The 72089-nt window shown below is 49.1% G+C and overlaps 1 protein-coding gene and 1 pseudogene across 1 annotated transcript; one reads left to right on the plus strand and one right to left on the minus strand.

Moving 5' to 3' along the window:
- Window positions 1–9750: 9750 nt before the first annotated feature.
- Window positions 9751–10790, minus strand: LOC149357103 (uncharacterized). Its single transcript, XM_089576509.1, has 2 exons — window positions 10446–10790; window positions 9751–9762 (listed from the first exon to the last, which is right to left on the minus strand). Exons 1-2 carry the CDS (start codon window positions 10788–10790, stop codon window positions 9751–9753), a joined length of 357 nt encoding a protein of 118 aa, XP_089432635.1.
- Window positions 10791–12758: 1968 nt separating this feature from the next.
- On the plus strand, window positions 12759–57187 carry LOC149357104 (sodium- and chloride-dependent glycine transporter 1-like; annotated as a pseudogene).
- Window positions 57188–72089: the final 14902 nt, after the last annotated feature.

Genomic DNA, 72089 nt, shown 5'->3' on the forward strand with positions numbered 1-72089 from the left:
TTCGCATTTTTCGGTGCTCGTGATTACAATATCGATACAGGAAGATGTGGAGCACGTGATGCGTGTAGGTACTTCGATAAGATTTAAAAAGCCATATGCATCTAGTAGGCTTATGAATTCTTGTTGTGCTGCTGAATGACATCGCGTATCAACATTCAAATCACCCGATAAAAATATTACTTGCTGGTTTGTTGTTACGTAATCAAACAGGCTTAGCACAGAGGATAGCACAGAGGCAACGCTTCTGAAGAGGAAAAGGTGTTGACTGACCTGCACGTGTTGCACTTAGCACCGACACTGAAGAACTTGTGTCTCCTCGCTATCATCGATGCAGGTCTTGATGTAGGCGGATTACCGATAGCTATTAGAAACCAGATCAACGCTATCTCCTCTGGCTCATCATAGACAGCGTACTCGTGCTGCACCTCTACAAATTTCGCGCCTTCAACAGAGCCACAGATGGCAGTGAGCCGACGCCAGTAGTGACTTCAGTGCCCCTACTTAGGTAGGTAAGAATATCGCTGTTTTTTTTTCCTTTTCTTAGAAACACCTTAAAAACAGAGCTTCCGCGGCGGGCAGGCATTGGCCCGCTATCGCCTAGGAGCGCGCTGCCCAGAGATTTGCTCTCCACCCTCGGCAGCCAGCAGAACCGGGACCAGCAGGATTTGTGCTAACCGCGCGGAATCGTCGGTCGTCCGTCAGATGGCGCTGCCGGCTCTCGCGGAATTTGTCAGGGCGAAGGCACTTCACGCGCTGCCGCGACGCGGCTGATTAGCTACGGTCACGACAGTAAGCATGTAAGTGCCAAAAAAAAAACCTTGGAAGATTAGGAAAAAGTTTGCTTTCTCGCTTTTTTTTTTCATCGCTCAGAAGGAAAAACTCGCCAATATTTCCAATCGTAGTTACCTGCAGAGTCCCACATCATTACGCACTGCAAAAATTCTTCTAAATGAGTTGTTTGGAAGTGTGCTCAGCAGCTGGAGTGGTCCACATGGTGGCAAGGTCTTCGCAATACATAAACGCCGACGTCGGTCATATGTCCGCAACTCCGAATTGACTTATCTTCTGTTTCGACAACAGATGCCGACGACGGCGCAGGTTTTTCTTAGACACGAGCTCCTTAAAGCTCTCCTTTAAGGAGATGAACTCAGTTTTTACGCTATCGTGTTAAATCTGAGTTCGTTCACAGCAACTACAATTGATGTTCTTTGCTACTCTGCTGCAGTGGTATAAATCTCCCACTGCTTTTTGAGACTTTCTTCATATGTTGGTTAAGCGGCACTTCCTTTCTTCCGTTCCGGATGACTGGCTAAATCCTCCTCCTATGGCGCTTCAGAGCGACTTTTTGGGCGCATTTTTTTGGCTCCAAGTGTCCGTGTGCTCTTGGGTTTTTACTGACTCGCCGGACTTATAGAAGTTGTCGAATACGACGATATGCAAAGCACAGCGCGGAATATCGGGGTAAAAAGCTGCGACGATGGCCGAATGGCCTTTTTTCGGGTGCATGTTTTCTTCTTTCTAATGATGCATAGGTCATTGTTATACATGGATTACCACACGGTATTCTCCTACGACGTCTAAATAATTTATAATCGAATTTCTTTCCCGTGCTGTTTCGGCTTCAACAGACGATCGATTGATTTGTGACGTCAAAAAGCGATTTTTGGTCACGTGAGGCATGAAAAAAACTGCAATATAATCTCTGATTCTACTCTCATTTTTATTACGGCTCTTGAGGAAGCCTGGTTTCAGCACTGTAAAGAATTAAATAACGAAGCAATGATTATATCGACGTTTATCTTTGCCTTTCATGACATAAAACCACTCTCCGACCTCGCAGCCATCGTTCGGCTGTTGAAACCGAAACAGCAAGACAGAAAAATTTGGTTATAAATTAATCAGCGGTCGTAGGGGAATATACCACATGCGGATTCATGCATAGTAGCGTCTTCAGTATGACTGTAGAGAAGAAAACATGCCACCAAAATTAGGTGTCTATACTCGTTTAACCAGTGGAAAATGAAGCTGATATGTTCGCACTGTGCGGATTCGAATCCCGCTGTAGACTCTAAGTAGAGACCGGATTTTAGGCAAATGCCTATTTTTTTCAACGCTTCGTAGGTGCACCATTTTTACATATGAGCACGAATTAGGTGTTGACAATATGTTTAATACTCTTTTTATAGTGCCTATAAATGCCTATTGCGGGTGTCAGTGCCTGTAAATGCCTATTTCCTACGTCAGTGCCTAAAAATGCCCTTTTTTACAGAAAAGGGGCCTGAAATACGCTGCGGTTTTTCTTTCAGATTCTGTTTGCTTTCCAATCCATTTCGGCTTTGAGTAGAGTAAAACACACACGTGGCAACATTAGATGACATCGTCAGTTATCTGTGGTGAACACTGCACCTACGCCGGCTGTGTACACAATACTAACCACGTCCGCCGAAAATATCAAATCCACGTTCTTCCTATTTTCTGCCATTTTGTCTTGGCAGCTTGTTGATGGCTTTGGCTGTTAAAGTGGTAGTTGACCAGACAGCACCACATTTCGGAAAGTATACGGAGTAAGTTGTAGGTTCGTCAAAATAATTCCAGTTGGTTCCATTGGAAACCAACTGTCAAATGTTCCAGAAACCTGCTGAACAGTTTCACTGATTAAAATTTTCCACCTGAGTAATCTGTCTTATTTTCGTTCCTTGTGCCCCAGATAGTGCTTGTCTGCTACTGCTTTCATAGCTTTGACAGTGATTTCTAGATGGATGATGTTTATTTTACCATGGATCCTCGTGGATGTACGTAGGCCCGTGCAGAACTATGATTCTTTTCGGCATATTCCGCATCAAGCAGCACTGTGTGTAACATTTTCTAGCCTCTCGTATTTATGGTTTCCAGACCCTTCTAATGGCAAGCACCGTTTGATAGTCGCGTGGCTCCAGACACGTGAAGCCACAAACTAGAAAACACTGTTTGTACAAATGACAATATATTTATTAATGTTGAAACATCGTGTATGCCTTCAATAATAAGTTCAATTCCTGTGTGAGAGAAAACTGAACTCATTTGTCAGAGGCTTTGAATTGACAACGTTTCTATCAATTTCTAAATACATGGCCTCTTGTTAAGGTGTTCATTGTTTCTACTTTTCTTCGAGGTATACCAAAGTGTTTTAAAAGGGTTGGTAACCGTCCCTTTTGCTCTGCTGAAGCATGTGTATTGTATGAAAAGTTGCGCGACAGCCTTAAAAAAAAACGGCTTCTAATGTTCGCATCTTGCTTAAGGTCCCAAATCATTCCTACTGTGTTTTTGTTTTATTTTACGGCAGATATTGCGCGCTGAAGTTCGGAACTATCTGCACTTTTGATAACGTTTACAGTGCCTATTTTTCTGCGTTAGGTGCCTAATACGCAATTTTAGCCGCCTATTTATGGCGCCTAAAACGTGCTTTTTAGTGCCTAAAACTCCCGCCTCTAACTCTAAGCATGGTGAGTTTTCCAATGCCACTACCAGCTTATGAGGCTTCACATGGACTACGGGGGACGGATGTTACGCAAATGGGCGTTATAATTCCAACGCAAGAAAACAATTTTTCTGACGCAAAACCGCTTTGACGGATACGCGCTTCGATCCGGCACCGAAATTTTCAAGATATTTTCAAGAATCGAAACCCATAACCCATGAGGACGGGTAGTTTCGGAATGCTCGACAAGAATTTCGACGTCAATTTGGCGTCATGTTCGCCATCACGTTCGCCGTGGTTCCCAGGTGATGTCCACCTGAACCTGCAAAGAATGAGATCTAAAACTCTGGCAGCGGCTTCGCTCAGCTAGGCCAGGATACACGTAGCGAAAGCAGTTTCGTCTACTGACATTTCGGTAGTGACACGTCGTCGTTGTCGTTCAGCCGCTTGGTGGCGTCTCTTCACGAGACGTTCCTCTCGTTCTTCGGGCGTCTGTGCCACCCGCTTAGCCTTTCTCGCCTCGTTTTCACGCTGTCGGCCGGCCTTGTACCATGCGGCCTTGTACTTCTGTATCGGAAGGCTCAATTTCACGCAGCCTGCACCGCTACCGTGGCGTGGAAAGAGAAGTTTAATTTTTTCGAAAGGAACAAAAATACGAAACAAAACAGTTGAACTGAAGTCTTATCTTTCAAGCACATGCGCAGTGACGCAGCACTGAGCATGTCAGTAAGGCAGTAAGAAAGCCGCCACTCGACCGCCGCGCAGGACGATAAAGTATGTCGACCATTTGCGCAAGAACTCAGCCTCGCTCATTGACAGTGCGTCCACGCATGCTTGCTCAAAGAGGCGCGTGCGGAGGCGCTGCAACATTGGAAACATTGCTCTTTGCGGACGCCCATTTACGGAAGCCGCTCCACGCTGCCGCCACAAAACGAACATGCCGACACACAAGAGCATATTTGTAAACAGTTCGCGTGAACTAGTGCGCGCTTCGAGGCGGGTTAAAAACATCCGTGACACTAGTACCCAAAAGGTGCGCGCAACTACACACTCAAACATTGCGTGCCGCAATGTTTCCACGAGATCGCTACCGCTACCGTGGCGTAGAAAGAGAAGTTTATTTTCAACTAATGTCAACAAAAATACAAAGCAAAACTGCTGAACTCAATGCTCTGATCAGTCAAGCACATGCGCAGTGACGCAGCACTGAGCACGTCAGTAAGGCAGTAAGAAAGCCGACACTCGACCGCCGCGCAGGACCGTGGCGAGCACGGCGCTCTCTTTCTTCCATGGTGCGCGTCTGAGGAGCCAGCGCATCGCTTCCGGCTTATATCCGAGCTGCGCGGCGCGATTCAGCGCATGCGCACTGCGGCGCAGCGGCAGCGGCGCCATCGTTGCCATGGTGCTGGGTGCCTTGGTAACGCCGCATGGGCAGTAGTGGCTTTTGGCAAGCACCGCGAAATGCGCTCCTGCTAGACTAGTGTAGCTTTCGCTCCAAAAGTGTTTCGTGCCTAAAAGCAGCTTCGAATCACAAAACTTCATATAACTTTTTTTTCTCGAATGCGTGCATTTAATTTGAAGATTTGATGAGACAGAAAGTTTAGGAACAAATCAGAGTTCATTAGCAGCGCGCACTAAAGCAAATGGCGACGACCTCGGCTGGGCCATGAAAGATACAGTGCGCTGCGACCACAGGAAAATGAAGAGGGCGATGCTGGCCAGGCAGCTCCCGCTTCTTAATTTTTGTGTGCAGCAACGACGGTGGCTGAGGCAGGTAGTTACCTCTAGCACGAATACTTTCAGTAGCGGCCGGCTTCACATAGTACCACGACCCGTTTAAGAAAGCTACTTACCTGTGTTGGAATGGGCAAGCGTTCCCCGCAAGAAAAATTATCCTGTCCATTCATGTTATTGACTAAACGCTCAGCATGGTGCGCTCTCCATTTCTGCAGCGCAGCCTACCTACTGAGGTTTTATTCCATCAAAGAGTCCACACGAACAGTGCAGATATGGCACAAATTAAATTCCACATGCAGCTCCTATCCCGAACTCTTGTTAGCTTACTAAGATTTTTTATGTCTACCGAGAAAAGCTTAGTAAGTTCGGATTCGGACGCTAGGTAGTTGACCTTCCGAAAAATATCATCTTTATTATGAGGCCATTCATGAATTTCAAGGTTTTACGCCAGCAATACTCTCCGAGGCTATTACGCGTTAGCGTTGAAATTCCCTTTCTGCAGAAAGTTCAGCCTCGGTGTTGAGCGATGAAGCAGGTATCCCACATGTAACCTAGGTCACGTGACCTGTAATCATAATGTTTATTTTGCCACCATGCAGATGTGGGAATCCTGGCTTTCCGCCGCCGCCTTTGCGCGGCTCTGCCGGCCTCCCGCGTTGTTTCTCCTCTTTCCCTTGCTCCCGCCTCAGGCGGTGGAGAGGCGGCTGGGTGACTAATCACTGTCATTTAGCCACAGCTCCGCCCCGGCTCCCCAAGGGCCTTTGCCATTGGCGCCTTTTGGCGGGAATTCAGGACCCGCTTTGGGGCGGCCGCGCACCGCGCGACCGTCCGAGCGGGGTCCAGAGAGAGAGAGATCCCTCCGAGACAGCGTAAGTTGCGTACGTTACTGTTTGTCCGTGCCAGCCTTTGCCGTTCAGACCAGTGCTTACTCGAGCTCGCCCGCACGTGTCCTCTGACCTGCAGCGGCTCGAGCCTGTCCAGCGGGGTCCAGCGACCTCTGACAGGCGTACCTTGCGTTGAATGCCCACTCTCTCTCGCAACCGGCCCAACGGTCGACACGAGAGAGAGATCACAGCACTGCCGCGGGGACATTCTCCTGCAGCGGCGTGCTAGCGGTGCGCATTACTCGAGTCGCTTCGTGCGCGCAGCGGAGCCTTGCTTCTGGCGCGCCTCCGGGACGGGGTGACTATTGAGTGTGTGTGTATCAGCTGGAGGACGATGTGAATAAACGTCTCCTTTGTGAACTTGGAGGCCTATTTCTTTGCGGCGAATCGCTCTCCTCCCAGCGGAGGCTGAGTGCACTGCATCGGTGTCCCAGTGTGTGTGTGGTGACGGCTGATCGGGGCCCTTGGCTCGCGCGAAGCTCGAACCCGCGGTGGGTGGTGGCCTGTGTCCACTTAGAAACCCACACAGTACATGATGGAAGGGTGCCCATGGTAAAACTTGTCTTCCGACAGCCTGACTACGCCACGGGCATTCGGACTTAACAGTTGGGGGCATATAGTGGTGGCTAACAACATGAGATAATACAATGCGTACAGTCGGGGACAAAGGTCTCCGGACGACGTGTTCCTCTAACAAAGCGGATAGCTCTGCTATTGGTCGGCGGCTGGAGACCACACTTTTGGAGGTAAAAGTTAAATTTTTGTTCTTTGATCTCCCCAAGTGCGGTCTCCAGCCGTTGTCTAATAGTAGAGCTATAAGCTTCGTTTGAGGAACACGTGGTCCGTAGACTTTTGTCCCCGACTGTACAGTAGACAATTATACGCCGCTTAGGCACAGTTATACAACAACATATAAAACAAAACAAACGCCAAAAAAGCAATACTGGTTGTTACACAGTTCGCAGTGAAGATAAAACAAAAATAAAGCTAGAGCCAACGTCATGGGACATCATGACAACCTGCCCGCCGTGGCAGGTGGCAGCAAAATTATTGACTGGTTGCGCGAGGCTGCTCGGGGAGAGCAATCTGGACAGGAGTGGGAAACTTCCATACACACAATTGTCCAGCAAATGCAGACGCCAGCGCCACTTCCATCCACAGCGTCTGCAGGGACGCCAACTGTAGCGTCGTATCGTCGTCACGAAAGCGGTATCGAGCAGAGAAAGCTTCATCCCCGAGCGGGATTAAAACCACTTCCCGCGAAAAAGAGCAGCTTCGTATCACGGTTCCTCAGACAATTCGGCTACAGCCGCAGTCTTATAACGCAGAAATCATTCACTCTTAAAGCAAGGGTGCATCCCCGCAAGCTATGAATGTAAAGAAGAGAATTGCCATGTTTGCTACGTGATACGCAGGGGACCCCAACCGGCTGAAGCAACCAATTAACGCTATAGCGTCATACTATTAAGGCGGTGCTCTTAAGTCTGCCCTCGTGTCTTACCCACCGTCTTATTTTCTCAACGTCAACACTGGCGCGGTCTGCTTCAACCTTCTCGGCCCTCTCCTTGAAGGCTGCAGTCCCAGTTGACCCTTCTTTTACCTCCAATAAATATATATCACATTGATCGAGCCGGTGTTGAGCAGGTTATTGTACCTTGACGACCATGTCCATGAAAGAATAACTATCTCGTTAATTTCGGCTATCCCGATAAGCTTGCTCCTACTTCCGTCAGAACACTTTTAAGCTGGTCTTCTTTTTCTTGTGCGAGCTAGGAAAATTATTTCTCCCCTCGTAGCTTATAACATGAGATGTTTGGAGCTTCCAATTTTTGAAGCGAAAAGCTTGACTACGAGGGTCGGAGCCGACGTTCGCGTATGCCGTATGCCGCGACCTAGTGGAGTCACGCGCAGCGTTCGACGCAACCGCGCACCACTGCGCATGTGCGCCGCCTTCTCACCGCCGCTACTACTGCGCGCGCTCCTCTCCTCCCTCCCGTTTGACGTTTCGTTGCAGCCGCGTGTTGCCCGCGTCGCAGCCGGCAACACTCCTCTCCGCATTCCTGCGGGCAGTTTTAACTGCGCCGATTTCCGTCTCCTCCTCCGCCTCCGTGCAGGCAGTGTGTGGACGGCCGTCAAACCAAGCACAACTGAAGCTTTCCGCTTGTGTATGCAGGCTTAACCAGAGCTAAGCCACTGCCTAATTTTTAGAGCGCAGCTCTTTGGCGTCCGTTCCTGGGTTTCGCGTCGTCGTCGGCGTTGTCGTCGGCCTCGTAACCAGCTCCGCCCCCCTTTCATCCCCCCAGCGCTAGCAGCGACCGACTGATACCGCTGGATGCCGCTGACGCCGCTACAGAGTCAAGATAACGTGACTGCATAGAACACCGTCGCCGCCATGCAGAAAGAGGAGGAAAGGGTCCCCCCCCCCTGTTCTTGTGTGGCGGATAGGGAGCTCTTCAGTTGCCGACGCGCCGGTTATTTCACGTAGGCCCCGGCACGTCGACGAATACGTGACCACCTTCCCACGGCTAGACCTGGTTCTTGAGCGCTGCGGAAGCGAGGGTATCATATTGTTTGTGTCGGCATCGGCGGCGTTGTCCCTGAAACCAACTCCGCAGCTGGGGTTGACTCACTATCGGCGTCAGCGGCATCAGTCAGTCGCTGCTACCTCTTCCCTCCTCCCTTTATCGTGTTGTCCGCTTGCTGCGCGCGCTTCTGCCCCCATCGTTTGCCGCTGGGTGTACACGCCGCCCCCCTCCCCCCTCTTCCTGCGAAAAATAAAAAAAAATTCTGTGATAGCGCATACATGTGTTGCTCGATTTCTTTGCCTCAATCTATCGAAAAGGTGAAACAGTGTATTTGCTGCGCTCAAATTTCGCATTAGGAAGTAACGTAATCGTCGGTAATTTTTTTTCCTCTTCCCATCTAAACCGTTAAAAAGTGACTTAGTCATGGCAATTCCGGAGCTAAGATAAGATCAATAATCACATAATCACATTCGCAGCTTCTGAAAAACAGTTACTCTCCAGAAGCCCCTCGTTACAAAGTAAAAACACATTGGAATATTACCAAGAAATGCATTCGCATACACAGGAACTCAGGAAGAAAAGCGGTTAGAAATATGCTGCAGAAGCAAGCGCAGGAACGACGATGTGCACAAAATTTTAAAGAAAAAAGCTTACTCGGAAATCGTGCCAACCTGCCAGCCTTGGCGCCGGGATTAAACGCGTTGCCGCTCGTATCACCACCACCGTTGAGCTAATGTCACATATGTACACATTCTTACATACTGCACACTCAAGAAGTGCTGTGTCATGTGTTGCCTCTTAACATTACGCGCTAACAGCGCGGCTGGTTTCCTTCTATAGGACAGCACATGCAGAGCGTCTTGACACGGCGCGGCTACCGAGCGACGATAAAACAGAATATCAAGCCTTTCTTCTCGATGCATGCAAAGGCTCACTGTTGTTCCACCCCTGGAGGGCGCACTGCTACACACCGAAAGAAACGCCGTAGGGTAGTACGGGATAAGTTCAAGCCGCCTGTATGCCAGCACGATCTCGCGACGCTCTGTCCAAGGCGCTCTATCAAGCTCACGACAACTCGGACGCGGCGATTAAGATTCTCCTGATTTGATGGTGTTGATCTCATTTATAATCAATTCTGGTAATTCGCTCATATCCAGACCTGCATCAATGACAGCAAGCATACACAAGTTCTGCAGCGTCGGTGCTAAGTGCAACACGTGCAGGTCCGTGCAGGTCTTCTTCCTCAGAAATCACTTCGAGATGATCTTCCTCCACAAGGCTGGGTGGAGGCCCGAAGCCGCCGAAGACCAACACCCTCTCTCCAAGCACACAGCATCCGGGCGAGTACCTCGCAGGCGGGCCTGATCCGCTGGGCGTCAATTTACTCCAGCACGACTTTTCAACGTTATACTTGTGCATATCTGGAAAGTAGGTGTTCAGCACTCCGTTGTAGCCGCCGAAGATACACAGCTGTCGCTCGTACACGAAGGCAGAGTGACGGTCGCGCCCCTCCGGGGCCAAGCCTTGCACTTGTGAGCGCACCCACGTCGCAGTGGTCGTTTCCAGATAATATAAGCAATTGTCGTAAGGATCGTGCGGTCGTGAGAATTCTAGGTTGCCACCCCAAACGTACATGCGGGTTCCGATGGTTGTCGCCGTGTGGCCGTAGCGCCCGAGGGGGGCCTCTCCGCTGGTCGGGACACGATGCCACTCTAGGGTCTCCAGGTCCAGAAAACGTACAAAATTCGATGAACCTCTGTGCAATCCACCAAAAATGTACATCCGGTGACCAAGCACGCACGCCGAGTGGTTAACATCAGCACTCGGTACTTCGCCTCTTACCGCCGGACGGCTCCACATCATGGCATCGCTATCGAAGCGGTAGAGGCCGGTAACCTCTGGGCTGATGTGCTGTCCGCCCCATATGTAGACGCAGTGGCCGTAGGCTACAACGCTGCGGCCCATGATGTAAAAAATCGGCTCAACTTCGGGAAATGGCCGAGTGTGTATTCTATCCCACCGGTACGAGATGGGGTCGAAGGTGTACACGTCGACGATGTAGCCCGAGATTTCATCACTGTCCGGCCAGCAGATGTCGAAACAGCCGAACAAGTAAACCTTCCCTTCGATGGTGACCGATGTTTCGTTGAAGAGTTCTGGAATGCGGTTCAGCCGCGCCGTCCACATCGTTCGATGGCAACCAGTTCTTGCGAAAAGGATATCGGGCCGCTTTGTTCCTTTCCAGTCAACGGCCACGCAATGAAATCAAACCTGGTGGTCGGCTTTATTCGCTCTTCTTCGTCCTTTTTTTCACAGTGCGAGCTGCTGATGCGCCGCCTGCCGGAATCACTGCGTGGTCGGTTATGTTCATAGCTGCACGCAAAGAAGAGAGGAAGAAGACGCGCTGCACAGTGGGCGGCGCATGCGCATGCGAGCGCGAGATTTTCTTCTTTACCTTTACCTTTTTAAAGGAAGGTAAACAGCGCAAAACACAGGACGAACGAAGAAAACGACACACAAGGCGCTGACTAGCAGCTCAAGTTTAATCCGCCCGGAGCGAAATATTTTTGCTTGGAAAGTTGTATCAACCTGCCCGAGCTTCAGCCTGTACCTTTGTTGATGGCACCGTTCGATGTGATGACGTCACGCGTCAGAAGTAGTTGGCCGATTCACTAATAAGCACCTCATCTGATTGCGTCGCATGCCACATATATTGCGGGCCGTGAACACGCTGAAGGCGTGTACGAGGACGAAAATTTTAGACCTGAGGTGGAGAGTCCCCGAAGATCTAGCTCTACGCGCGTAACAGGCCAGAAGAAAATACGAACATCGAAGCTTGGCTTTGTGTGTATATCCTGAATGTATATTGAGTGTATACCCTGGTGATTTCGTATTTACTAATTGAATGATCGCTGCGCGGAGCCTATCCCATCTGTCCTCTAGAAGTCAGGCGAGCGCACAGTTCGAGCCTCGAATTATACTTGCCCTCTGCTCTCGACGTTTGCAGAAACACAAGGAGCAGACGTGTCTGGGCAGATGACACGCCGTCTGCGAAAACACCGCCTTTGGAAAAAAGGCATCAACGATTGCTGTCCACGAGAAAAGGAAACAGCCGGGGAAACTGAGCGCTACTGTTTCAGTTTTCGGTCAAGAACAAGTAGAAGCACTAAGCAACCAGGTAGCGGAGAAACGCGTGAGAAATCGGTGTCGGTACCGATTGCAGCGGGGTGGAATCTGGAAAGGTGTAGCTGCGTTTGTCGCTAAACGTCGATGTTTTGTTTGTGTTTACTACACATGGAAAAATTATTTGTGAAAAGTAATTGATTTACACTACTAATTACTAGCCTAAAACCGCGCGAATGCAAGTAACTGCTGCTTCCAAAAATAACGTAAATACAATAAATACTTCTGATAAATAATTAATTACTTCAAGATTACTTGTGAAGCTTAATGTAACGTAGAATGTCGGAAAGTTGGGCTAGTCGGATTGAACTATACATCATAGCGGTGAAGAATGAAGACAAGGGAGAAGAGGGCAACACAGGCACTATCTTTCAACTGAGGGTTTACTACCGCGAAAAAGGAAATATATACAAACAGGAATAAAGGAAAAAAATCAAAGGCATTCTCACACAAGACTATCTAATATTGCAAAATCGCTCTCTAGTAGTGCGATATATGAAATGTGCGCTGCCTCATCCAGGCGAGCTGTAGTGCGGACGCAAAAATGGGTCTGCAAAAAGCTTTGCTAACTTGTAATTCTTCGAACGTATTTCAGGATTTAAACAATCAAATATGCGTAGCTATGTGTAAGTCACATGCTGGTACCAACTTTGTTGCGCACAATAGTAACATTTATTGACCGCATCTTCTGGGCTTATCAGCGTAGCGGTCCCAGTCGTAGGAACAAGGCGCAAAATAGCGATGACGGTGGCCGCGACCTTGCGGCTCCAAACGGTGCCGCCTGGCAAGGCACCTGGTGCGGTACCGTGCCGGAAGCCCGGCATCTATATCCGCGGGGCTCCCCACTTGGCTCCGGGGGCGGCCGGACTTCGGTGATTCTTGTAGGAGGGGAGGCCGTTCGCGGACAGCCACTGTGCGATGAAGATCAGCCGCGACACGACGATGTAGCACGTGGCGGCGATCACCGCCAGGATGGCGAAGATGAGGCACGCCCGCGGCATGCTTACCGCGTCCCGCCGGACGGAAGGGAATACGCCGTCCGGGGTGGAAGGCCGCGGCGAACGGCGGGGCTCATCTCCACTGCGCGGCGGCTCTCGTCGCAGCTCCGTTTCGTCCGCGGACTCGTCCGGCACCCCGTGGTTCGCGGCGTCGGGGATGTTCCGGCCTTCCGCCGAACCACTCCTGTCATTCGCCGTCGGTGATGGCATTCGCACCGGGGTCCCCACTGATAGCATACGGGACATGTGCGTCTTTCCAGGACCACTGAGGGCTTGTTCTCTGGGCGGGGCTGGCGCGGATTGCTCGCGGCATGAGCTGGCGCCGTCCTAATTATGTTGTTGTTGTTGTAGCCTTGACAGATCATTCACTTCCTCCGTCTAATATGAAAGCCGCGTTCTTTCTGTCGCAAGACGTGCACACTGCCAGAACAGATGTTCCGGTGGGAATCCTGCGATGTTTGCACTATTTCTTACTAAGCCAGTGTAGCATAACGCATTATAAAAGGAAGAACACATTTCGCACAATAGTTGACCTTATATTCGGCGTCAGAGAAAACGACAAAGACGAGATGAGTACAGCGAGTATTTTCATATGGGGAAGAAGAAGAAGAAGAGTAGAAGTGAGAAAGAGAAAGTAATTTAATGAAAGAAGAGTAGAAGCGAGGAACACATCACAGCGCGTCTAGGGCATGAAAGAACAAATGAGATTAAGATGCCTCTATGGGCTTTATTATAGGGATTTAGAATTTTGCATCTGCCGCATAGAGGAAAATTTTTTATAATGCAGTAGACTATATCCCTGGAAATTAGGCTTTTTATTTCGAAAGTGCAGCGCTGACTACATTTGCGCGCTATCGGCGGGCCAGCGGAAGTTGGTGGCTGGGCAGGGGGAGGGGCAGCCAGTGGTCCCACGAGGCTCAGTGGTTGGGTGGTTAGTTAGGGGGTGCTCACACATTCCCAGACCATGTCGCAGGGAGTCTGGGAGCCCGGGCATAAGCTACAATTTGGAGTTGTGTCGGCGGAGAGGCTGGGCCGTCGGTTTTGTGGCGTCGGAAAAATGTCTGTCTGTAGCTGCCGATATAGGAAAGCTTCCTTTCCCGAGAGTGCACGCTGAGGGGAGCAGGGAGGCGAGATACAGTGTAGTCGAACGCTTGTATTTCAAATCAATTTTTTTCGCCATCTCATGGTTGTTTTCAATAGCCTGACTCTACCGAAAGCCTTTTCGGTGCCGCGGGTCCCTTCACAATCTTTCTGTGCATGAAAACAATTGTTCAGCACCCCTCTCAGATGAAGCTGAAAATTTCTAAAGCGGACCAAGCAAAAACTTGTGTCTCCTGCTCTTGTCGATCCTCAATTTTAGGTGAACTCACCTTCACCTTCGTTCTCACCTCCGCTGCGTCGAAGAAGTCATCAGATACTACAACTCCGAGAGCTGCGTGATCGCTGTCCTCCCAACCTTTCGAGCTACTCAGATTGACTAGCGATCAACGTCTACAGTAGCAATCAACGTCTACAGGACCATCGTAGTCGAAGCCGATGAACCGCCGTTTGTCTTCCCGCCAAGCGACCGTTTTTAGGCGTTCGTCGTTTGCTCGCCAGAGTGAGAATGGATTTGACTTTTGATATCGGAGATGTATTTCGGAACTGAAAGCACAGGCGTTCCCCTGGTGGCTAGCAAGGATTTTACTCATCATCATGTTTTATACCATTATGGATCAACTCTCAAATGCGAAGGGGCACTGTTTGCGTTAACTTATCGCTCCTCCTCTGATAACACCAAGAAATGCATTAAATACATGAGTGGTGTTCTTCAATATATTTCTCCTTTCAAACCTGCCGTTGTATTGGCCAAAATTTTAATATTGACGTATTGGCGTATTGACAAAGGCAAAATGGTCCTATTTCAGGAAATATCTAATTACAAAGCAAATACAGATCGAAATGTTGCATTGCAGGAAGCAAAGCACAAATGTAGCGCATCTCTGAGGTAAGCAGTAAGCAAGTTTAAGCAGCAGCAAACACAGCGGCGGCGACGAGTGCAGAATTTTTGAGAAAAAAAAGATTACTGTGAACTCACATTAAACCTGCAAGATTTGGCTGCACGAATTAAATGGGTTAAAACTTGTATTGTCACCACTTCCGAGAGAATGCGACCCGAAGACTTCCGTTTCATCAGCGCATGAAGTTGGGCTAGTTGGTTTTACATGACTACAATATTACCGCAAAAATGCGTTGTCTCATCTTTTCTTCGCGTCAGCGTTGTGAAAACATTGCTTAACGAGGTATAACTAGCTCACCGAGTATGTGTTAAGCTTGGCCTTGAAAGTGACCTTAGAAAAACCTAGCATAGCTCAGCCCCTGCAGAAATAAAAAAAATATTGCCGCGACCGGGTTTCGAATCCGCGGTGGCGCGAACAGATCAGCTTCTCTGGCCACTGCACGAGGGCACTATATGCTATCGTCGTAGGCGATCACGCCTCGTGCTAAACTGCAACACAATCTCGCGCTGTGCATTGCGCAATGTCATCTTCAATTTTCACCTGCGGCGCGAGCAGATACATGAGATTCACCTCGATAATCACTTAACCTAGGTTTATTGTAACAAGGTGTGCCGACCACCCAGCAAAACAAAAGCACGAGTCAACCAGGCTAAGCAAATGATTTCGCACGACTACTCGGTTGGGACACGTTAGAACTCTACCACATTTTTTCCCTGCATTTTATAGTCATGGGTGTTCATAATGTATTAGAAGGCGCGTGCGCCGTGTCTTCTCACGGGGTGTCGCACACGAGGCACACTCTCCACCAATAGACTGGGGGTCGGGGGCTCGGCTGCCCCCCTCCATAGATAGCACAAGCTGAGCGTCCTAATGCTGCGAGGCTACCTGGAGAAGCACAAACGGGACGTCAGGCGTGTCCGCTCGATGCACAGAGCACAGAGTCCGCTCGATGCACAGATGCTCACAATTGTTCAATCGCGGGCGTGCACGCAGCCTCACAGCCACACAAGCGTCGTCAGTATTTCCGCCATGAGTTCCAGCGCTCTATAGGTCTCCAGCACCCAGCGACGCGGCTGCACAAAAGCGGTACAGCGAAGGAACAAGGGCTTCATTCCCAGAACCTAACCCTAATCGAGGCCCGCGTAGCTCGTAGAAAGTCGGTGGGGCAGCTGCTTTTCCACGGATCACACTCGAAAGATGCGGGCTCCAACACTAAATGCGTGCGCTGGCGATGAAACCGCGCTCTCAATGTGCGAAGCGAGGATCTGGCAGTTAAGAGTTGATCGCGAATCACCGCACGTTGGTCCCCAAGCTCGTACAGGGTGTCGTTATGAGACAGCTGGTGAGCGTGGTGGCGAGTTTGTCATACAGTTGGTTTTCCTCGGCGCCGCGCTGACCCGCCAACAACTGCACGCGAATGACACATCCGTGTTCTGCAAAGCTTTCGATGGTCTCACTGTATACGCACAAAAGCTGCGGACCACGGTTTCGGTTATACAGGCTGCCGAGGGCGGAGCGCTAATCGCACAGCGCGGCGCTCCTAGGTGATAGGGGGCCAATAACTGTCCGCCGCAGAAGCTCAGTTTCTAAGGTGTTTTTCAGAATAAAAAGGCATTATTACCTACCTAAGTAAAGACACTGATAACACTATTGTGGCCACCATCTGGTGGCCACAATAGTGAACACCATCTGGTGGTGGCCACTATTGTGGCCACCACCTCACCACCATCTGTGGCTCCGCTGAAGGCGCACCATTCGTTTGAAGTGCAGGACGAGTCCGCTATCTGTGATGAGCCATAAGAGGTAGCGTTGATCTCGTTTCTAATAGCTACCGGTAATCCGCCTACGTCAAAACCTGCTATCGATGACAGCAAGAAGACGCAAGTTCTGCAGTGTAGGTGCTGAGTGCAACACTTGCAGGTCAGTTATCGCCTTTTCGTCTTCAGAAACATCGATGGGCTCTCTTTTCTCATGGTCTGGGGCGTACCCCAAGCCACCAAAAACAAACACCCTTTTCTACCATCACGCTGCAACCGGCCGAGCGCTTAGAAGACGGGCGTAATCCATGTGTTGTCACTTCGACCCAACACGACTTCTCGATATCATACTTATGCGTGTCTGAAAATTAACCGCCCAGCTCTCTTGTGCGGCCACCGAAGATGTACAGCTGTTCGTTGTGCACGAAGGTAGTGTGAAGTTTGCGGCCTTTGGGGAGCGCACCTTCCACTCTTCGGCGCACCCACATCAATGTGGTTGTTTCCAGATAATACAAGGAATTATCTTACCGGTCGTTGACCTCTATGTTCAACGCCTGGCCACCACATGCATACAGGCGGGTTCCGACTGGGGACGCCGTGTGGAAGCAGCGGCTAGTCGGTTCGACTCCACTCTCATGGTCAAGATAATATATACGGTGTGAGGACTCCGGGTCCAAAAAACCAAAGTTGTACATCTGTTGACCCAGCACACAAGCAGAGATGCTCAGTATCGCAACTTGGCCGCACATTTCCGAGCGGCTCCATGTCATAGCGCGGGTACCGAACCAGTATAAGCCGCCCATCTGCGACCTTATGTCCGAAAAGCTACCCCCCATGTAGACGCAGTAGCCGTAGGCGTCAACGTAGTGGACTAAAAAGTTAAGGGGTTCGTCGTCGAGGTGCAACTCTGTCAGTGGCACACGCCCTGTCGCCTTAGTTTTTCTAAGGGACACGGGTTTAGTGGACATACTTCGATAATCATTGTGTGTGAGAGAGTGCGTGAGTGTTGAGTATGTTTGATGTCACCTTTTTTTTTCTCTTTCTCTCTCTTTCTCTCTCCATTTCACCCTCTTATTCATCCTCATCTGGAGTAGCATGCCGGGCCTATAACCAGGCAGACCTCTCCATTATCCATTAATGTCTCTCTCCTCCTCCTCCCTGTCGATTCTGATGAATTTTTATGGCTCTAGATCAGCTGCGGCTAAAGAGCGCCAAGGCACAAAGTTGCTTTGTCAATTCATGTTGGTTTCACAGACACATTTTCCAAACATTTCACACCAGCCATTGTGGAAGGCTTGTCGATAATGTATAAGGCGTGCGCAGTGCACCAGAGCGCTCTCGCATCAGTGTAAATAAGCTGTCGGGAAGCTTCAAATACAGTCCAGCATGCTGTAGATTGCCTTTGATATGATCTGAACCTGATTCAGTCACTTATACAAGCTTTGACGAATTCTCTCGGCTCACGTTCACGACATAGATGCCGATCGGATGCTTCCAGATTGAAACTAGAATGTATATAGCGAAAACAGGACCATAACTAGCAGGCTATAAAATCAGTGAACATTTAAAGCAGCGTCAAAGTGAGGGCAGACATGCGGAAATAAGTGATAACTGTTTGGCTTTCTGAAGTCATCGCAAAAGACGCAAGTTGTTTCCGGATAAGAGGTGAAATCGACGCCTACCACCACATATCTCTATCTACCACCTGCTCTTAAATGTATGACCAGCAGGGGCTGGGCGGAAAACTAAAATTGGTCACAAAGCTTCATGCCGAAGTGACGTAAATGCGACTCGCTTGAACAAACCACCAGACTGGAGTTGAATCGATTTCAGTGAATAATTCTTCGATCAGAAAATTTGTTCTCTTTGTTATTTAGAAAAAGTGGCGGCCCCGGGCGACATGAATATAAAAAAAATGCTAGCGACTTTTTTGCTTGCGCCAAAATCGAGCACAGAAGGAAGGAGTTCTTTGCGTATAACAGAAGAGTTTATTACTGCGTCCAGTAGTGGCGCCGAAGTTGCATCACCACCACACCGCAGGACTGGCTTCGCTGAAGGCACTCAGTTTGCTTGAGATGCAGCATCTACGAAGAAGTGATAGCGCAGACCATTTGTTTAATGAAGCTTGGCAAGGGGCATAGATCCAGCCGTGCATCAATTACTGCAAGTAAGCACAGGTTCTGCAGTGTCAGTGCCAAGTGCAACACGTGGAGATCGGTCAGGGCCCTTCGCTCCTCAGCAACTTGCCCCTCATCCTGGTTGGGTGCCGGCCCAAAGCCGCCGAAGATAAACACTCTTTCACCCATCACTGAGCAGCAGTGCCAGTACCTGGGAGATGCTGGTGAGCCACATGGCTTCACATCGGTCCAACGCGACGTCACGGGGTCGTACTTGTGTATATCTGCCAAGTAGGTCTGCAGCGAATCGCTGTACCCTCCGCAAATGTACAGTTCTTCGTTATACACGAAGGTTGAATGACTTCACCGGCACACAGGGGGAACTCCTTGTACCTGTGGGGATACCCATGAAGAGTTGGTCGTTTCAAAATAGTATAGGATGAAGGAAGGGTCTGCTGGGCTGCCGCCGAAAACATACCTGCGGGTCCCGATGGCAGACGCAGTGTGGCAGGCAGGTAGAACCGGAGCCTCTCCGCTAGTGGGGACACGATACCACTCTAGGGTATCCAAGTCAAGGACCCGCATATACGGCGAAACATCCCAGTCTCTTAAGATATACTTACGGTGCCCAACAACACAAGCTGTGCTGCCGTAAATCGATGACGGCACCTCACCGGCCACCTCAGGGCGGCTGCATGTCATGGTGCTTGTGTCGAAGCTGTAAAGGACAGTCGGCGATAGCCAGCTGGGCGGGCCGCCCCACAGATACGCGCAGTGGCCGTACGCTACAACTGTGTGGCGGGAAATGTTAATCAGCCCGCCGTAGGGAAGCTGCGTCAGCACCATATTCCACCGGCGCGACGCGGGGTCGAAGATGAAGACACGGAGCAAGTTCCATGCCCCATGGTAACTGTCGAACGAGTAGACCTTGCCGTTGATGTGTACAGCCCTGTGGGTGACATAGAAAGAGAAGTTTATCCCCGTTTAACGCCGTTTAGCCGCACCGTCCACATCCTGCAGAGACACCTGCTTCTGTAAGAAACAAGGGCCGGTCATTCCTGCAAGGGTGGCGGCGTCATACGGCTAATTTTTGAAAGAGCGATATGGTGATCTGTATTCGCGGCGTAGAAAGAGAAGTTTATTTTTTTTCTAATGTCAAGAAAAATGCAATGCAAAACTGCTGAACTCAATGCTCTGATCAGTCAAGCACATGCGCAGTGACGCAGCACTGAGCACGTCAGTAAGGCAGTAAGCCGACACTCGACCGCCGCGCAGGACGATGAAATATGTCGACCATTTGCGCAAGAACTCATCCTCACTCATTGACAGTGCGTCCACGCATGCTTGCTCAAAGAGGCGCGTGCGGAGGCGCTGCAACTTTGGAAACATTGCTCTTTCCGGACGCCCATTAAAGGAAACCGCTCCACGCTGCCGCCACAAAACGAACATGCCGACACACAAGAGCATATTGTAAACAGTTCGCGTGAACTAGTGCGCGCTTCGAGGCGGGTTAAAAACATCCGTGACACTAGTACCCAAAAGGTGCACGCCACTACACAGTCGAACATAGCGTGCCGCAACGTTTCTAAAAGACCGCATTGCGGGCATCGGACGGAGGGCGCCACGCCCCACGCCGCAAGGCGGTCTCTTGTGGGCAGGACCCGCCAGCCTCGCAGCCAGCCGAAGTCCCTGACATCTGCAGGAAGCGCAGCTGAGGTCAGTTGGCGCCAGCGTGCCCGTCTCGTTTTCTGGAATTGTTCGTGGGTCAGCTCAGCGACCGTTAGTGCTTCACACATCCTGGAGGGCGGGGTTTCATCAACATCCAGATCGGGCACGCTGGCAGTCAACGACGCCATAGTGCGTCGACGGGTGACTATTTCCGTTAGATTTTGGAATACTTTTGTCATTTTATGACACTCACACGAATGAATGTTCGAAAACAAACATGTACTGTTGCTGTCACCAAGATTAAAAGCGCTAAGGGTCGTTATAAAGTGCGCGTAAGTGGTCAAGAGGCTGTTCTGCCATTACGGGCTTGTTTCAGAGCGAATTATCTTCTTGACGCCGCGAGATACGTGGTTAACGCTTTCCAATCGAGAATTTCGTTTAGTTGATCGGTCATGCCAGTCGCATTGATAGGGACTGAATATCTGGCGGCCCTAAAAAGAAACGTGAAATATATATTGCTTAAATCCTGCGGAGCTTTTTTTCTTTCCTTTAGCACGTGTTTGGTTGCCGCCTTATCGTCTAGCAGGTGTATAGTATCGGTGTCATGCATTCATATCGGGAGCAACAACCCTTCTGTTGAACCCGCGTCTTTCGGATCAGCAGCCCGGAAGGCGCGGCCGGTATCGAACCCGCGTCTTTCGGGCTGCTGACCCGAAAGACGCGGGTTCGATCCCGGCCCGCGGTGGCCGAATTTCGATGGAGGCGAAATTCTAGAGGCCCGTGTACTGTGCGATGTCAACGCACGTTAAAGACCCCAGGTGGTCGAAATTTCTCGACCGCTTCTCTACGGCGTCCCTCATAGTCTGAGTTGATTTGGGACGTTAAACCCCAATAAACCAACAAACCACCAATCTGGCCGCGATGATGAAAATGTGGCGTGGATGGTCGGGATTTCACCTTTGCATTTCATCTCCTAGCAAGAATTGCCTAAAGTCGGTCAATTCTTACAGCGGTTGCTGATGAACTGGAAACATGCGATTTTAGTCACTGTGCCTTCCATATATAACTCTAAATAAGTGGTTTTGGAGGAAAGGAAATTTTGCACTGTTGCCTCACTTCGAGGTGGACTCCTCAACTGCGCCGTGAGGGAAGGAAGGAAGGTGGGAGTGAAAGATTTGGATTGTGGGGGTTAAACGCTCCAAAGCGGCTCAGACTATGAGGGACGCCGTAGAGAAGGGCTCGGGAAATTTCGACCACCTGGGGTTCTTTAACGTGCACTGTGCACTTGTGTGTGTCCCAGGAGTGATCGCCGTTTTCCGAAGTTTTTTTCAACGCAAACATACAGCTCAATGGAATCGCTTTTTCAATGCAATCAGAGCGTTTGCTCAAAAGTACTTTCTTATCGGACTCCTTCAGCAATGCGAAAGTTTTTGTCGAGTCATTCTTTTCGGTACACAAGCCCCACAAGTTTGAGTGGACGCGCACGACTCTGTACCTTCTGGAACTGTGAAGCGCTTTCCTACGCGGCTATCGAACGTAGCCCAAGAAGTGAGAAAAACACTGCGCTGTTCGGTGCAGTTCACTTCCGTGCTTTTTCTCCCGCTTTTTTTTTTCGTTTCTAAGCAACTTCCTAATGGGCCCAGTTCAGTATAAGCACCGCACTCGAGTTCACAACTTCACACAGCTCACCTGAAGTTACTGCGGTTGATGTTTCTGAGTCTTTCACGTTGTTCGTTACAAAAATAAATTTCTTGTTCTGTGAACATACTGCACCGAAATTGGTGATAGAAGACGATACACGGTGCCTTATTTGAAAGCGTTACCGCGAAATGTGGCTTTAAAGTAGTGTTTTAAAGTCTGAACAATTGTTGACGCAAAGCGCGGCAACGTGCAAATGCGAAGCCTCTGAAAGTTGATATTGGCGATTAGAGGACCATCGTCTCGCTATACGTGATGCGTACTAAGCTATCTTCGAGGGCGACTTTCTTGCTGATTTGCTGTCTCCTTTCCGTCATTGATACCAGCGCTCTGTCGGCTGGACTAAATTCAACAATGCTTAGCATTATGGAAGCCTCGAATTCATCCCCCGAGAGATCTGTCCTCTTCCACTCACCCCAGAATTTACCAGAGTTAGAGGGACACTTTAACGACCTGCCGATACCACTGAAATTCGTGAAGGACTCGCTCGAAGACGTATTGTGCGAATTTGTGCCTTATGCCGCTGAAGGAGGAAGCTGTTCTGTGCCGCGGAAAAATTCTCTCTCGTTCTCCGTACAGAAGCGGCTTGTATTTGCGCCCTGGTTCTGGAACCAAACCGCGAATTGCAGAACGTAACCGTAGTTTGCATTCAACAGCTGACGTATACGCGTTGGTTTATTCCTACAGATTCACACGAGGAGGTTCTCACGCAGTTTCGCAGCGGCCTCTGCCAGGTTACGAGTGTCACTACCGCTACCATCAATGCTCCCACAAGCCGATTCAGAAGATGCAATCAGCGAAAGATTGTCGAAGCTCCTGAAATTTTTTTATTGAAGATGGACCGGACAACTCCTTTCCAAAAGGGAAGCAGTTCCTGATATGAACGGATTTCATTGAAATCGCTCTGATGATGCCAGAAGCTGCAGCCCTTCTGGACGCATACAGAACACTGAATAACAGTGTGCACCTCATCAGAGCCAGGAATGACGTACAATTTTATTCAGAGGTAGAGTTTATAATATTAGCTTACACCGGCTCCTACTTTCAATTTCCACACATGTTTAAAGACACCCAATTTTCTCCAGCAGTGCTCTGTTTCTTTACTCAACGTGGTACTGTCATGCAAATAACCTTTATTGACTCATGGATTTCGTTCACCTGGTTGATAGTCACTTCAGCGGCTCTCGGCGCTTTCCTCTGCCTGGGCCTGTGGATGACCGTTAAGCTTATTCCGAGGCAACACTGCTTCTCCCTGTCTGACGTTTGCCTATTCCTAGTTGGTGGCCTGTTAAATCAGAGCCCACCATGTATGCTGGCGGAATGCAGGCTAATTCTTGCTTCATGGTCCTTCGGCATGTTTTTCTTAGGTAACTATATTCAAACAACGATCACTGCGATACAAAGCGTCCCAAGAATTTCAAAAGGAATCGGTACTATAGCAGAATTGAAGCTTCTGATCGAGAACGGTTTAGTACTGCCCTGCGCAACGAACCATTGGTTAGGAGTGAGGGACGTGGTCAGTTATGGAGGAGAAATGTCGCCCGATATAGAAGCGATCATGAAAATATTCCAGAACTGTTACCCAGACTGCATTCAAGGAAATCGAGCGATTGACCATTGTTTCCGCTTGGACAGCGAAGGCGCTCACGCTGTTCTGTCCGTGTGTAGCGATGACATGGTCGCAGAAGCGTCGTGGTAGAATCTTGTCCCTGGAGAGCGCTTCTTAATGGAGCATCGGGGTATCGCCCTTTACGACACCAACCCGCATAGGTAAGCGTATGGTTTACACCTTCCTCGGGGTTGTATGTGCAAACATGTCGGATCGGACATGCAATCCCGCTAGTTTTATGCGGTGTCCGTTAGGCTGAGTCCGCGAAGGAAAGCAGTTAGTTAACTGCCAAACGTATCTTGGCGCCATTTTATAACATTTTGTTTATCCACCTTCATCGGACTTCACGACTGGTGCGAATCATAGCGACTTTTATAAAGCCGCACTTAAATCTTGGAAATAAATCGACTAAAAACATTATCAACAGCTTTGACCACGTCCGGCAACTTTGCTTCTTTTTGCGGCCACCGTATCCCCGCAAACTTCATAATCTCATCCGCCCGCCTAACTTTCTGCCACCCCCTGCTACATTTGCCTTCTCTTGGAATCCACTCCGTTACTCTTAAGGACCAGCGGTTATCATTATATGCCCTGCCCAAGCCCATTTATTCCTCTTGATTTCGACTAGGATGTGATTAACCCGCGTTTGTTCCATCCCCCGCTAAAATGACACTACCTGCAGTGCAAAGAGATCCCTAGCGCTAGGGCGTACGACATTCTTCCCTTGTGCGCTTTTGTGGTAAGCCATGGTGTTATTTAACGTCCACGATCTCTCTCGCAGGTGCCTGCACCACCGCACACTGCGGGCGGTTATTGAAGCCGCACTGGCCACTCGCCATCAGAAGCCGAAGGCTGTGGACCCCAGGGACCCCAGGGCTGCGCCGCAGCCTTTCCACGTGTACCTCTTCGTCTACGCGCTGGGCTGCGCGGCGTCGGCCGCGGCATTGCTGTGCGAGCTCCTGTGGTATCGGCTTCACTGCGAAGGTGGCGGATCTGAAAGGCTTTTTTTGCAGCGGTGCTCGCCGCCCGAGAATACAGACTCACCCTTAGAAACGATGCCACGGATCTTGTCCAATAAGTGACGAAGAAACTGACGACTCATCCTGCAACCCCCCCCCCCCCAAAAAAAAAAATAAAGGGTCGCATAGTTTACACCATCCAGCTTCTCACTTTCCTAACCTGGCACTGCAAGTCATCCCCGCCGTTACTGCAGCTCTATCTGGAAATCCTGGTATGACCGAGTTGATGTCTTCACGCATTGTCGAAAGGTACTTAAGACCCTGAAGAAAGCACCCGGTACTCTTTAATTTGCCTGCTCCATCAATGCTACTTTTCGCTATTGCTGGAAACTCGAACCCTATTACTGAGTCCAGGCCTACAGATATCTGCTGAACATGCCAGCTGGTGGTGTTGCACTGATACAGATTTTCGTTAATCCCCCAGAGTATCTGCTGGTGTATGTGGCCCATACAGGAGTTATTCCCATGGCGCTACTGGATGCATAATGATGCCATCCTGACATTTTCCGACGTCCCACGCACTTCCTGATTGTGAATTGAAACTGCTTGTAACGCCGCCTTTAGCTTCATGTAACGGCAGCGAATACCATTCGGCTTTAGAGAAAACAGATGAAGTTCAGCGCTGCCTAGTCCCGTACTGAGTCCTCATACGGTGGGTCGGTGGTAGTGCATGGGATTACACGAATTGAGGTGGGTCATTAGTTATCTCGCAATTCAGGAAACTGTGATTCGTTAGTTAAGCTTACCAACAGGAGCCAGAGATTTGGTTGACAAACGCTCAGCTAGGAAAACTGGCAGGCACTCAAAACGTTAATTTTACATGCAGTGGGACCTAATACACTTTTTCATATTACCTAGGCACAAATCGTTGAATTAAAACACGCTTATCGAGTGCGCCCGACTATTTCTTATAGAACTATATGTTGTGAGCATTTCTCTTTAAACTTACCTCATTTCTATGGCAATCAAAGTATTGTGTATTATGGTGTCCACGTATCTATCCAATCCGTTTCTTCCCATCCCATCACCACTTAAGTGAGACGGTCGGCACGTATTGTGGAGTTGCCTTGGGATTCCCGCTGTGCGAGCCCGGGTTCGCGCATTGCACTCGCCTTTGTATTGAGAGCCTAAGCATTGTTCTGACTAGGTTCTATGCTTTGCTGGAAAACAGTCTTAGCGCGTGTGCGGGAGACGTGGAATGTGCGTCGGCTATCAGTGCTTGGTAGTCGTTTCTCCTACCGCCTGCAACAGGATTGCGCTGTTGGCGCAAAACGATTTGTAGAAGTTATAGCTGTTCAGGCTGATGCAATAGCTGTGATAAGTGTAAACTTGGCAGCGCCTGAAATGTCAAGATTTTATTAACTGATTTTGAAGTAGCATTTTGGTGACTGGAATTTGCAATTTTTTTTATTTTATACCTCGCAGGCCCCTGATATGAGGCTTTACATGACACACAGGCATGGAAATTAAACGACAATGGTCTTGATAGCGTTTTTAAAATGGATGGCGTTGATGTAATGCACGGCGTTCTGTAGATCATTCCAGTCCCGGGATGACGCGACGAAAAAAACATCGAGAATGAGCGGTAGTTCTTGCGGTGGGGGCGTAGACGGCGTTATGGTGTTTAATAGGGCTTGAGAGGCGATAAGCAGGTGATGTGACCATTCTCCAAAAGGTGAATGATAAAACATATGAAAGAGACACAATCGAGAAATTTTTTGTCGCGTTTCAAGGCTGGGTAAGTTAGTTCTAGATTTTAAAGCAGACACACTAGTGTAGCACGAATAATCACAATAAATGAAGCGGATAGCCCGATTTTGTATTTTTTCTAAGGTTAAAGAGAGGCTAGTCTGGTGAGGATCCCATATTGCTGAAGCATATTCTAGTTTAGGACGGACAAAAGTTATGTATGCTAATGATTTGATGGAAGGGGTGGCTAATCGTAGATTACGCCGTATGAAACCAAGGGTACGATTAGCCTCGTTAGCGATGTTCATGATATGGTATGACCATGTTAGGTTTTGCGTTACAGTAATACCCAAGTACAACTTACATAAAGAAACGGACGACACTTCTGAACCGAAAAGAGTGTATTTAGAAGGAGTATGCACCTGCCGACGATGGAACGAAATCAAACATGTTTTGGAAATATTGAGAGACATTAACCAACGTTCGCACCAAGTTTGGATTCGGTTAAGATCTTGTTGAAGAATGCCAGCGTCAGTACTGTTAGTGATTGGGCGGTAAATTACACAATCGTCAGAAAATAAGCGGATGATAGAGGAAATACTGGAAGGAAGATCGTTAATATATATGAGGAAAAGCAAAGGACCTAGGACTGTACCTTGGGAAACACCTGAAATGACCGGCTACGTGGAGAAGAATGATTGTTAGCATAGACAAATTGCTCTCTGTTAGTCAAAAAGTTACAAAGCCGTTCCAATACTAACGAATTAAGATTTAGACACGATATCTTCAGTAGCAGTCTTTTAGGCGGTACTTTATCGAAAGCTTTTTTGAAATCAAGGAAGAGAGTGTCAGTAGGAACGTTTAGGTCACGGTTGGAGCTTAGGTCATTAATAAAAAGAGAGCCAATTGGGAGTCACATGAACGGCCTTTCAAAAAGCCATGCTGGTTAGTATTGAAAAATTTTACGGAAACAAGGAATTTGACTATGTGCGAATAAATAATATGTTCCAATAGTTTCGAACAGACGCTTGTGAGGGAAATGGGGCGGTAATTTTTGCATGAAACAGGTGAGCCCTTTTTGGAGACTGGAATGATCTTACCAACTTTCCAATCTTGTGGAAGGACACCTGTTGATATGGACTGCTGAAAGAGGTGGCACAATATTACACTTACAGTGTTTTTAGTATTTTTTAGGATTTTAGAATTTAGGCCGTCAACACCAGATGAAGATGTAAGTTTCAATGATTCAATGAGTTTCATGATTCCATTAGCATCAAATGTAATCTGTGGCATAGATGGGAGGGTCGACAGCTGGGAAATCTGGTAAGTCACCATCAGGTTCCTTTGTAAAAACTGACGAGAAAAAGTTATTAAGAGCGTGGCTACATTCGAGTTCCGGAATAAAGTTGTTGTCGTCGTCATGTATTTTTAGAGGCTGTGCTTTATAACTCTTTGAACACTTTAATGTAGAAACACACTAAGATCAAAGTTTCAGATCAACTAGGAGTGAATGTTTAACACTGCGGAAAGGTCAGGAACGGAGACACAAACGGGACGCAAACACTGCTGTGTCCCGACCATGCGCATTTGTCCATGCCGTTAGCGTTGCTTCATGAAAAAGCAACTAGCCTGCACGTTTACCCTTGAAAGTGGAAACTGTAACGTACTACTTGAACACAAAAACAGTTTACGCAGTTGGAACTATTTCCCGGTTTGGATTTAATAACAAAAACAGGATTATGAATTTTAACTCTTTGGAACCTGCTAATAACTTCCCGCGGCCGTCAAAATTAGCGGGTAGAAGCGCAGCAGTCCTTTTATCAACCCGTGATTGCAGTACGTACGAGGAGTCGCCAATCACAGGAAACTTGTTGGCGCGCCGTACCACCGCACTGTGCCGTCTTATGGCAAACAAAAGCTGAAATAGCAGAAGGAAATTATGTAGTTGTGGCTACTTCCGCCTAATACTTGCTGCTAATGCAGAAAAACCGCACTTACGCTGCAAAGAGCAAGATAAAACTTTTTCATTCCCATCGAGTTTTGCAATAGATGGATTGATGTCAGTGAGGATCCTCTAGAAACCGTTCCTTATAATACTATACCAGAGATATTGTGTATGTCATGGGTCATGTTCAGATGCCTTTGAAGATATCTCGGCCTTGAGAAGCACACTTCTATCCGCGCACTTGGTAGGCACCCGTGTTAAGTGAGAGGATTTATTTCACCTCAAACCTAATATATAGTGTTGCAGCAAACAGCATCTTGAGTGTATTCTGCTCATTACATGCTGACTATTCGTGTTTTCTCACTGTGGCACATTTCTTGTTTATCGCGCGGTATGTCATTGATCGGTTGGGTGTTACATATACCCAACGTATCATAGAAAAAGAATCAATGCCCCACCTTCATATGTGTCAGAAGGTTTCCCTTGTCGCAGTACGAAGAACCTGAGCTGTTTCAAGCACTCTCGCGCTCTTGATGCACAAAATGCGACAGCTTGTACTCTGCCCATGGACACGTCCATACGTGTCCTCTTGTCTGCTGCAGCAAGGCCGCATCGTTTAAATAATTACAGCGTGACTTGTTAACTCGGTGGTAAGCGCTTGAGTTGTGTGTGTTGCCTCGTTTGTCGTGCGTTCTTTCCTCGCTCTTTTTTTTTTACTCTTAACCGTTACACATCGCATATCACTGTTTTTCTTCTACGCTTTCTGTTATGCGGTTTCCAAGTAATAAATGAACGTTTCATCAAGTTAATTATTTCTTCTTTTTATACGCGGAAAATCCTGTTACTACAGAGATTACAGGCAAAGGGCTCAGAATTTGCCACACTTACATATTAAATATCAGCTCAGCTCGACACGCGGGCGACAGAAGACACAAAGAGATCTGGCTACCTGAGAAACGTTTTGATAGCGCTCTCTGTTTGCTCTTCACTTCTCCTCGAGTTCAGTGTCACGCTGAACGTCGAAACTAGCCAGAATTTAGTAATACTTGCTGGGGAACTAGTCAGTGCATATTTTCTTAAAAGGATTTAGCGCCAAAACAAACAACACACAGTGTTGGGCTTGTCCCGTCTATCTTACTGTGCGCGGTCGGTTTTGGCGCCAAAATTCTTTTACGAAAATATCAACTATTTCTTTTTCCCCACCGAGAAAAAGCAAGCTATGAGCGCACCCTTTTTTTTTCTCTAATGATATCTCTCGCTGTTTCAGTAAAAAATGTTCATGATCGGGGCATGAATTGTGAAAGAGTGGACTGGATTCCAAGAGAAGGCATGCAGGCGTAGCTGAGGATAGCAGAGAGTAAGGATTCGAATGACACTAGGAAGTTGGAGGGGTTAAGTTGGTTGCAGCGACTTAGGACAGGGTTTATTGGAGTTATATGAGAGAGGCCCTTTCCTGCAGTGGGCCTAGTCAAGACACTGCTGCTGCTGTTGTTGTTGATTATGATGATGATAATGATAAAGGGAAAGACCTACGAGGACTCTGCAGACGGGACGCCAGGTTGAGCGCTTGGGGAAAACTGTGCCACGGAGGTGCGAGTGCGTGACGTGGGACCACGGGAGTTGTCGCTTAGCGAGCGGTCTACCAAGGCCTGACACGTCGACCGTGGAAAATCCCCGGCCCCGCATAGCCACGTACGGGGCTCCGCATCCATAGCCATCGCAAAAATCCGTGCACTGCGATAAGAGCGAATAGAAATGTCCGCAAGCCACAGTGTAGCAAGCGTTGTGGACTTGCTCGCTGTTAACGAAACCACTCAAGTTTCCGAAGGATGTAGCGAGGCCTATCTTGCTCTACTGCACCGAAGCATGGCAGATTTGAGTACTTTATAGAGCTCTCGTTTAAGGTTATGAAGACATCTGGTGATCAGATATTGTTGCAGAGCAGAGGAGTGTGAAGCGGGAAGTGGCCCGGGACGGAGTACTCTCGCTAGACCTGCAACAATTAATTATATATAATCATGTAATCATGCCTCCCCCCCCCCCCCCAATTACTACATCTTTGTGGGTGCGCTGTAGTTCATCCTCATCTGAGCCGGGCAGCATCGACGCTTTCAATGTCGTCCGAGGCTCCTGGATCCCGCCGCTAAGCACTGGCCCAGCCCGATCCGACCTGTCGCTCTAGCTCACCCCGTCCGGAGTACTGACGGAGTAACGACACGAAGACGCGGCCCCAATGTCTTCGATGGCCCTCGCGTTGAACAATCACTGCAGCTAGGACGTCAGGACAACACGAAACAAGACGGCATCCCCCGCCCATGCCGTCCGGCGCATTTTTAGCCTATGGCGTGTGGTTCTTGACAAGTGATGGTCATCAATCTGCCAGGACCATAATTCATCAGGCCAGTTCATTAATCGCCGTAGGAAGTCTGTACTCTGCTGCATGCCTTTCCTGCCGAAATCCGCCCTCACCTCGTACCTCAGTACTTCAGCCATTGTTCGGGACTTTCGCTCGATGGCGCCGGGTAATGTTATGAACCAGAAAACGACGGAAGGTTGCAGTCGCGCTAAACCCAGCACTCGCAAACTGAATCACATAAATTCAACCGGTGGTAGCACCTGGCGTCACTCCTGGCGTCACTTGAATGCTGCGCGTTAGCTCAGGGGCGTGCAGGGGTTAACCATCCCCTCTGCTCTCAGTGTTTTTGTTGTTGCGCAAGGTAAATAGGATCAAGAGGCAATCACAACACGCCGCTAGAGGTTAAATGGCGTCCCGTTATCCCTGTGCCATAGTTATGTCGTGTTTCTTCTCGACATTGATAGTTTGTACAGACGTATACGATTCATGGCGAACTATACATGTTCAATCCTGCGTCGTCTTTCCGACTGTTCCGCTAACACATATGGAGAAGCAATTGCATCCAGTCAGGCCAGTGCGCCATCTTTCTGCTGCATGCGTCGGTTCGACCACGTGGGACTGCGACCTGTTTCAACTGGGCAAACAACAAACAACGCAGAAGAAGGGCTTCCACTGCAGTTCGTTGCCGCATAGATGCCTGTGGAACGCTACACTGTCCACCGCGCTTTTCAGTGGGGGTAACCATGATTAGCAAAGCAGATCACGTCAACTTCGCTCAACCTCAGCCTCTCATTCACCAGCCAATACTCTGGGCATAGAGGAGTCGGCCCCCATCCCTCAAGATAGGCTTTGCGGTGTTGCGCTGCCGGAAGTTTTGAGGAATTGTATCAACAGAGGAAGGTCCTCGCGACATTTCCCCCATGATCTCAATCACCGCTTTAAATTTAGCTTGTATTCACACCTTATCCTGTCCGGGGGTGTAGCTCAGGTGGTAGAGTGTTCGCTTAGAATGCGGAAGGTACTGGGGCCGATACCAAGCACCTCCATGAAGGCCACTTTTTTTGCCTCTTTTAAAGCGCCGCAACGTCAAAAAGGAAACAATATTTGAGACTAGGTGATTTATAAAGCGCAAGAACAACGCAATGGGCAATGAGATATATCGCAGTGCAGAGGTCCTGTTTAATCTTTGCCGCCTGGAGTTGTTTTGAATGAATCATAATCTCAGTCCACTGAAGTTTTTGCCTTTCGTTTCCATCGCAGGCTGGCCTCCGCGACGGGAATTGATTCCACGACCTTGAACTGTGCAGCCAAACAATGCGAACACCTAGCCATCCCGGAGCTTTATCTCCAAACAAAGTATGCAAATTTAAAACAGGTTCTGTTTTTCCACCTCTGACACGTTCCCTGGTGATCTCTAAAATGCTATATGCTCTGTGTGCTTGTTCACCCCTTTCTGCATACACGAGGCGACGGTAAATAATGACGGAGTCGCAGAACTTTAAATCGACAGCGTTAACGCCCCTGTTCTTCAGAAAAATCTGGCGTTGTCGTCGTATTGAGCGAAAAATCCCGGGATAAGCAACCTAGGTGGGCTACCTAAGTCACGTGACCTTGTGACGTCATCACAATCTGCCTACCGAATTGTGAGCAAACTGACCAGCATGGCAGGTGGCAGATGAATTAATTATTGCTCGCGATAGGTTGCTCGGAATGAGCAACCTGGTGTTGCGTGGCAAGACACTGCTGGCCTGTGGACCCGCGAGCTCCGGAAACTGTTTGTGCCGCGAGCGTTCCGACCTATACTCGGCGTCACAGGGTGCCGGCCTCGTCGCGGAAGCGGGGCTCATGTTCGGCGTTCGAAAACGCGACCGTCGATGCCCAAGGACGCTTCCTTCCGAGGACGCACGGCTTGGTGGCGTGGACACGGCGTTCGAGAGCGCGACCTTCAGCGCCCAGGGAAGCTTTTTTCAGAGAACGCGCATCTTGGTCACGTGGGCACGGCGTTCGAGGGAGCGGAGGCAGTCAACGAAGGGCGTCTCCCTCCAGCAGCGGAAGAGAGCAGCTGCTCGGGGAGCCAGTCTGTAACTTCCAAGGGCCTGGGACCCTCTTTTCTTTTGGGTCAAAATCTCTGAATAAAGACCCATTTCCTAACCTTCACCGAGTCCACAGCCCGAACATCGCAACACTGCATGGGTCGAAGCATCGTCATCTCTGGGAAACTTAAAAAAAATGTGAACTCCCACTAATGATCGATTCAGATATGAGTGCGTGCCTTGAAATAGCGATGTGCTTTCAATGTTTCTGTTATGTATTGCATGTACTTTTCATTTAAGCGTACGTATATACATTACGTAATTTGCTTACCGTTTGTTGCTACAGTGTTTTGTGTATTCGGAAAGTGGACTGACACTTAGCCAGGCATTCGTTGCCTTTTTGTCAGCCTCCTCGACAGTTTTTTCGTATTTCTGCCAAATAAACGTTAATTCATACAAGACCCACCAGTTGCAGCATCGCTTAACCGCTGCACTACTGCGCCAGGAGAGGTACGAGGACTCCCATGGACCTATGACTCTAAGGTCGAGAATGACCACTCCGGCACCGCAGTCGTGGCCTAGTGGTCTGGGCGTCCGCCTCGGCTGCGGGAGGTGGTTGGTTCGAAACCCACCGCCGGACACCCACCGGTAAAAATGGGTACAAGCCACCCCCGGCCCGGCGCCCGGCTTCTTCAGGGGTGTGCGCTTGGAGGAAGCTCCGTAAACCCCGCTGCGCCCCTTCGGGGGCAACCTAGTTTCGAGCACTCAGCCTGCAAAGGTGGTTCGTGTTTCACTGCAAAGTGAGGAGTTCCGACTCAAAACTCGTACGCTCTAACCAGCGTGTCTCAAGACAAACACTGTAAGCGATCCTTCGTTCCGAAGAGAAAACTTCAGAGTACCACAGCTGACTAGACATGCCGGTTTTTCCGGCTGTCTGACTTGAGAGAAAAAAGTGCACCGAGGCACCGAAGCGTGGCCTTGTGGTAGAGCATCCGCCTCGCATTCGGGAGGTGCTGGGTTCGATCCCCAGTGCCGCCGGGTACCCACCGGTTTCTTTAATGGGTACAAGATTTCCCCTGGCCTGGTGCTCGGCTCTTCTAGGGTGAAATGCTTGGGAAAAGGGTCTTAGACCAAACAGTTGCCTTGGCGGATGAGTGATAAGTTCCCCTGCCAAGCAACCATAAGTCCGCCTCGTGCGGCATAAGCCCAATTTGTGGCCCTTTTTTTAGCACCGAAGCGTGGCCTTGCGGTAGAGCATCCGCCTCGCATTCGGGAGGTGCTGGGTTCGATCCCCAGTGCCGCCGGGTACCCACCGGTTTCTTTAATGGGTACAAGATTTCCCCTGGCCTGGTGCTCGACCCTTCTAGGGTGAAATGCTTGGGAAAAGGGTCTTAGACCAAACAGTTGCCTTGGCGGATGAGTGATAAGTTCCCCTGCCAAGCAACCATAGGTCCGCCTCGTGCGGCATAAGCCCAATTTGTGGCCCTTTTTTTTTCTCGCAAGTCAGACAGCCGGAAAAACCGGCATGTCTAGTCAGCTGTGATACTCTGAAGTTTTCTCTTCGGAACGAAGGATCGCTTACAGTGTTTGTCTTGAGACACGCTGGTTAGAGCGTACGAGGTTTGAGTCGGAACTCCTCACTTTGCAGTGAAACAACAACCACCTTTGCAGGCTGAGTGCTCGAAACTAGGTTGCCCCCGAAGGGGCGCAGCGGGGTTTACGGAGCTTCCTCCAAGCGCACACCCCTTAAGAAGCCGGGCGCCGGGCCGGGGGTGGCTTGTACCCATTTTTACCGGTGGGTGTCCGGCGGTGGGTTTCGAACCAACCACCTCCCGCAGCCGAAGCGGACGCCCAGACCACTAGGCCACGACTGCGCAATTAGCCCATTAACGTTATAACGTCATACCCCAAAGGCGGAGCTTTGGTGTCCCTTCCAATTTTGCCAGTTTCGACCTGGTCCTTGCAGTTGAAACTGTGATGGTCGAAAGCTTGCAATCTATTCACGTTTCTGCAAAATTAAAACTTAGGGACATGACGCTAACGTACCTTGCTATTACAGCGCAGTGTATTCGGCGAAGTTGTAACAACGCTGTCCTGTTTCTAACTGGAGTGGAAGGTATGTAGCTGTGCCTCTGGCGCAGCACTAGTTAAATGCAGTGCGGAAATGTCCTGTAATGTCACACGTGCATCATTTTTAGTGTTATGTGCTCATGATATGTCTTCACACTGCCCTTCGTGTTATTGTTTTGCGTAGCTTACGCCGATATTTACTTCTGCACTGTCAATTAGAAGGTGGCTGCAAGTGGATGATGTTCCGTATTTTTCACGCGAGAGCCTTAATACCTCTATGTCGAAAAAAATGTCCGGCGTTGGCGAGCGTTTGAAGCCTTTCAACCGGAGCGGCTGGAATACGCAGATGGAATGTGGCGCCTTGGGAAAGAGACTAAAACGCCACTAAAATCACTGACAACCTCCGGGTTCACTAGAAGACCTAGCACATGACATTATGCAAGGGATCCATGATAGTGGACCACACGAAGCTTCCATCGGGCATTTACAGCGCTTAGGGCTATAAGATGATTTGATAAAGGTGCACATCTCCACACTTCCTACAGCTCGGCAATATGAAGGCCACTATGACGCTGCTACAAGCCGCGTGTGTAACAGAGAAATGCAGAATCTTAGCGAAGCATCTGACCGGTACAGCGTAACCTCGTTGCTTCGAATTTCCGGTTATTTCGGGTTATTCGGATTGGCGCTTTGGTTCCGTTGACGTCACGTGTACGAAGGGCAGCCCGATCAGAATTTCCAAAGTTCTAACTCGAAATTAATCGAAAAAATTTTCGCATTCCTTTCGAGTTCCAGTTACCTAATTCAATTGCATAGCACTTTGAGTTAAAAATGAGTCAGGGCTGACGAAAGTAAAATTCCGCTTCAAAAACAAATATTAAAATGTGGTAGGGCCGGTTTCTCTTTGGAGGACGCCCGACGCCTGATGCCGCGCAGACCAGGTGGCGGCTGGCCAAGTATTGTGGAACGTGGTCGACGCAGTAAGGAAGTCAGGCCTCTTGCGCGTTCGATCCCAATTACAGAATGATGTTTTGTTCGATCCGCTTACGCTACTCGTCCGGAGATGGTTGAGCGCTCGCTTATCATACGAGAGGTACTGGGTCGATACCCAGCACCTCCACGGTGACGCTGTTTCTTTTTTTATAGTCGGCAGCGGAGCTATTACTCCGCTTTGTTGTCCTTGCAGTCGTGCTCTGCCGCCAGTAACACGCTTATCTTTTTTTTTAGGGAAAGCTACATTGGCCATGAACTTGCGGTTTCGCTGTGACGGTGCTCCGAGGAGGCACAGAGACCGACCTGAGCTGTTGCCTAGCAACCACGGGAGCTGGCGCTCGACGCGCCATCTGGCATGACGTCACTCTGCGCGCCTCGCCGCGGAGCCGCCGCCGTTTGGTATGACGTCACATCGCTTGCCTGTAACCGTAATCTTAGAAGGAGGGTCGCTAGACATAACAAGGAAATTGAAAATTATGCGATCAAATTATGCGTACAAAACTGGTGCAACAGATATGTGACGAGATGGAAGGGGGCATGGGCCTTTCCAAAACGTGAGGTCTGCTGAGACACCTATTAGATCTGACCAATTCAAAAACCCAATCGGCAATTAGATTATCAAAAGCGAGGCGCACATTTGAGGGAACAGATGCAGAATTCATGGACAAACTAATCAACATGTACATTGGCGATGCCCATAGTACCACCCTCCCAGAATACGACGGAGCTCCCAACGAGGAGCTCGACGCACCCATCATGGAGGCAAAGGTCAGGGCAGAAATATTGAGACTAAACACGAAATCGGCCCCGGGCCCTGACGGGATAACTAACAAAATTTTAAGAAACCTGGACGACGACTCCATCAGCGCTCTGACAGAGTACATGCAAGAAATTTTGACTAAAGGCCACCTGCCTCGACAGTGAAAGTCGGCAAATGTAATTCTTATCCCAAAGCCGGGTAAACGCCGAAACTAGAAAAATTAATACCTATTTCCCTAGCCTTCATGCATGGGGAAATTGATGGAGCGCGTAGTCCAGACCAGACTGACGCGCTTTATGGAGCAAAACGATCTGTGGCCGCAGGAGATGGCCGACTTCCGACCGGGCTTGTGCACGCAGGACGTTATGCTCCGATTTAAACATGACATAATCGACTTGCGTTCTAGAGACACCAAACTAATTCTCGGCCTAGGCTTGACAAAGGCTTTTGATAATGTCAAACACGAAGTAATCCTCCGTGGCCTCCATGACATCGGGGTAGGCGCGCGAACATACGATTACATCAAGGACTTTCTGTCAGGCAGAACTGCCTGCATCAAGTTTCAAGACATCGAGTCTCGCACACTGAAGTTAGGGAGCAGGGGCATGCCGCAGGGCTCGGTTCCCTCCCCCGTTCCTCTTCAACGTGGCAATGAGGGCCCTCCCCGAAGCTCTGCGGAGCATAGAGGGGCTAATTTCAGTTTGTATGCGGATTACATCAACCTCTGAATTAACCACGGTAGCGATGCGAGTATCGAGGAACGCCTGCAGGATGCGGCGGACACTGTCATGGACTGTGCTGCCAGCAGGGGTCTCTCATGCTGTCCGCAAAAATCAGAATTATTCGTCTACAACCCGAAGTCACTCCGATGCAAGCACAACTGCAAATTTGACATTAAAGTAGAGGGGAAAACAGTTCCTAAGGTAGATCAAATCAGCATCTTGGAGCTATTTATTCAGGGTAAGGGATATAACGATCGGGCAATCAAAAGGCTCGAGTGATTTGCCACGCAAGCCCTTGGCATATTTAGAAGGGTCGCGCTGAAAGTACGAGGCCTGAAGGAACGAAGCTTGCTTAAACTAACCCAAGCATACGTAATCAGCCGCGTGAGTTATGCCACACCTTTCTTAACCATTAGGGCTGAAGAGAGGAAGAAATTAGAATCGCTCATTCGACGGTGCACAAAGAGGGCCCTGGGCTTACGGATTAGCACCTCCACAGAGAAGCCGCTCTCTGTGGGAGTACAAAACCTGAGACGAAATAGCGGCGGCTGTCAGAATTTCACAGCTCGAAAGATTAAGCCGAACAACCACGGGCAGAGCCATCCTTGAAATGGCAGGCCTGCAAACAGATAGGGCACTAGGAGCCAAATCGAGCATTCCGCAGGACTGCCGAGAAAATCTAATCATTCCCCCACTCCCTCGTAACATGCATCCCATATTCAACAGTGAAAGGAGGGAGAAGAGAGCAGAAGCACTAATCAGACGCTTCGATCCGATGGACAGCAAGTCAGTTGCGTACGTGGACGCGGCAAGTGGCAGGTCGGGTGCGGCGGTCGCCTCAGTGATCGACGGCCGCCGCGCCCCCGTATCGGCAGCCACCATTAGAAGCCGCAACTCGGAAACAGCTGAAAGAAGTTGCGATATCGCTGGCTTGCGTTTGAACGGAAGCCAATTTTATAATTAGCGAAAGCAAAACAGCCAGCTATAATTTTGGGAAGGGTAGGATCTCGCCGGAAGCGGCAAGGATTCTGGCCAGTAGACGGCTAAACAGAAAAATTAGCCTAATTTGGACTCCCGCACACGCGTCCATTCCTGGCAACGACGCGGCCCACGAGTTAGCCCGAGCTCTCTACTTCCGGGTAGCTATGGAGCCGCCCGACTTCCGGAACATGGACGAGCGTCTGCAAAATTATACGGAAACTGTCGAAAATTATAGGTTACACAGGAGGCTGGTGCCGCCACCGGATAAAAGTGTAAACAATAGGGAGGCAATCGCACAGCGGCATCTCCAAGCTGGGAACTTCGTAAACCCGGTCAGGGCATATCATGTTGAGAGAGATGAGAAAGAAAACGATAAGTGCAAGCACTGTGGGGCGAGAGGGACCCTCGACCACATAATCTGGGAATTCGCTAGCTCCCCAGGGGCTAAAGCAAATGTAAATTGCAGAGAAACCTGGGAAGCCCTGCTGCGGAGAGAGGCCCCTGCTCCACAGCAACAAGCCATCCGCCTGGCGGAAGAAGCCGCGAGGAGTCAATACCTCTTTCCCAGCTTCTAATCGCGGAGGTCCCGGCCCTCGTCACCAAGGCCTGCGTGCCGGGGACAGGGAGTAGGGGGCCTCCTTATCTGGCGGAAAATAAAGTAGATATCATCACCATCATCATCATCATCGTCGTCGTTGCGCTCGCCTCCGCTCGCTTCGCCAGCTGTGTCGCATGCCTGATAACATGTCCTGACATATATCCTGACATAGCCGAGGTAAGCCACTGCCAATTTTTGTGCTTCCACATATTTAATGTGTTGTTTCTTGACTTAAGACAGCATTTTTTTATTGCCCGATGCCTAGCTGTGCTTTATTCGTATAGATGCCTAATGTGGCGTGGTCTATTGATAGTACTGGCCAGTAAATTCTCTACACACACCCTAGGGCCGGGGTGTAAACGCACACCCTTGGTTTTTTGCAGACGCTTCCTTAATTGTAAACATTGTCTTTTTACAAACGACAGGAAATTTCTGTCATCTCTGTAATGACTCTTGGAAGTCCTAAACGTTAATACCTTTACACAAGACATCAACGACTCAAATAAAACATTAAAAATGACGACAGCTTCTCTTCTACTTTCAACACCGCTGCTGCAACCCTCCCCTTAGAAATCTGGACCCCCCCCCCCTAATTCCAATTCCTGGGGAAATCTCTATACTGGCTGGATCTTTTCACTACACTTCAGTGGTGCACTCGCCGCAGAGGCTCAGTAGCTTCGGTGTTCGGTTGCTGGTACCAAGGTCGCGTTATGGAACCCCGGCCACGACGGCCGCATTCAGATTCAGCTGAAATGCAGTCTCCCATATGCGGTGTGATATCAGCGCACGTTAAAGAACCCCGAGTGATCCAAATTAATTCGGAACTCCTACAAGATGTGTTGATTCGGGACGTTAAACCCCTCACTTTACATATGGTGGCCGCACCTGGCAAAGGACAGGGTCAATTGGAGAGACATGGAAGAGGCCTTTGCCCTGCAGTGGGCGTAGTCATGTAGATGATGATGATGTGGTATTGGACGATGGCGTGAATTGCAGACACCACCAAGATTCGCAGTTCGGGTTTTTTGTTAGATGGAACGGAGGTGTCGTTCAAACAGTGGTTACTTGAAATTGCATGTAACAAAAACTGCAGCGCAAAAAGTTTGGCCTTCCGTGCAAGCATGACATATCGGCCTGGTTACACGAAACTAAAGACAATTAAGTCTAACCGCAGCCACGGAGAAAAAAGGAAAGTATTTTAGAGACGGCAAGCGCAGAAGGTGGGCGGAGGAGATTACGAGTTTTGCTTAGATAAGGTACCCGCAGCTAACACAGGATAGGGTTAATTACAGGGATATATGGCACAGGCCAACGCCTGGCAGTGGATGCAGTTAGGCTCATGATGATGATATCTTTAACTTGCAGATCCTTGTGGGTGGCCAATTTTTTTTATGTAATAAAGATAGAATGTGCTCGCCAAACATATTGAGGCAACGTCGATGGTCAATATTTTGTCACCTGTAGATGCGTTGCGCGGTTATGTCGTGGTCGCCATGATGGTGACCCACGTCGTTCCCACTCCAATGTTCCCGTCGGTGCGCATTGAAGCAGCTTCGGATCAGCGAAGTGTTAACACGCAGCTTTCCGCTGTGCTCGTTCTGATAGTCGCCAGTATGACGGGCGCTATGCTGTCAATGAGAGCAATTTATATACTGCAATATTTCTTTAATGGATGCATGCCGCATCGTTACGACAAAAAATGGACCAGCCAACTATGACAATAGTGTCTTGCCAGGCTGCACTGAATACACGAACACATGCTATCAGTGACCAAACAGGTCAACTTGTGTCATTCAGCAGACGTTGTAGATTACAAAATAACTGCAAATAATGCCCACCTGTGCACACACCTACAGGTGCAGAAAAAAGCAATGAAGGTTTTTCACAGCCTGCTGAATTAAGAGCTAATTAGCTCTTAATTCCGCAGGCTGTGCATCCCAGTCTCGCTGCAGTCACAGCGACGGTTTTGGATTTTGATCTTCGGACCAGCACAAACTTGATGATCACGACAAATTGTGTCGACTTTTTGTCAGACCCCGGAAAACACATTCTTTAGTTGCTGTCCGCTTGCCACGTCGTACACGTAAGGTCACGCAGGCAGGGCAGCGGACAGCAGCCGAGTTTACAGAAATGGTGTCGAAGAGGCGAGCGTTTCACTTCCTTCTCCGTTTGATCCCATTTACCGCTCTAAACTTCCTTATAATCAGCCGTGTTTCTCGTCCAGGGGTGTAGCTCAGATGGTAGAGCGCTCGCTTAGCATGCAAGAGGTACTGGGATCGATACCCAGCACCTCCACTGATTACTTTTTCTAACTATTTTTAGAAGTCGTCAGGAGAGACATCAATACCAGCTCTCCTTGTTTATTATCGCAGCTTCAGAAGGACGCCAACCTCCAAACCTGCATTTTCGCCCTTCCATAATCTGTCCTAGCGGTTTCTTCATATCTACATGGAATCACTGAAACAACCTGCATTTTCTAAATATAAGCTCAAAAACTTCATCTCCCTTCGCCGTGCATCTTTTGAATCACTATCCCTGAGAAGCTGGAGAAGCTAAATGAAGACGCCCCTGATTCTCACCACACTGTACACGTGGGAATAATTTTAATAACACTCTTCCGTCTATTGAATAAAGGAAAATACCTCGTGCCTCATGTCAGTGCTGACTGCTGGACGCGTAACCAGGAGCCCAGTAACGAATTCACGCCACAAATGCAAGACAATCTACTTTACTTCCAATTACATACACGTGAAATGTTTTTACGTTACTTGCACGTGTACTCGTTATTGTGCGGGAGAACAGTGGCTTGCCAATATCGAACAGAACGAATTAGAGCATGGTTTTTCTCTCCTGTTACATCCCTTATACCGCTTCAAATTTCCCTCTAGTTCATTGCGTTCCTCGTACGGGGGTGTTTGGGATAGTAGAGGGCTCGCTTAGCATGGGAGAGGTACTGAGATCGATACCCAGCACGTCCACTGTAACAATGTTTTCTTCTTCCTCTGCTACGGAACGAGGCTTTTTGTCCTTGTAATAAAGGAGAATGTTAAATGAATGACCTGTACCCTATAGTCCGTATGAAAGGAAGATCTAATGGGCGTTAGAATTTCTGTTTGCGACACAGCCTTCGTTAATACTGCAACAACCACTGTGCTGAAAGCAACCATGTGCTTTTTCAGAAATAAACGCCAGTCACGGTTCGCGTGTTTGGAACCTGCTTAGTGCTTTGTGTTAACGATCTGAGGGCCTGTACTACAACGTGTACTGTACTACATCAACCTGTACTACAACGTGATCCTGGGCTACGCGTTGCTCTACCTCGTCTACTCGTTCCGGGAGACGCTGCCGTGGACCAGCTGCGACTACGCCACATGGGCCGACCACAACTGCTAGAACCCGGCGCCAGGGGTCGTAAGTGGGCTTCCACGCCGCGCATATGGACGCGGTTTCGCGCACCGAGGCGATCGATATCTGGAGTCGGAGTGAGTAATTGAAGAAGCGATGGACGCTGAACTGGCCAAGTCGTGCCTAAATGACCCGGCGTTTATTAAGGCGGAAGCCTTTAATGCCTCATCGTTGTAAGCAGGAGCTGTCGACAAAAATGTCACGCTTTTCAACTCGTCGAAACGGTCGTGACGTCACACTGCGCGAATTTCAAACGGGGCCAATTGTACTTTGGCTACTAACCATGCAACCAATTAAAGGGATCGTATAGTGATGCTCCAAGTAAGTTTGACTGAGTTTAGTTAATTGCTTACTTAACCAATTGGTCTAATTAACCTTTCTAGTCAGACCAAATAAACAAATAAAACCGAGTAAGAAATTGGCCGAGCTAGGGAATCGAACCCCGGTTTGCGGAGTGCGAGTCGAGCACGCTACCACTCCGCCATGCCAGCTCAATGGTTTGGAATGAACAAAGGTGCGTCTAGAGAATACGATGTTTTCGTTCACTCCCATCTTCCTCCCTTCCCGTTACGGCGAGGTTTAGGTGTCCACCGAGATATGAGAGACAGAGGCATTTCCTTTCCTCAAAAACCAATTTACCGGCGAGCAAGGCGTATTTGTCCGCCTTTCAGATTGGTCCAAATTGTCGTGACGTCACCGCGAGCGAATTTTGACGGGTGTACACCGAAATATGTGAGAGAGTCACTGCGCAACTTCCTTTCCTCAAATACAATTTTCGACTAGTGTCTACTGAGATATGTGAGACAGTTAATGCGTAATTTCCTTTCCTCAAATACAATTTTCATTTCCCTCATTACGGCCCCTCTTTCTTCTTTCACTCACTCTTCCTCCCTTCCTGTACGGTGCGGCTCAGGTGTCCACCGAGATGACAGGGAATTACAGCCCCATTTCCTTTCCTCAAAAAGCGTTGCTTTCAAAGGGCAACGCATCGCGCCGACCGGGTGGTGGCGTTCCTTGAACTCCGTGGCAGCGCTACAACACGCTGTCGCGTTCCACTCCTAAAGGCGAAGCTTAAGCGTCATTAATTGGCAGTTAATTAATGCACCAACAAAATGTGCAGTGAACAATCGCGTAGCAGAATGCAGCACTCAGCCTTTCGCCTTTCACCACTTTAGCCGCTAAAGTTTCTCGTAATTTTTTTTATAAGAAAATAAAACTGTGCTGTAAATTCCAGTGATGTTATTTCACTTGATACCCAGAGCAGCTTCTCGGTGGCCTAACTTCGATGGCCTGGTCGTTTGAGCATCCGCCTCGCATGCGGGATGAGAGTGGGTACAAGCTTTCCCCTGCCTGGTGCTCGGCTTCTTTAGGGTTCTTTACGGTGCTCGGCTTCTTTAGGGCTTCTTTAGAGTGAAATGAATGGGCCTTTGATCCCACCTTGTGCAATGAAAACTACCTTGTGCCATGGAGCTGTTTGGCCAAAGCTGCCCTTGTGCCGTAAAAATCCATCATCTGTTCATCTCATTGGCGCATTGGTGTCTCGTGTCGTAAGCAAACGGTCGACTCGTCTTCAACGCTCGCGTTTGCACAGATCGCCCCCAACACTCGTTCAGGTGGACCACGGAGCTTCTCGAAGTTTGCTTGGACATGACTTGCTGCGCTTCTATGGTAAATTTTTGTAAGCTATCTCAGAATGGATCATCCAGATCTATTTTGAGACATATCTGGATGGTATTACCATACAGTCACTTCATTGGCATGAAGAGCCGACAGTAAGATTCGGGATCTACAACCTGAAAGAATGTGGCGAATTTAGGGGCAACACCGCAATGGAATACAAAATACTGCTTTAGCGATCAGGTTGGTGACACATTGGAGTCATTCTGATGGCGGCATCGATTCCATATCCGGGATGGTAGTTGAGCACCTGGACCCCGCGGGACAGTATCTTACACACTGGTTTGTCCCAGTCAAGGACGATGTTGGGAAGCTCACTTGCCATGGCTGCATCCTGGGCGCCTCTTTCCCTTTGGGGCTTTGCCAGCGGACAACCTCCAGGGGAGCCCCGACAAGAGAACGCCCAACTAATCTTACTAAATCGGTGACATACCTGGGGCATGCCACAAACACTGTCTGCTGTCTCACTAATAAAGTTAAAGTACATCATCATTACGCTGTGTAATACAGCAAGAGCTGTATATTGTACGTTCGGGGAAATCATGTTGCCATTGGCGCCGTCCATGCTCCCCCTAAACCTATCTCTCCCAATTCTCCGTCTCGACCATTTCTCTCGCTGCGCGTGTCACGTCGGACGCCGGCCTTATATGGATATACGAGCGATCACGCATAAAACCGTTCATGTCCAATGGTAGCACGCGTGATGCAAACTTTCTATGGATACAACTCAAGAACGAAGCGGCTTTTCCCCGTCAAAGGACCGCCTTCCAGCCAATGGCATCGGCTGATTCTCATAAGCCTGCTAGCGTGATAATACAGGGAGTGTCAGAAGAAAGGGGACATTCCTCTCCCTCTATGGTCGGTGATAGTCAGTTCCCTACTTTGTCACGCCGTTCCCTCTATTGTCACACTATCAGGCTAATCGACCGACGCCATTGGCTGGAAGGGGGGTCCTCTGACGGGGAAAAGCCGCTTCGTTCTTGAGTTGTATCCGACTATATAGACACCACTACCACCACAACACATGGCTTGGTACTACACCAGAATTCTCCAATATTATCAGCAGGAGACATTAACTAGAGCTTACCCGTCGTACTAAAGCGAGTGAAGCGACCTAAACCAAAACCACCCATACAGTATAAATGGCGTTGACAAAACGCGATATCGGCATTTCGCAGCACCCTAAAGCTGTCGCTGAAATAACGCATTACCACTAGAGTAAACATCCGGCCAATGTTCGGGATCGGTTTGTTTGCCTCCATCATATAACCTAAAGTATAATTTAATATACCGCCTTCTGAATTTTCAAAAAAGGCCATGTGCGGTCACTCACACTAAATGTTTATGGTTTATGCGTTTATGGGGATTTAACGTCCCAAAGTGTCTCTAGCTACGAGGGACGCCGTAGTGAAGGGCTCCGGAAATTTCGACCGCCTGGGGTTTTTTAACGTGCACTGACATCGCACAGTACAGAGGCCTCTAGAATTTCGCCTTCATCGAAATTAAGCCGCCTCAGCCGGAATCAACCCCGCATCTTTCGGGTCATCAGCCGAGTTCCATAACCACTGAGCCACAGCGGCGGGTCACAGCAAAGAAGTTCAGCACATAAGGTCGCAGCACTGCTCTATACAAGAGCCCGGACGGGGTTCAGCACGTAAGAGCCCAGACGGGGGGATACTGTGATGCTCGAGTGACTTTGACAGCTAACGCTCTGGACGAGCCAGTGTTGTGCCTTTGGCGATCCCTGTCGCTGCAAGGGTTGTAAACGACGGCCTGGGAAGAGGTTCCTCTGTGAACTTCTTCGCTCTTCCCGATCGAGTACCATCAGCGTCGTGAAAAGAAAATACCGGTGTAAGCAGTTGTCGATGGGCGTTCACGAGCAGTTAACCCTGTAACTTTCCGGCGGTCGTTCGCAAAAGTCGGCCGTACAGTACGAAACGTGTTCGCGCGCAGGTTCCGTGCTGGACGGTTGAGCGGCGCCTGCTGAACCGCTACGCGGGCGACAACTACTCGGGACCCGACGCGCACGTCATCACGCGGGGATCCGACGTGGTGCTCGTGCCCCTCGAGGTGTACGAACACCTGGCCAACGCCTGCACGCCGGCCACCCAGACGGCGCCCGAGCAGTTCTTCTAGTGGGTGGACACTCTTCTCTGCCGCTATGTTTCTCTCCACCCTATGCATGCGTTTTATGGTCTCTTTTAAGCTGCATCCCTTGTAAAACGTCGCATATGAGCCGCGCATATGGAACCAAATACGGAATTCATTTGACACGCAAAAGATTATGGAAATCCCGATGCTTTCCATATGTGTTCTGTACGGTTCCTGTTATATTTATTTATTTACCTTCAGCGCCCAAGTGCATTACAGAGGGGAGTGAGTTTATTAAACGCAAAGAAAACAGCGACAAGATAGTACAAAATTAATGATAATTTATACGAGAGCGATATTCACGGCTGCGCGACGACATAATCACCAACAGAAAGCCAGCACCGACAATATGCTTTTAAAACAAACCATATTATCTAAAAAGTTTCAGCAAGATTTCCATATGAGATGCATGGCGTCACACGGAGTCCGCATGAATTTAGACTCTTTCGTGCGCGTTTTTCATTTGACTCCGTATGTTTCATATGGCTTCCATTGTGCCATGGTGAAAATATACGAAAATTATCGCAGTCGTTTGTGAAACCTTTCACTGTGATCGTAATGTACAAAGAGGAACACTGTAATGCCGATCTGTGTTCTGGTTTGCGGATCACTGAATGAATTTTCGTGTAGAGCCGTCATTGGAAGTGGTAGCGATAAACTTTATGCTACATGCGGGATGCAACGCTATACATTTTTTTCTTTTAAGCATGAAATGCTTTTAGCTCCCGTTGTCGGCAGTGTGGTGACGTCACGCCGAGACCGAGAGCCATCATCCGGGCACTGAAATCCACTCATCCGGGCACTGAATTCCACTCATCCGGGCACTGAAATCCACTCATCCGGGCACTGAATCCCAGTCATCCGGGCACTGAAATCCACTCATCCGGGAACTGAAATCCACTCATCCGGGCACTGAATCCCAGTCATCCGGGCACTGAAATCCACTCATCCGGGCACTGAATTGCAGTCATCCGGGCTCTGAAACGAGAACATCCGGGCACCGTACGAGACTTAACGAGATTTAACGAGACTCTCTAAGCCCTCCTACGCGACCGGCATGCAAGCGCCGGTCGGTCTCCAAACGAGACAAAAAATAACTGCTGCCAGTGCCTTCTCAATGTTTATCAAGATATCAGTGGAGCTGTGGGTTTGATAATGGACGGAATTATAATTTCCGATTTCTAATAACGCGTGCAAAAAGCACATAAATGCCACGTTACACTTCGTTGTCATACGTGATCCGGGGGAGAAGCGCTGCGTTCAAAGGGCAAGGCATCGCGCCGAACGGGTGGTGGCGTTCCTCCCTTCCTTTACGGTGCGGTTCGGGTGTCCACCGAGATGGCAGAGAATTACTGCGCCATTTCCTTTCCTCAAAAAACCTTGCGTTCAAATGGCAAGGCATCGCGCTGAACGGGTGGTGGCGTTCGTTCCTTCCTGTACGGTGCGGTTCGGGTGTCCACCGAGATGACATTAGGCCCCTAAACATTTCATGCTTACTCTACTCTCGTTTACGGGAGAGGCAGAGATTTTTCTTCTGGTAGGGTGCAGTGAACCCTGTTTTTCACCGGCCTTGCAAATAGGGGCAACCACGGTCTCCCGGGAAAGCGTATGCTACTGCTGGCTGACTTCATCTCCTTTTTCGCACTCTTTGTTACACACTACGAACCACAATCATCATCATCGACTCCAACATCCGCGGCTGCTGGTTTTCTCGAGAGAACGCTTTCTAAACGCCCCTGAAGTCGGGCCTACTTCCTTGGCTCGGGAACCGCTAATGACGTAGACTTATTTCTCGGTTTCTTTTCCTCTTTTTAACCCCTAACCCCCAAACCGATTTCATCTTTTATATTTATAAATTTTGTCCTTGCGGCACTAGACCGATTTACTTTACAACCCGCTGGTTTTCTTTTCCGTCTGCCCACGATACACTAATGACCGGGCTGATACTCTTTCTTCATTACGATCAATCTACACTCGGAGCCCACTGTGAGGAATAAACGAAAGTTTGACAGTACCATACGAATATTTCCTTAACAACACGTGGCACAATGTGTCCCCACTCTCCCTGGAGGATGTATAAGTAGCGCTGTATTTTGCAATGATGCACACTTTGAACTATATTTGTGGCGACACATTGGTTTTGGTTTGTCTTGGGAATTTGTCCTCCAGAAATTTAGCCGCTCCTCAGGGTAAGAGGCGAACACCACGGCTGCATCGCATGCCGCAGAAAAGCGCCCGCTCATTGTTTCACATGGGGCTGTCCCACCTTCGATCCAATTACCACAAAAGGCGCACATTCAAGAACGTCAAGAACAACCACACCTAGGCCCACATGGTTCTTATGGCTCAGCTAAGGTGAAAGTGGCGCCGACGGCGAAAGTTTCATGTACACCTACCATAAAAAATTAGCTGGAGCTCTCAGCTAAATGAACGGGACAGGGGAGAACACAAAAGACTGCACTGTGGGCAGCGTTAACTCCCTGCCTTTGCACCTCCCGCCGCCGATCGAAGAAGCGAAGCGACAACTGTACCGCCTCCCTGTTGTAGCGTTCATGGTGGAGGCGGCCGTAATATCTCAGTATAACAGAAAAACTGACCCTGTCGCCACTACGGAATCACACGATCCCCACCTGAGTTTGCAATTCGACCTGCTGGTTTATAAAAATCCCATTTCTGGCTAAGTGGTTTGGTGTCCCGGGCCCACCTGGGTCTTTAAGTATGTGCTTTGAAAGACAGGATGACAATAAAACAATCTCCCTCCTGTCCCACACCGTACATTGAAGAGATGACGTCACAGGACTAGCGGAAACACAGCAGAACCTTCTTGGTAGCGCTAACGTGAAAAGACAAAAAGCACTTGATTATCTTCTTGTGAATTCAAAAAATTGAGTTCTCGCGCTGACACTGCTCCCGCACCCTCTCAGCCGTCACGTGCTGGGCCTGAGCAGCGGAATCGAGGATCTGGGCTCGCTGCAGCCTCCGCTGGTCGCATCCCTGGTGGTGTCGTGGACATGCGTCTTCCTTTGCGTCTTCAAGGGCATCAAGACTTCGGGAAAGGTGCGCGATTGAGGTGGTCCGCGGCAGATAGCCGAAACAAGGACATAAGCGATAACCATCAGCGTGTCGCACATTGATTGGCTTCCGCTGAAAAACGCGTAGATGAAAGGCGTACAAGGAGGATCGACTCTTTCGGAGAAGTGCACGTAAGCAAGTACAAAACAGTTGACCGCGACTTCATAACGATAGGTCTACGCAAATTGTTGGAGGGGCCTCCTTTTCATACGAATTTTGCACGCATCGGCTAATTCTAGGAGCAAAAATATTAAGAACGGAATGATATCCTGGGACGAGAGCAGCGACCGAAGTCGCATTTTTTTGGAATGTCTTGTGCGCAACAAGTTGGAATATTATGGATGTCGTAGCCACAGTTCCTGTAATACGTAACGAGGAAAGGCACACTAAAATGTAGCAAACCAGGAAACGGTAGCTACGGCTTAGTGTCGCGTAGTGGCCGTTACTCTGCAGTGCGCACCACGACTAACCTCTTATTCATATCAGGTGGTCTACGTGACGTCATTGGCTCCACTCTTCATACAGATCATGATGTTCCTGCGTGGCATCACGCTGCCAGGCGCTGCGAATGGCATTCGCTTCTACCTGGTCCCCGACTGGTCCAGCATCTTCCGCGCAAAGGTGCGTCTCCGTCTGCTCACTTATGGGGGAACATTCTACAGGGAACTGCCGCTTGTCATGGCGGAAGTCATATGGAATGCAACGGGGATTGAAGTATGTGGTTCAGAAGCAGAACAGGGATTTATATACCTTCACAGCTGTCGGCCATTGCTGATATTTGGTGTCGTAGTGATTCACCTAGCTGCTAGAGTTCGTTACCCGATGATACGTTGCGACGCAGAGATGAGTCGTTGGTCAGAATACGTACAGCTGGCCGAATCTTTAGCCGCAATGTCCGCGGGACGGTATCCATCCAGGTGCTCCTCGTTGCAGTTAGTCTTTACTTCATGAAACACTTTGCGGAGTGGCGCGGGCTTCTCGACCAACTCTAATTTAACACCGGACATGATAGCTACCCTTTGCAAAACGCAGCTCCAGAAAGTGCTTGAATAGTGATCATAGAATGTCCTTTGAGTTTGTCGGGAACACATATGTTGCGTTCACATGATTCCGTGCGTCCATCTAGTATTGAGCGCTTATTTAAGCAGCGAAAATTCTGGGTGATCATTACCGTTATCATAGCCGAACATGTGTATGTTTCTGCTTTCATTAAAATCACAAAGAGCTTGCAACGCTGACTGGTGCGTTCCAGGGTCTGTTGAGGTCAGTTAGCCGCTTGATGCCAGCTGGTGCAGTGCGAAGATGGCACTATGAAATCTCAAAATCGTTGCTCAACAGGAAGTCTGCTCAGGAAACCACAGACACAGAAAATGTGTACTGAAGCCAGGAGAAGCGTGGCCCCCTCTTGCACCGTTAATATATCGCATGCTGGCAACGACGCAAGCTTCGAAACAAGCGGGAACAGAATGAGCATCTGGACTGATCAGTCGTTTCTCTGCCATCACGCAGGTGTGGAAAAGCGCTGCTGAGCAGATCTTCTACTCGCTAAGCCTCGCCGAGGGCATGATCATCTGCTTCGGTGGCTTCAACGAATTCAGGAACCAGCTTCAAGGGTAGGCAGTTGAAGCTCTGACGCCTCACTGAATTAACGGCAAAAAAAAAATGAAAGGGGATTGACAGGGGCTTTTTTGCCGCTCGTTTCACGTCTTTTAACGAGGTATTATAATGTAGAGTAATAGCATGGCGTACAGACACTATCCTCGACTGTATATTACAAAGTAACGCATGGTGTACAGGCTTGGCGAAACGTGCAAATTCGCCGCCTTGTGCGCTCGCAACTTAGGACAAAGTCAACGAATAAACCGGTGGACACAAGTCAGAATAAAGGGTGCGGCGTACACCAACAAGCTGCGGAGGTTGCCCGTTACAACTTGTTCTCTGCTCTGCGAAGAGGAACTGGTTCTATAGTTTGTGACTTGGCAATACAGATGTAATCTGCGCTTGTGGACGATGTGCATAACGAAGGAAGACAAAGTGTTACTCCGCAGACTTAGCCACTGAATTCTCGTCTCCTGTGATCCACTCAGGGACGTGCTCGTGGTTGCGGCGGCTGACTTCGTCGTCAGCGTCCTCGGGGGCCTGGTTGTGTTCTCGGTGCTCGGAAACATGGCGTACAGCCTGGAATTGCCCGTCGACGACGTCGTCTCGTCGGGTGAGTGAGACATCGGGTTTGGCATTTTTACACTCTGGTGCACGTTGAGAGGGCTGTCGGTAGATGTCGTCACTACGACGCCGGTATCAAGGGCTGCCCTTAGGAACTTGTATGCTCATTTTATACACTACTTTGTTTTACCATGATGCATTACACTGTTACTTGTAATTAGTGCTGATCACTCGTAATTAGTAATTATCGTTGATCACTGCTACTGCGCATCTGAATTACTAACACGTTATGCCTTAAATATCGTCCTTTATCGTAGGCCTTTCTTTATGAGAGGGTGCTTCTGTCGTCGCTATCGTTAAGGATCAAAGCTCTAGAAAGGGAGTGGTACTCAAGAGTCTACGTCACGCGCTTTATGGCTTCTTCACTGACAATTACCCATCTCTCTGCGTGCAGGTATTGGGCTGGCGTTCATCGCGTACCCTCAGGCGCTGAGCATGATCGCCTACCCACATCTCTGGTCGGCCGCCTTCTACGCGATGCTCTTTTTTCTCGCCATAGACACCGAGGTGGGTGTTCTTATTAAGAACGGTGAGCGCGAACAATAGGCGCAAACATTATGAAAAGAATATCATGTACCAACTAGCCCCAACCGAAGTTTTACTGAGGTGGGTGATGCTGATATATTACTGCAGCCAGGAATGGCTTCGTGCAGTTTATTTCGGCTGGCCCATAATGGCTGAGAGGCTAACGCCTCACCATCCCTGCACCAGGCTGGCTCACCACCGTCCTATCAGCGATGCATCGCGGTCTCTTTTCGGTCGGTTAAAGAATTCGGGGCTGCGTACCGTTTTTTTTTCTCGCCTTTCCCACGAACACTCAATACACACATATAGTGCGCTGATGTAACGGACGTGGCATATGTGTAGCTAACATTACTTTTAGAATGTATGTGAGCCTGTAGTACACAGAACGGCCGTCGCAAAAACAATGCACCTGGGAGAAAAAGTAAGGCACTTCAAGTGTGGCTGCAGTGCTTTGAATGCAGACGACTGCACGTAGCGCACCCTGCACACCCCTCTTCCTGTCATGTGTCTCGTTATACGTCATCTGAGTTTAAGCTCTTCTTTGCGCCATAATCTTCCTCCTGAACATGTGTCCAAGAACAGGTCCTCTTTCCTGTCCTCGCGCTGCCAGTTCTCGTCGGTCGAGTGCCTGCTGACCCCGTTCAAGGACCAGTATCCTGCGCTGCGCAAGTACGGGCCCCTGCTGTCTTTCGCGGTGTGTGCGCTCGTGTGCGGCATGCCCATGGCCAGCCGCGGGGGCCTCTACATCCTCACCGTGATGGACACCTATCTGGGCGGCTACCTGTTGCCATGGATAGGCCTCGCCGAGCTCCTGGTTGTCGTCCTCGGTTACGGTGCGGCTCCCTATTATTGGATAAAGAGTAGAGTCTTCAGCTTTGTTGCCATTACAGGGTGTTGACAGCATGCTGTAGACGGATACAACTCAAGAACAAACCGGCTTTTTCTTGTCAAAGGACCCCTTTCCAGCCAATGGCGTCGGCCGATTCGCATGAGCCTCCCAGTGTTACAATGAAGGGAGGGCACTACCCCCACCATTGAAGGAGGTGACTATCCCCTTTCGTCGGTCAATCCCTGCATTGTCTCGCTAGCAGGTTCATGAGAATCGGCCGGCGCGATGGTTGGAAGGGGGTCTTTTGACAAGAAAAAGCCACTTGGTTCTCGAGTTTTGTCCGACTGTAGAGACAGGGACCTCAAAAGTTAACATGACAAGCACTATCTCGTCCTAATCGTTGTCTTTTTTGTCAGCACTGGTTGCGACAATCTCTGTGCATCACTCTATGTCGATTTCCCGCAGGGCTGAAGCGGTTCTGCGCCGACATCGAGTTCATGTCCGGTCACCCTCCCAGCCTGGCGCTGAATATCTGCTGGGCCGTATGCTGCCCCGTCTGTCTCACGGCGAGTCGGCGTCTTGTAACCTCTCCGCTGTCGCCAACTCTGAGCTTCAAGCATGTTAGGGCACAAGCTCATCGGGCTTGCAAAACAAGATGAGCGCATCCTTGCTTCTTATGGAGCTATTTGGAACAGCTGAAAGAAAACGGGGGGGGGGCGGATATGGGAGAAGAAGGCCTCCTTTATCACAAGCTAGCCTTATTGGCAGCCCCAAAGAGATCTTGGTCCCTCTCGGGAGGATGCCCGTAAAGTTGCTGTGTCTGCAATCACAGCCAACGTGCTTTGGTTAGTCACGAGGGCCAGTGAGGTGTGGAAACCTCAGTGATGCTACAGGGAGGGGACGCACAAACGAAGAAGGTAGTGACAGACATCAAGCGTCTGCTGATATATACAGAACGTTTGAACCACGAATTTAACCCGAATTTACAGGCAGCGAATAGAGCTTGTGACTTTCTTACTCTCTTTCTCTTTTTTCTTCTTTATTTCTGCTTCTTTCCTTTTTCTTCCTTTTCCCTTCTTTTCCTTCTTGCGTTGCCTTTCTCTCGTTCTTTTCGTTCTTTTCCTTCGCTACCTTTCCTTCTTTCCTGTCTACCTTGCTTCTTTCCTTCCTTCGTTCTCACGCTTGACAAAAATGGTCTCAAAAACTGCGATCCTCGCAGTGGATTGTGGTGGCGGACGTGTTCATGTACGGCGAGCCACTCACGCTGGGGGACTACACGTTTCCCACGTGGGTGAACGTGGTCGGCATCTGCTCGGTGCTCATCGCCATGAAGATCATCGCAGTGTTCGCCCTCTACCACTGGCACACCTGCTGACGCGTGAGTGGTTAAGGACGCGCTCCTTTCGTTGTACCGATGCTGCAGTTTGCATGATCCACTGCTTGAGTATCCCACGGATGTAAGGAGGAAGCACAGCTCACAGGGATGACGGCGTAGTGACGAGACAGATAGCGGCAGAAAAGAGTTGCGATGTTACGACTGTACCCTGGTCAGTACCTCTCCACACGACGCCCTGGCTAGGCGTACATTCTGCCCTAAACGCAGCCGCCTGCCCAGTGGTGAGCGAGGAAGAACGAGCTATTACGTCTGGGTGGGGCGGCATTGTGTGTAGATGTCTTACGGTTATAAACACTTTTTATTTGCGAATATATTGCTTCTTTTGCGTACATTTGTCACAAATTTCGGCAGCACCAAACCTAAAGGCCAACAATGCTTCTTCCTGCGCTAGTTTTGCTTTATGATAATTGTGAATTCATATTGTCAGAGAGGACACGAAAAAAAAATGAATCAGTCAGGAGGATGCCGTTTTGTTCTTACTGCTTTTCGTCTTCTTTCCTTTTTAATGTATTACTTATCGGTGAAAGTTTGTGGCTGGCATGCTCAAAACAACTGAAATGGAAGGTTCGTTCATACTGCAGTTTACAGGGAGCACGCGACGAAGAACGGAGCGTTCAGACTCTCGCCATAAAAACGATTTTCACCTGAAGACGTACTCGCTAGTTCAATACATGAAGGACGCTGCAGTTAATTTCAGGTGAGAGAGGAATAGGTTCTTTACGATCGATGTCGGTGATAAAGTTTCCTGATGGTTCGGTGATCCGGCGACATGTCGCAGGAAAGAACTAAACAACTTCGGACACTATGTACACTTGATTACATTATCACGGGTCGAACAGTTACTCTAGGCCACAGTGGCACTTACATCTCTTTATGTCACAAGCGCTGGCTCTCCCGTTAAGTTTTATCATGTATTCTTCGCGAAGCAAGCTTCGTTTGCAATACGCGTCAAGAATGGTCGCAAATAAACAACCTGTTAATCAACGAAGCAAAAACAAAATGCGTTCTTTTGAGAGCTCGAGGGACTTTCGGCAAAATGACAGATGCTACAAGATTAGGACCATTTAGTACATCTTGCGATAAAAGTGTGAAAACACATGGGTGACCTTCTCAGATGACACGACTTGGAACAAACATGTCAAGATTCTTTGCGCAAAAGTGCAAAAAGCTGTTGGTATTTCAAACAGGTGCCGTCACTTGTTTCCAACTGGTGTTAAAAAAAACTTCTTTGCAATTTTTTAATTCATTCGCAGCTTAATTATTGCTCACTGATTTGGGGGAACACTACATTAAATAATATACAGAGCTTAATTCTATTGCAGGAGAAAGCAATATGAGCAATTGAGAATATTTCTTACTAACACACTCAACCACTTTTCCTCAAAAACAATATATTAAAAGCTACTGATGTATATAGCTACAAGTTAATTAGGTGCTACAAGCGAGCAATTATGGGGAAACTTGACACTTTTCTAATACAGGCAAACTTAGAGAACATACACAGCGTCTACCCCTTTTGTCATCGGGTTCCCTAGAACATTTTTTTTTTCGCGTACATACTATTTCCAACAAAGAATAGCGCACACGTTACCAGGAATCCTTAACCGCTTCCACTGGGAAAGCATGAATGTGGAAAGGCTTGAAAACAACCGCATTTTTCAGATATTCTTATGTCACAGTGAACATTTTTGATGCCAATAGAAATAATCATTGTGGATGTTTTCGCTTCATTGTAATTATTAGTGTTTTCGCTTTAGACTAGTGCGCCGCGTCTGTATGACTGTCCTCCACGCATATTTGTCCGATCTTCATTTTTTTATATTATTTTTTTCTGTAAACAATTACTGTCCTTTACCTTGTACCTTTGTTAGTTCGCAACTTTGAAGCTTGTAGTCTTTCATGCAGCGTTTAACTCTTTATAGGTTTTTGTGTAATCTTGAAACGTGAAATATGCAAGCTGTGTTCAAACATCTTTTTCTCCACCCTCCCTTTTCACTTTTTGTGCGAAATCAAGATTTTTTTTTCTGTTCAAGTTCACCTAAGCGAAGTTTCTCGCTCCGATGTCCCCCATGTAGATTTTCTCCGAGCTTCCTCGAGTATATCCCGTCTCGCGCTTGGCGCCGTAAATGCGACGCCTTAAATCACTTATCGCAGCATTCTGTCTACAGTTTGTTTCGTAAATCGGAGACGAGCTTGCAACACCGAGTTGGACGTGTTTCTTCAAAAACGAAATAACCAATGGCACTGGGGCGCCCGCGAGGCCGTTAGCCGCAAGCATCGCGCGATTTCTGCGCGTAGTCGAAACCTACGAAGTTTGCGCTGTTGCAGCTGTGGCACACAGACACAAAAGCAAAAAAAAAACAGCGAAAACAGCAGAAAAGCGAACACGTGCACTGCTCTAGCCCCTCTCCATCGTTCGCCGCCCCTCTCTGGGACGGCTGTTTCTCCTCACTGGGCTTCCTGTCGAACCCTACATTTCACTCCGTTCTCCGAACCCCAGGGGTCCGCGTGTAGGTCTCGCTTTCCGGCATGAACGCCTGCTTTGCTCCTCGCAGTAGGCCAACAGTCGTTCCTGCAGTTTACCGCGTGTGTTTCAACACAAATCCTCACGAACGGCGCCTGGTTAGGGGCTGTTCGAGGGGCCCTGACAAAACAATGAAATCAAAACCAAGGATGACCGACGTAACGCCTTCTGGTTGTGTGCTGCCCGACAGACCCCGGCGCAACAGCCCGGCAACTTAACTGATGGCGTCTAAAATTCTTTGCTTACACCTTCGCCTACACAGGTGCTGCAGAAGGCGCTCTTGCCTTCGCACGATTGGGGCCCCAAGGACCCTGATGAGCGCTACGAGTACCTGCGCTTCCTACGGCTGCGAGGCATGAACAACCTCTCGGAGCCAGACCAGCCGCAGCCGCCGACAGGTGATAAAGCCACATCGGCGGCTGCCGGAGGCAGCGGTGGGGCGCCACCGTCTCTCACGGCGCCCTCCGACCCTACAACCCTCGCCCGCATGGTCCACCCGCCCGTTGAACCTGCATCGGCGGCACCTGGCGAAAATGCGGCCCATGTCGCCTCAACCACCGCAGGGATTCAGGCCGAACTGATATGAGGTCTTCTGGAGCAAGACCCTTTGTTCCTATATAAAACCCCTTACAAGATTTCGTTCAATATCTTGAATAAGACGTATACAGGATACTATGAGAAATTTTGAGTAATAAGTAATACAAGATTCTAGTTCCGCGGAGCTTGCTGTATGCGATGGCTTTAACCTGCGCAGAAGACTATGGTGGTCGCGACGGCACCTCATGCTTTCCATGCGCGATAAACTTTCTCACCTCGTTTCTGTGACGTCATATCACTGTGCTTCGTGGCTTGACATAGTGCTTTCTCGAATTTTGTGTGTGATTAGCCTGAATGCGGACAGCGAGTGCAACTAAAGTTTTTACGCGCTTTTTATTTCTGATTGTATTTCGCGCAGTCGTTTCAGTGTGCACCCTTCGTGTAATCGTCACTCGACGGTCTTGAATTCTGGTCCATATCTTGGGCTCCTCTAGACACATTATCTTTCTCAGACGGTAACGCGTTGAAGGAAGTGAGTTAAGCCGATGGATAAGATGGAAGCGCATAGGATTTTTCCTGATGTGCGGTTACTGCGACACTGAATCCGTTGCTGATGCTTCAAGTGTCGCATAAACTTAGGACTGCCAATGACAAGTCGTTCCTGTTTCTGCACATCTGGATGATTCAGTCTGTACGTCGCGAGCTGAGCGCATGCGTTGACGTGATACACGAGTGTGAGAGCTAGTGTACTGTAGTGCGTAGTAGTGTCGCGTAGTGCGTACGTGTTGTGCATTCTTCGCCAAGGAGACAAGTATCGACAGAATTAGTGTTCTGTGGAGCTGCTGAACTGCATAAAGACCGAAAATTTTGTTGATCACTTTGAGGAGCGCTTAATCTAGTACAGCCTTTGTCAAAAGTTTAGAGCCCACGGGCTTTGCTTCTAAGCACCACTGTGGCGCTCGTGTAGCACTCGTGGAAGTCCTACGCATCGGAGGGAGCAGGACCAAAAATCTTCTTACCTTCAGGAGATTTGGGCAGCTGAGGTCGCATTACGAGCAAAGCAATGCAGCCCAGAAGCAATCCCCATGGGCTCTAAACTTCTGACAAAGGCTGCACGTTTTCAGAGTGCTTGTATATCTATTGCGCAGCTATATGGTTCTAAATCTGAAGAATTGGTGAGATGTGCATCTTACCTCCTCATTACACACTAAAGGGCCTGGAGTCACAGCTGAACTAGAGGAAGGCTGACAGCTATAGGCATTAGGATGAGACCGCGATGAGCATTCGTCCCTGAAATAATACGAAGGGTGACGGAGAAGACGGCTTCTCAGCTTCCTGGGAGAAAAAGTATTTCATTGGTCATGGTTGATTAACAACCTGTGATATAACGGCCACAGACTGCAGCGCCGCCAGCGGGCAGCACGACATGTTCATGTTGATGAACGCGGTGAGTCAGTACGAGCGCAACGAGATGAAAGCTATAACGACGAGCAGACACGTCTCTAGTCTGTCTCAGAGCGCTGGTATACACTGTTTATCTCGTTCGAAGGCACTGTTTGACACGGCTGTTTGGGCCGTGTACCTCACGTCGAGCTCGTCATCACGAGCGATTACTCTGCTCTGCTTATGGCACTGGGGAATGGCACCCGCTTTGCATGGCATGTTTTAGTGCTTCATTTCGATTCCCATCCTCCTTTGTAGCGAGAGCTGCACTACGCGAGCTCTTCCGAGCCTTCAGCGTGGCACCCCTTGAGCTCCGTGGCCTTGAGCCGGTTGGTCACGTGGTGCGGAGCAGCTGCTGCCGCCGGCGGAACCAAGCTGCAACAGCTGTGCGCATGCGCCGTGTCGAGGGGGGGGGGTGAGTGGAGAAGGGGAGAAGTGTCGCAGCTGTATAAGTGGACGGCTCGGCGGAGCTCCTGCGTCACCCCAGGTTTAACCACAGCTAAACCACAGCCAATTTTTTATCCTATGTGGTTCTCGTCTGTTGGTGGAGAAGAGCATGTGCGGACTGAAGCGTAACGTCGCTTCAGCAAAGTAAAATCGGAACACAATGTTTCCTTCTGCCATCTTTTATACAAATATTTCTGACCTCTCTCGGTGTAACCAGCCTGCCAACAACCAAAACCAGCTAATGCTTCTGTTATGTACCGACGTATATGCAGGCTGAATATTGGAGGCACAAAAGCAGCCTATTGTGTAGCGGAGAAAGCATCCTGCTCGCTCCTGTGTGCCTCGGCCTCTGTTGCCTAGAAGCAAATCAAGGAGCACGTTTTGCTTGAAGTGTACTCTCCGAGAATAAAAGCAGGCTAGTTTTGTTTTCCTTAATTTTTTTTCGGTAAAGCAGCAATAAAGATGTAATGCGTAAAGTTGCCTTCTCCTTTGTAATGGTACATTTTGAAGCAGAACACACTTTACGGGAGTCATTTAACCTGGTTAAAGGGATACTGAGGACATAAACCGGGTGCTTCAGCGAACACTAAAAAATTCCTGAAAATATTGGGTTCAATATAGCAAATAAATAGTTGTAGGGTCACTCTCTTTGCCGCGACGGACACAATATGCTACAAAACTTCTCTAACTTTCCAAGTAATGAACAAAAACCCACTAATTAACTTTTTAATTATCGTAGCTGGGAGGTTAGTCTCAATAAGGAGTTTGATGCCGTGAACAAGGCGACGTCATATAAGTTTTTTGAAACGAAGGAAAACTCAATTTCTGTAGCCCTGCAGCGCGAAGAAATCCGACTCTTTCTCTCGCACGTGACCGAAACTGAGCCCACGAAGAGCGCCGGAAGTATGGTGTAAGCGAAGCGTCCGCTGATGACGTGTCGTAATGAATGCAGCGCCCAGTTCGAAACCCGTGTGCTAACTTTCCTTACTAGAGAACCTCGGCGCTCAGCTCAGACCGCGGCCGACGTTATCGACTGCTTCGTCGCTCGGAATAAGGAAAATTATAGGCATCGTCTGCTACGCGACCGTCGCTTTTGGGAACACTCATAAGCACACCTGGCGCACTGCATGTCTGGTTAACACCGGAAAGAGTTTAATCTTTTTGTCAGTAGCTTCGTGAAAGGGATAAAGGTACTCTTCTCTGACAATGTGCAGATTACTGTTTAACGTTAAATAGGGACGGCATATCGACATGCATTGTATTATTTCTGTCATGCGTCTATTTCTGTTATGCGGTGTCGGCTTGACTGCTATGATAAACGAGAATGGCTTCGTAGATGAAAAGATTCTAACTGAAAGCATTGCAATTTTAGCAAAAAGGCGCCCCGTACCGGCTGCCTCAATACGGTTGCCGTGGAGACATTGGAGCACATGCTCCTTCGCTGCACCGCTTGTGCAGTGCCGCGTCGCGAGATGCTCGCGGCCTACAGGGCGCTGGGAATCATCCCGGACAGTCTCGAAGCGCTGCTGTGGCCGCGCGACAGTTCGCGCACCCGCGACAGGACAATGGTGAGCCTCTGTGTGTTCATCGAGCAGGCAGGCTTGACTTCCCGCTTGCTCTTCGCCAGGTAGTGCACGCGTGACACGAACGCTCCGTTGGTACTACCTTGGACGGTATACGCGGCCGGGCGCCCCACCCCGGCCGCTAGTGCAGTGTGTCGCGCGCGCGATTAGTCCGAGACAGGACGCTACGTGCGCGCGGCTTGTACATAGAGTTTACATCTTTTGTGATCGTGCGCAGTGATCGCTCGCGCGCACTTATTTTCGGACAATGCTTGGACATTAGCGCGCGAGCGGAGCGAAGTTGATTACTTGTGTATTTTGTAAATAGTGTACAAAGCTCTCCCCTGTCCTTTCTTGCTGTCGCTCCCGTCTATACTTCTCCTCACTATCCTCTCCCTTTCCCTTTCATTTCCGCCGGCTGCACCTCGGGTGCTTAAGATATTAGATAGCAATTGCCGCGGCCGGCAACACTCTTTTGCGTCACTTTTTTATTTTTTTAAATAAACCACTACCACCACCACCACTGTTACGACCCAAGTTGAGACCCGCGATGAAAACGGTGGCGGATTCAACAGCGGAAATTTCGAAAGGTCGTTTGACCCCGAGATGACCCCACTAAAAAGAATGACTAGCTGGGAAGTGGTCGATGGAGCTCTTCCCACGCTCGGCTCGGTGTGAACGACCTTCCCTTCTAGAAGCGACCGACAATGGACCGACGACAAGGAAAGAAAGGATTCACCTCGTCTGAGAGGACCCGGAACAAATCGTAGGAAGGCGGTGCAGATGCTACCGCGGCGCCAGCATGTCTGCGCCACACCTGTGTTCGATGGACAAGTGCTGCTTGCAGGAATGTAGCACCGCAGTGCGAAAGAGGTGCAGACTTACGTTTCCTCCTCGCCAGTTCCCACGTGTGGACTCTGCAACAGGTGCCTCCGTTTGCTGTGTTGTGTTGGGCCGATCTTTGTGTCGCGATGAATTGCCGCCTGGTTAAGGGGCGGAGCCTTAGGCTATTTAACCAGCGCCATAAGTGAGAACGAACGGAAAATATCTGTGGCATTCGGCTCGCAGCCTTCGGGCTGCGGCCGTGTATCTGTTTTGTTTTTAGCCAGCGTCCGTTCCGCCGGACGCGGTTGTTGCGACGCGCGTCTTTACTCTCTCTTTTACTCTGTCCTCTTATCTTTGACCTCTCTTCTATCTGCACGTGGCAGCGGTGGTGGCTCGGCAGGAGCCAGTTGGCAGGCCCGTGCACTTTTCCTTTTCATCCTTCTCTCAGTCGCAACCAGAACGAACGCTCTGGGCCTTGGGTAACAGGCTCATCCAGTCGCTCGACGCTTTGAACTCTTAATTTTTGTTTCTTTGCTTTTCAGCCTTTCTTTATGTAAATAAGTGTCTTAAAAAAGTGCCATTAAACCTGCTTGTTTTCGTATCCCCAACCTTCGAAGCTTCAGACATTCCTCAGCCCGACGACGCAACACGCTACCAAATGGAGCCCGGGTTTGAGCTTTCCTGGCCGTCACAACAGGGACCTAATACACTTTTTCATATTACCTAGGCACAAATCGTTGAATTCAGACACGCTTATCGAATGCGCCCGACAATTTCTTATAGAACTATGTTGTGAGAATTTCTCTTTCAACTTTCCTCATTTCTATGGCAATCAAGGTACCGTGTATTCTGGTGTCCACGCTCTCTATCCAATCCGTTTGTTCCCATCCCACCACCCCATGATTGAGACGGTCGGCACGTATTGTGGACTTGCTCTTGGGATTTCCGCATTCCCGCTTTGCGAGCCCGGGTTCCCGCATTGCATTCGCCTTTGCATTGAGAGCCTAAGCATTGTTCTGACAAGGTTCTATGCTTTCCTGGAAAACAGTCTTTAGCGCGTGTTCGGGAGACGTCGAATGCGCGTCGGCTATCAGTGCTTGGTAGTCGTTTCTTCGGCTGCCTGCAACAGGATTGCGCTGTTGGCGCAAAATGATTTGTAGAAGTTATAGCTGTTCAGGCTGATGCAATAGCTGTGATGAGTGTAAACTTGGCAGCGCCTGAAATGCCAAGATTTTATTAACTGATTTTGCAGCGAGTAGCATTTTGGTGACGTGCAATTTTGCAATTTTTTTTTATTTGATACCTCAAAGGTCCCTGGTATGGGGCATTACATGAGACACGGGCATGGCAGTTAAACAAGAATGGTCTTGATAGCGTTCCTAAAATGGATGGCGTTGATGTGATGCACGGCGTCCTGTAGATCATTCCAGTGACGAAAAAAGATCGAGAATGAGCGGTAGTTCTTGCGGTGGGGGCGTAGACGGCCTTATGGTGTTTAATACGGCTTGAGAGGCGATAAGCAGGTGATATGGCCGATTCTCCAAAAGATTAATGATAAAACATATGAAAGAGGCACAATCGAGAAATTTTTCGTCCCGTTTCAAGGCTGGGTAAGTTAGTTCTAGATTTTAAAGCAGACACACTAGTGTAGCACGAAAAATCAGAATAAATGAAGCGGATAGCCCGATTTTGTATTTTTTCTAAGCTTAAAGAGAGGTTAGTCTCGTGAGGATCCCATATTGCTGAAGCATATTCTAGTTTAGGACGGACAAAAGTTATGTATGCTAATGATTTGATGGATGGGGTGGCAAATCGTAGATTACGCCTTATGAAACCAAGGGTACGATTAGCGTCGTTAGCGATGTTCACGATCTGAGATGGCCATGTTAGGTTTTGCGTTACAGTAATACCCAAGTACTTACAGGAAGAGACGGGCGACACTTCTGAACCGAAAAGAGTGTATATAGAAGGAGTATGCATCTGCCGACGATGAACGAAATCAAACATGTTTTGGAAATTTTGAGAGACATTAACCAACGTACGCACCAAGTTTGTATTCGGTTAAGATCTTGTTGAAGAATGCCAGCGTCAGTACTGTTAGTGAATGGGCGGTAAATTACACAATCGTCAGAAAATAAGCGGATTATAGACGAAATACTAAGGAAAATCGTTAATATATATGTGGAAAAGCAAAGGTCCTAGGACTGTACCTTGGGAAACACTTGAAATGACCAGGCTACGTGGAGAAGAATGATTGTTAGCGTAGACGAATTGCTCTCTGTTAGTCAAAAAGTTACAAAGCCGTTCCAGTACTAACGAATTAAGATTTAGACACGATATCTTTAGTAGCAGTCTTTTAGGCGGTACTTTATCGAAAGCTTTTTCGAAATCAAGGAAGAGAGTGTCAGTAGGAACCTTTAGGTCACGGTTGGAGCTTAGGACATTACTAAAGAGAGCCAATTGGGAGTCACATGAACGGTCTTTCAAAAAGCCATGCTGGTTAGTATGGAAGAATTTTACGGAGACAAGGAATTTGACTATGTGCCAATAAATAATATGTTCGATTAGTTCCGAATAGACGCTTGTGAGGGAAATGGGGCGGTAATTTTTGCATGAAACAGGTGAGCCCTTTTTGGAGATCTGGAATGGTCTTACGAACTTTCGAATTTTGTCGAAGGACACCTGTTGATATGTACTGCTGAAAGAGGTGGCACAATATTACACTTACAGTGTTTTTAGTATTTTTAGGATATTAGAATTTATGCCGTCAACACCATATGAGGATGTAAGTTTCAATGATTCAATGAGTTTCATGATTCTATTAGCATCAAATGTAATCTGTGGCATAGCTGGGAGGGCCGAGAGCTGGGAAATCCGGTAGGTCACCGTCAGGTTCTTTTGTAAAAACTGGAAAAAAAAAGTTATTAAGAGCGTGGCTAGATTCTAGTTCCGCAATAAGGTTGTTGTCGTCATCATGTATTGTTAGAGGCTGTGCTTTATAACTCTTTGAGCACTTGAATGTTGGAACAAACTAAGATCAAAGTTTCAGGCGAACTAGAAGTGAATCTTTAACACTGCGGGAAGGTCAGGAACGGAGACACAAACGGGACGCAAACAGCGCTGTGTCCCGACCATGCGCATTCGTCCTTGCCATCAGCGTCGCTTTCTGACCATTAAAAAGCAACTAGCCTGCACTTCTAGCCTTGTAAGTAGAAACATTAACGTACTACTTGAATACAAAAGCAGTTTCCGTGGTTACCACCATTTCCCGGTTGGCGTTTAAGAACAGAAATCGGAGCATGAATTTCAACTCTTTGGAACATGCTAATAACTTTCTGCGGCCGTCAAAATTAGCGGGTCGAAGCGCAGCAGTTCTTTTATCAACCCATGTTTGCAGTACGTATGAGGAGTAGCCAATCACAGGAACCTTGTTGGCGCACCATATAGCACTGTTCCGTCTTCTGGCAAATACAAGCTAAAATAGCAGAAGGGAATTATGCGGTTGTAGCTACTTGCGCCTAATACTTGCTGCTAATGCAGAAAAACAGCGCTTACTTACGCTGCAAAGAGCGAAATAAAACTTTTTTATTATCGAGTTTTTCAGTAGATGGATTGATGTCAGTGATGATCATCTTGAAACCGTTGCTTATAATACTACACCAGATATATTGTGTATGTCATGGGTCATGTTCGGATGCCTTTGAAGATATCTCGGCCTTGAGAAGCACACTTCTATCCGCGCACTTCGTAGGCACCCGTGTTAAGTGAGAGAATTTATCTCACCTCAGACCTAATATATAGAGTTGCAGCAAACAGCATCTTGAATGTATTGTGCTCATTACATGCTGATTATTCTTGATTTCTCATTGTGGCACATTTCTTGTTCATCGCGCAGTATGTCATTGATCGATTGTGTGTTACATATAGCCAACGTATCATAGAAAAACAATCAATGCCCCACCTTCATATGTGTCAAAAGGTTTCCCTTGTCGCACTACGAAGAACTTGAGCTGCTTCAAGCACTCTCGCGCTCTTGATACACAAAATGCGACAGCTTGTACTCTGCCCATGGACACGTCCATACGTTTCCTCTTGTGTGCAGCAGCAGCCTCGCATCGTTTAAATAATCAGAGTGTGACCTGTTAACTTGGTGGTAAGCGCTTGAGTTGTGTGTGTTTCCTCGTTTGTCGTGCGTTCTTTCCTCGCTCTTTTAAACGTTACACATCGCCTATCACTGTTTTTCTTTTACGCTTTGTGTTATGGGCTTTCCAAGTAATCAATGAACGTTTCATCAAGTTAATCATTTCTTCTTTTTATACGCGGAAAATCCTCTTACTACAGAGATTACAGGCAAAGGGCTCAGAATTTGCCACAGTTACATATTAAATGTCAGCTCAGTTCGACGCGCGGGCGACACAAGACACAAAGAGATCTGGCTACCTGAGAAATGTTTTGATAGCGCTCTCTGTTTGCTCTTCACTCCTCCTCGAGTTCAGTGTAACGCTGAACGTCAAAACTAGCCAGAATTTAGTAATATTTGCTGGGGAACTAGTCAGTGCATATTTTCTTAAAAAGATTTAGCGCCAAAACAGACAACACACAGTGTTGGGCTTGTCCCGTCTCTCTTACTGTGTGCGGTCGGTTTTGGCGCCAAAGTTCTTTTACGCAAATATCCACTATTTCTTTTTCCCCACTGAAGGAAAGCAGGCTATGAGCGCACCCTGTTTTTCTCGAATGATATCTCTCGCTGTTTCAGTAAAAAATGTTCATAATCAGGGCATGAATTGTGAAAGTAAGATTGCCGATGGTCGTTAACAGTAATGGACTGGATTCGAAGAGAAGGCATGCGGGCGTAGCTGAGGATAGCAGAGAGCAAGGTGCGGATGACTGTCACAAAATTCGGCGCATTTTAGAAACAAAGAAAGAAAAACCGCCGCGCGCAGGGCGTCTCGCCGGCGCGAGCCCAACGGGAGAGAAGGAAACCCCCGCCGAGCGCTTGCCTCTCTCTCCACCGCCGCGGCGTGCGCCGAGGAAATGAGTCATCACCGCCGAAGATTCTCGAACATGCGAGTCGGTTCTTCTGCTGACCGGAGGGAAAGGGCGTAGCCTTGCGTGCACTAAGTCACGTCCCCCTCCTCTGCACTCGGACGTCGGCTACGCCGCCACGACGGCGCCACGCTAGAACACGCTGGAACCTTCGCGAAACGACTCCTGACTTTAACCAATGGGGACGCGCGGCCGGCGAGTGAAAGGAAGGGAGACTACACGGGAGATGCTGCGTGTATGTGCGCGCCTACTTCGGCGCGTACAACGAACAGACGGGAGAGCGAGCCTATAAAAGAAGGGCGTTGGCCGCTATCAGTCAGTCCGGACCGCCGTTAAAGCTTCGGAGAAGCGCGCCCGTTCGACTCCCGGGGAAAACACCACTCGGCCAGCCACGGACCAACGAGTCAACGTTCGTCAGTCTGCGGGACGGCATCGTCGTGGAACTCTGGTCGTCGGACTGCCGCAGTGCCCGGTGAACAAATTGTGTTTTGTTTGTTTACCTCTCTCTTGTGTGTTAGTGCACTTTAGGTGCAATATTGCCTCTGTATTGCATTCTCTCTCTAATTTAACTTTGCACGAGTTGCATCGTTTGTTAATCACTTTGTATGTGCTTATACTAGTGATTGTGTAACCCTCTGTATCGTATCTTTGCTGCATAAACTTTGTTTTGTTTTGTAAACCTCTGGCTCCGACCCATTCTCTGGCTTGCGACCAGCGAAAGCTGGGCACCGAACGCCCAAAAACCTCTTGCCACTTGGTAGCTGGTCTCCGCTGAGTTTGCCACGCTGAGTCGAGGGTATCTCCTTCGTGTCCGAGACCGCTACCCCCACACGCTCTAAGGGTGTCTGGGAGCTTCCCACGTAAAAGTGCGCGAAGTCTGGGTGACAATATATTCTGGCGTCCGCGACAGGACGTTTGGTGTTTGCAAGCACAGAGAACGGAGAAAGAGCCGGAAGGAGTTTACGAAGAGGTCGTAAACGAGTGTAGCAGCAGAACGATATTGTGAGGTGCCGCGCGGAAGCGGTTAGTGAGGTTCACCGTGGAGAGGTATTCATTGCCTGGAATGTAGAGTTCGGTCTCCAAACATGAGCTTCAAGGAGCTAAAGGAGCTAGTAGAGGCCGGTCTCCAGATGGGGATGACCGGAGCCGAACTGCGAGAATGGGTGGACCAGGAAAGAGACAGAGCTGAGAAAGAAAGAGAGAGGGCTCGAGAAGAAAGAGAGAGAGAGAGACAGCGCGCTAGAGAAGCCGCTGAGAAAGAGAGGCAAAGGAAACGTGAAGAAGAGGAGAGAGAACGGAAAAGAAGAGAAGAAGCGGCTGAAAGGGCTTTTGAAAGAGAGATGGCAATCCTTCACAGGAAGCTTGCTGAAATGCGGCGTTTGAGGAACGTCAGGGATCCAGTGGATCTTAACCCCGGAGAGGCCGGGTTGAAGACTAACGAGTCTGTTTTGTTGAGAACCACGGAAGAGGTTGTAGCCAGCTCCACAGGTCAGAATGAGGTTGTGGAACAGCCTGTTCCTGCAACTGAAACCACCGAGAGTGAAGAACAGACTGGAGTGTCGCTTCCTCAGGAAGTTGAAAGTGTAGCTACTGCTGAGGTAGTAGGCACTGAAGTGAAGGCCGACCTGACGGTTCAGTCAGAGGGGACCCTAGAGCAGCCGCCTGAGGACGAAGAAGCAGTTGAGATCTCTATGGAGGAGTCCGAGTACTACACCTGTGAGTCCGGCAGTGAAGACCGCGAGAAAGAGTGGTTAAATGGCACTGAGTGTGAAAGCTCAGACGTAGAAATACCTGAGGAAAGCGCACTCAGAGAAGTCCCGGAAGCCGTTCCGAGTGAACCCTCGCGCAGCGAGGAGGGCTTTCCCGAAGAGGAAGGCGAGGAAATTTGTGCCTCGGAGGAAGGAGACAGTGCAGTACAAGGAATGGAGCACCACTGCACTGAAAGTGACGAGCTCAGGAGAGAATCAGAGAGAACAGAATTGGGAAGAAAAGAGAATGATTCTCCAACGACTCCTGAGCCGAGCTCTGAGCATTGCGCTCGAAGAGTAGGCAAAAAGAAGAAAAGGAAAACAGTCTTGGAAGAAGAAGGCTCAGTCCTCGAAGAACAAAAGAGAGCTGAGCCAGTGGCTTCATCGCAAGAGAACACCGTGGATGACGAAATTGACAGTGAACCAGGCTTGACCCGAAGGAGAATTCGGAAGAAAGTAAAAAGAAATGAGTCGGACACCACCGAAGCAGGTGAAGCCGAAAAGCAGAAGCCCTGGAGAAAATTCAGGAAGAAAAAGAGCAGAGACAGAACCAAGCTGAAGACAGCCGAGCCGAATGCAAGCGAGCTGCACGAGCACCGCAGCAAGGTCAGAAAGAAATTCAGAGGAACGAGCCCAGCCTACAGCAAGGACTCAGTGTGGAGGCGCAAACGAAAACAGAAGAGCGCACACAGAAAAGAGAGCAAACACCTGAAGCGCAGCCGTCGTAAGCGAACTGGCGTTAAATTTGCTCGCAACAGACGCGCTGGCCACAGGAAAAGAAGAAGGGCTCGAAGACTGTCCGCAGAACCAGAGAGGAGTGCGAGCAGGAAGCGGAGCCAAAACCGCGTTCGCAAGAAAAGCCTCAACATGAGGCAAAAGAAGAGCAGAGCTCGCGACAGAAAGAAAAGTCAGAGTCGCGTGCGTAAGAGAATTAAAAGCGCGAATGAAACCTTGAGCGAAACAATACTGCTCCGCGCCCGCTGTGTCAGCCAAACTTGGAAATATAGGCGAAAGTGTGCCTTGTATTTGCGTGCTCCATGTTTGTAGCCTTGTGTTAATGTACTGCCCAATCGCGGCGTGTATTTATGTGCATTGGGAACATTGCACTGTGTCGTGTATGTATTTTCACATGTAGTTTGTGAGCGCATGAATGTGCGCGCGAATTGTACCGCCGAAATGCGGCGTGTTTTGAAGTGTTGTGAAGTTTTGGAGTGCACTCTGTCTATTGCACTGTGTTATGTATGTGAAAGCATCAAGGTATTGATGTATGTATTTTGGTATTCGCCACCCACAGACTTTGTGAGCGCATGCATGTGCGCGCGAATTTTGTGTTTTGTGAATATTGTTACACAATATTCTTAAAGGAAGGGGCAGTGTCACAAAATTCGGCGCATTTTAGAAACAAAGAAAGAAAAACCGCCGCGCGCACGGCGTCTCGCCGGCGCGAGCCCAACGGGAGAGAAGGAAAGCCCCCGCCGAGCGCGTGCCTCTCTCTCCACCGCCGCGGCGTGCACCGAGGAAATGAGTCATCACCGCCGAAGATTCTCGAACATGCGAGTCGGTTCTTCTGCTGACCGGAGGGAAAGGGCGTAGCCTTGCGTGCACTAAGTCACGTCCCCCTCCTCTGCACTCGGACGTCGGCTACGCCGCCACGACGGCGCCACGCTAGAACACGCTGGAACCTTCGCGAAACGACTCCTGACTTTATCCAATGGGGACGCGCGGCCGGCGAGTGAAAGGAAGGGAGACTACACGGGAGATGCTGCGTGTATGTGCGCGCCTACTTCGGCGCGTACAACGAACAGACGGGAGAGCGAGCCTATAAAAGAAGGGCGTTGGCCGCTATCAGTCAGTCCGGACCGCCGTTAAAGCTTCGGAGAAGCGCGCCCGTTCGACTCCCGGGGAAAACACCACTCGGCCAGCCACGGACCAACGAGTCAACGTTCGCCAGTCTGCGGGACGGCATCGTCGTTGAACTCTGGTCGTCGGACTGCCGCAGTGCCCGGTGAACAAATTGTGTTTTGTTTGTTTACCTCTCTCTTGTGTGTTAGTGCACTTTAGGTGCAATATTGCCTCTGTATTGCATTTTCTCTCTAATTTAACTTTGCACGAGTTGCATCGTTTGTTAATCACTTTGTATGTGCTTATACTAGTGATTGTGTAACCCTCTGTATCGTATCTTTGCTGCATAAACTTTGTTTTGTTTTGTAAACCTCTGGCTCCGACCCATTCTCTGGCTTGCGACCAGCGAAAGCTGGGCACCGAACGCCCAAAAACCTCTTGTCACTTGGTAGCTGGTCTCCGCTGAGTTTGCCACGCTGAGTCGTGGGTATCTCCTTCGTGTCCGAGACCGCTACCCCCACACGCTCTAAGGGTGTCTGGGAGCTTCCCACGTAAAAGTGCGCGAACTCTGGGTGACAATGACACTAGAAATTTGGAGGGGCTAAGTTGGTTGCAGCGACTTAGGACAGGGTTTATTGGAGTTATATGAGAGAGGCCCTTTCCTGCTGTGGGCCTAGTCAAGACACTGCTGCTGCTGCTGCTGTTGATGATGATGATAATGATAAAGGGAAAGGCCTACGAGGACTCTGCAGACGGGATGCCAGGTTGAGCGCTTGGGGAAACTTGTTCCACGGGGGTGCGAGTGCGTGACGTGGGACAACGGGAGTTGTCGCTCAGCGAGTGGTCTACGAAGGCCTGACACGTCGACCGTGGAAACTCCCCGGCCCCGAATACCCACGTGCGGAGCTCTGCATCCATAGCCATGGCAAAGATCCGTGCAGTGCGATAAGAGCGAATAGGAATGTCCGCAAGCTACAGCGTAGCAAGCGTTGTGGACTTGCCCGCTGTTAACGAAACCACTCAGGTTTCCGAAGGATTTAGCGAGGCTTGTCTTGCTCTACTGCACCGAAGCTTGGCAGCATTGAGTACTTTATAGAGCTCTCGTTTAAGGTTACGAAGACATCTGGTGATCAGATATTGTTGCAGAGCAGAGGAGTGTGAAGCGGGAAGTGGCCCGGGACGGAGTACTCTCGCTAGACCTGCAACAATTACATATATATAATCATGTAATCGTGCCTCCCCTCCCCCTCCATTACTACATTTTTGTGGGTAAGCTGTTGTTCATCCTCATCTGAGCCGGGCAGAATCGGCGCTTTCAATGACTTCCGAGGCTCCTGGATCCCGCCGCTAGGCACCGACCCAGCCCGATCTGACCTGTCGCTCTAGCTCACCCCGTCCGGAGTACTGACGGAGTAACGACACGAGAACGCGGCCGCAATGACCTAACCATACGGCCATGCGAAGCTGCAGCTACGACGCCATGACGACACGAGACAAGACGTCATTGTCCCGCCCATGCCGTCCGGCGCATCTTTAGCATATGGCGTGTGGTTCTTGACAACTGATGGTCATCAAACCGCGAGGACCATAATTATCAGACCAGTTCATTAATCGCTGTGGGAAGTCTGTACACTTTTTGCATGCCTTTCCTGCGGATATCCGTCCTCACCTCGTACCTCAGTACTTCAGCCATTGCTCGGGACTGTCCCTCGATGGCGCCGGGTAATGTTATGAACCAGAAGAAGACGAAACGTGGCAGTGGCGCGCTAAACCGAGGACTCGCAACCTGAATCCAAATTCAACCAAATTCAACCGGTGGCAGCACCCGCCATCCCATCCCAGGGAAGTTGTCAATGTTAATGAACGTTAATAAGAGAAAGATCAATTCTGCACATATGGACATTAAAGGTGCAGTGAAGAGGAATCTGAACTCGTCTTTTTGCCGCGGGAACTCGACCTATACTTCCCGAGCATTCTTAGAAACTGCGATCTTACTGCCCTGTGTGACCGGTTTCCCTAATTAAATGGAATTAATGTC

The sequence above is a fragment of the Amblyomma mixtum genome, chromosome 3, assembly GCF_055824585.1.
Source record: "Amblyomma mixtum isolate Tamu chromosome 3, ASM5582458v1, whole genome shotgun sequence".
Classification (NCBI taxonomy): Eukaryota; Metazoa; Arthropoda; class Arachnida; order Ixodida; family Ixodidae; genus Amblyomma; species Amblyomma mixtum.

Coding starts and splice junctions, on each gene's coding strand:
- LOC149357103 (XM_089576509.1), bottom strand. CDS start 10,790: ATGTGGACGGCGCGGCTGAACCGCATTCCAGAACTCTTCAACGAAACA.